Below are 71,936 nucleotides of genomic sequence, written 5' to 3' on the forward strand. Positions count from 1 at the left end.
TACAGCAGAGGCTAAAATGTCAGTACATAATAGCATTCAAACATTCCCCAGTTGTAGATTGGGGATGTGTATTTTCACTGGCCTGAGGAGTACATTGGAGGGCAACTTCTGCTGAAGTGGAGAACACACTTTTTTTCCTCAGTGAAAACACTTTGCTGCTTGTTTAGTGCTTTCTTTCTTGCAGCAGAAAAGTATGTGCTTTTAATGTTCAGGGGAGACTCAGAGAAGGGACTGTGGCTTCTGCTGCTGAGTCAGCCCTTCTGTAATGGTCTGTGTCCTTTGTGATCCAGAGGGCCAGAATGGATGTTTTACCTTAAAATGACATTTAAGATTTGGGCTACCTTTAACCACTGAGGCCATTGACTGTAATATAAACAGTGTCATTTATCTTTATTTCAAAGGAAGATATATTCAGATTTCTCCTTCATGTCACACTTAGGGGGATTTAAATGGAGACTGTGTGTTTTTAGGTAACAACAATGAGCACTGTTACAGCAATCTTGGATCTGAGGTCCTCAGACCAGAGGAAAAAAAAGGCTCAGTGCCCTATGCTCCAAAATCTCGTCGTGCAATCATAGCAAATCACTTTGTTCAAAGGTATTTGGAGTTCTCCATAAATGTTTACATTTCTATAGACAGAATTAGAGCCCTTCCTTGTTTCACAGGGAGATAAATACAAAGATAAATACACTAAAGGTGCTAAGGCACTCTAAAGCTTAGGGATGTTGTTCAGCTACCTAATTTCCATTGAAGTAAATGGTCTCTGAATACTGTGTACCTCACGGAGCACATTTTCTCGTACCTAGGAAATGTGACCCTTGTTAGCTAACATAATGTTCGAATGACATGTGATCTTCGTGGTCACACAGAGAGGCTCCATGTTTAACACGTTTCTCACTGCCCAGAAAGGTTTCAAACAGCAAATAACTCTGCAGAGGTTTTCCTGTTGACAGTTTAGAGGTTGGTGGTGCAGTAGAGCTGTCTGTGTTACATACACACTATTTCTATCATCCTTCACTCCCCTACCACAGCTGCTTGCTCTCTGGTTAGGACAAACAGTGAAGCTCTCTGGCACTAAGTCTGTTTCTTGGAATTCCACAGATTAAGTCCATGCTGGACCTGATGACCAGTTTACACTGGGAAAGAGAAGCACACAATATTCACATTTATAATGTGTTTTCTAACTATTTTGCTTTGAAAAGGCTGAAACAGTTAAAACTAGAAGTCCTGCTGGCTGTGGTGGTGCTGTCTGTCACCGTGAGTGAGAGGCATAAAGTTCAGACAGCTTAGTCATTGCCCTGTTCTGGGAACACTGCTGGCTTGTCCTCTGGAAATGCCTCATCTCACGGCACTGAACTTGTGCCTGAACCATTTTCCCCTGAAACAGCAGAGATATGGGAAGAATTATTCAATTGAGTCATTCAGGGAAAATTTTTTCTGAAAACAAAGAGGTTTCTTGCTGTCTAAAAGTTGGCAATTTAGAGGCCTCCGAACACAGCTGCAGCTGTATGAGGTGTTGGGTTTTCAGGTCAAGGTTCAAAGTCAGCTCTGTCTTTGAGCTAGATGATATTTTCCACTATGCTGAACATGTGGAAATACCTCAGTTGTTTCAGGTATCATCATTGGAAACATGGAAGAACCCAGTCACACGTTCTTGCTTGTATATTTTCTTGGGCTTCTCTTCTGCTCCTGATCTCAGATTTCTCTGTCTCTCAATCAGAGAGGCTAAAACAAAAGTGAAGCCTTACAGCAATGCTCAAGACCAAAAAGAAATCACACCTGGACGGTGTACAAAATTTGCTTAGCTGATGTAGTTTCTAAATCTGACATTTCACCACTGTTTTTATTTTGGTTGGAAGCATGAACAGTAGCTGTAATCAAAGTAGCAGAGCAGCTTGTGGTTATGGAATTAACTCAGGCACTGTATTGCTACTGTCTTGCCACAGCATGTCAGTATAATCCCATGTATGGTTCATACAGACTGTCCTCTTTATAGTACCCTGGTTTACTTGGAAAATGTTCCCTTAGAATTTAGGATTGCACTGTTCTTTTCAGCTTTGTTTGTCTGTCTATGGAGGAGTAGCTGTGTTCTTCTCCCAAGAATATAAGAACAGACTTGTTTCAAGAACAGCCACAAAACCTACATGAATTTGATTTATTCTCTTTTTATGTTTTCCTTTAAACAAATAAAAGAAGAAGTGTAAACATTTATTAAAGCCCGAGTTCTGAAATGTGCCTTTCCATGCACAGTTCATGTCAAGCTATGCAAGCTCATAGAGTACAAAGAAACTATACATGTCTGTGATTTAAGGTTTGTTTTTGCTTTGTTTTTTTTTGTGTTTTTTTTTTTTTTCCTTGTGTTTTAGAAACAGAAATTCTCTTTTCCAAGCAGTTTGGATTTCTCTATGGCAATGAAACATTTGCATCTGGTATTTATATATCAGGGCCACGAAGATGGTGGAGGGCCTGGAGCATCTCTCCTATGAAGAAAGGCTGAGTGAACTGGGTCTGTTCAGCCTTGAGAAAAGAAGACTGAGAGGGGACCTGATCCAGGTCTATAAATATCTAAGGTGTGGGGGGCAGAATGGCGAGGCCGGACTCTTTTCAGTGGTGAGTGGAGACAGGACAAGGGGAAACGGCTGGAAACTGCAGCATAGGAAGTTCTGCACAAATGTGCGCAAGAACTTCTTTACAGTGAGGTGACGGAGCACTGGAACAGGCTGCCCAGGGAGGTGGTGGAGTCTCCTTCTCTGGAGATGTTCAAGACCTGCCTGGATGCCTACCTGTGCGACCTGCTGTAGGGAACCTGCTTTGGCAGGGGGGTTGGACTCGATGATCTCTGGAGGTTCCTTCCAACCCCTACAATTCTGTGATTCTGTGATTTTTATATAGATCATGGCTAAGATGCTTCTCTAAGTAACTGAATGCAGATGGTGTGCTTCATGGCATGAAGCTGGCCATCACACTGTGAAAACCCAGTCAGGCTTTGGTACAGCCTAAAGCAAAGGAAGAATGCTCTACTTGTACTCTGCAGGCACTGCCGTAGCTGTGACACCAGCCCAAACTTATGGTCTTCTATGGTCTTCTTCATTACATGCAGTAACACTGGCTGGTGCCTGCTCAGGCCTTACCTGGAAGCTCTATTTACTACATGGGTAAATACCTCATGGGTTTAAGTTAACAGCCCCTGAGAAATGATAGTCAACACAAGACTGAGAAAAGGAAAAAGTGAATCTCTTACTCTTTTGTTTACCTTGGTCCCTAAGAAAGTGCAAATAGCTCTGGGAAATTCTGTTTTCCACATTACAAGGAAATTCTACATTTTTTCTACCTCATTTTTAGCACTGATTGCTTTCTCCCTTTCTTATACTGATATATAAACGTGTATATATTTTGTCCCACTGTCTGATCAACCTTCAGCTTACTAGAGTCATGAAATTCATTAAAAATACTATCAGTGGCACTTGGATTGTAAACATTAAACATACGGTTTTAATTGTGATTGTAGAAATGCATCATAGAATCGTAGAATCACCAAAGTTGGAAAAGACCTAAAAGATCACCCAGTCTAACCGTTCACCTATTTCCAGTAGCTCCCACTAAACCATGTCCCTCAACACAACATCCAGCCTTTCCTTGAACACCCCCAGGGTCGGTGACTCCACCACCTCCCTGGGCAGTCCATTCCAGTGCCTGGCCACCCTTTCTGAAAAGTAATACTTCCTGATGTCCAGCCTGAATCTCCCCTGCAGTAGCTTGAAGCCATTCCCCCTGGTCCTATCACTAATGACACGAGAGAAGAGGCCGACCCCCAGCTCACTACAACCTCCCTTCAGGAAGTTATAGAGAGCAATGAGGTCTCCCCTGAGCCTCCTCTTCTCCAGGCTGAACATTCCCAGCTCCTTCAGCCTCTCCTCATATGGCCTGTGTTCCAGACCCTTCACCAGCTTTGTTGCCCTCCTTTGAACCCACTCCAGGGCCTCAATATCTTTCTTGCAGTGAGGGGCCCAAAACTGGACACAGTACTCGAGGTGCGGCCTCACCAGAGCTGAATACAGGGGAACAATCACCTCTCTGCTTCTGCTGGCAGCACTGTTTCTGATGCAAGCCAGGATGCCATTGTCCTTCTTGGCCACCTGGGCACACTGTCAGCTCATATTCAGCCGAGCATCAATCAATACCCCCAGGTCCATTTCCTCTACGCAGTCCTCCAGCCACACCGCCCCAAGCCTGTAGCGTCGCCTGGGGTTGTTGTGGCCGAAGTGCAGGACCCGGCATTTGGCCTTGTTGAAACTCATCCCATTGGCTTCAGCCCAGCTCTCCAGCCTGTCCAGATCCCTCTGTAGGGCCTCGCTACCCCCAGGCAGATCCACACTTCCAGCCAATTTGGTGTCATCTGCGAATTTACTGAGGATGCACTCGATGCCCTCATCCAGGTCATCAATAAAGATATTGAAGAGGACAGGCCCCAGCACCGACCCCTGGGGAACACCACTCACGACCGGTCGCCAGCTGGATTTAACTCCATTCACCACCACTCTCTGAGCCCGGCCCTCCAGCCAGCTCCTTACCTGAACATCATGTTCTACATTGTTTACCAGCTAAAATTAAATATGGAAAGGGGAGTTAATCCTTAGTTCCCCACATATAAGCCTCAGTAAGCTGTCCAAACACCTGTGATTACACAGCAGAAGATTTTTAGGCTTTGATTTGATTGTTTTCTTCAATGTCACTCTGGTCTTCAGAAAGGGCAAGAAAGAAGATCCAGGTAATTACAGGCCAGTCAGCCTCACCTCTGTCCCTGGAAAGGTGATGCAGCAGCTTGTGCTGGATGCCATCTCCAGACAGCTGGCAGAGAAGGAGGTTATCAGGAGTAGTCATCATGGGTTCACCAGGGGGAGGTCATGCTTGATCAACCTGGTAGCCTTCTATGATGTTGTCTCTGGCTGGGTGGATGGGGGGGAGAGCAGTGGATGTAGTCTACCTTGATTTCAGCAAGGCATTTGATACTGTCTCCCACAGCATCCTTATAACAAAGCTGAGGAAGTGTGGGATAGATGAGTGGACAGTGAGGTGGGTTGAGAACTGGCTGACTGGCAGAGCGCAGAGCGTCGTCGGTGGTGCAGAGTCCAGTTGGAGGCCTGTAACTAGCGGTGTTCCTCAGGGGTCGGTGCTGGATCTGGTCTTGTTCAACATCTTCATCAGTGACCTTGATGAGGGTATAGTGGCCACCCTCAGCAAGTTTGCTGATGATACGAAGTTGGGAGGATTGGCTGACACGCCTGAAGGCTGTGCTGCCATTCAGCAAGACCTGGATAGGCTGGAGAGCTGGGCAGTAAGAAACAGGATGAGGTTTAACAAAAGCAAGTGTAGAGTCTTGCATCTGGGGAGGAATAATTGCATGCACCAGTACAGGTTGGGGGATGACCTGCTGGAGAGGAGCTCTGCAGGGACCTGGGTGGACGACAGGTTGGCCATGAGCCATCAGTGTGCCCTTGTGGCCAAGAGGGCCAATGGCATCCTGGGGTGCATTAAAAAGAGCATGGCCAGCAGGTCAAAGGAGGTGATCCTCCCCCTCTACTCTGCCCTGGTAAGGCCTCATCTGGAGTACTGCGTCCAGTTCTGGGCTCCCCAGTACAAAAAAACAAGGATCTCTTGGAAAGAGTCCAACGGAGGACCACAAAGATGGTGAAGGACCTGGAGCATCTCTCCTATGAGGAAAGGCTGAGTGAACTGGGTCTGTTCAGCCTTGAGAAAAGAAGACTGAGAGGGGACCTGATCCAGGTTTATAAATATCTAAGGTGTTGGGGGCAGAGTGCTGAGGCCAGACTGTTTTCAGCAGTGTGTGGAGACAGGACAAGGGGAAATGGACAGAAACTGCAGCATAGGAAGTTCCACACAAATGTGCGCAAGAACTTCTTTACAGTGAGGTGACGGAGCACTGGAACAGGCTGCCCAGGGAGGTGGTGGAGTCTCCTTCTCTGGAGATGTTCAAGACCTGCCTGGATGCCTACCTGTGTGACCTGGTGTAGGGAACCTGCTTTGGCAGGGGGGTTGGACTCGATGATCTCTGGAGGTTCCTTCCAACCCCTACAATTCTGTGATTCTATGATTCTGTGATTCTGTGATTCTTTTCTAGACAGTGTAGCAGGAATTTGGGAAATGGGGTATTTCAGGGTGTATTTGTGGAACTTGCAAGAAAGGAATGGAATTCCTGCAACAGAGAGGAGCCATGACTTGAGGTGACATGTCAGTCTGTGTCACTGAAATCACAGGAATGTCACTAATAAAAAGCAGAGGATGATCAGAACAATCTCAGCTTCCAATGTGAGTGTCCCTCTTGGGACAGTAGTCAGTGCAGTTCAGTGTCCTCTTTTTTTCTTCCTGCATTCGTAATTGTATTCTGCACTCCAGAAAATGCTATTGAACTTTTTTCTTTTCAAAGAAATGGTATCTGACCGGAAGCATTCCTAAAGGTTACCTCTGTTTTCAGTAAGAGCTATGACTAAATGTTTTAAAGACTGATCAGAGGTGACTGTTTGGGAAGCACCAACTTCACATTGGATAACTCAGTCTAGAAAACAAAGGAAATATTTTGGCCACAAAGAATAGAAACTTGCTTTGGCTTTTCACTTGAAAAACATAATGTTTTGAAACATATTTTAATAAATGTTTTCATTTCAGTAAAATGCCATGTTTTCATTAGATATATTTCTCTGGAAGTGTTTTCATTGATCCTACTTCCATGCAGTGCTGGGGTTTGTGGAAAATCGACTGATGCTTCTCTGCTGTTCAGTTTGCCCTCCCCAGTTCAGATCATTTGCACACTTCATTCCTTACCATGACTGGCTGTCACTGGACCTTGAGATGTCATGCTTCTGGCTACAGGGCTCAGGTTCTTGGATGTACAGCTCTTTCCTTGGATCATGGTGACTGCTTAGTTTTGAACTATTGCATTTCCTACTTTGTCTGGGAGTAGCTGGATAGTTTTTGTGACAATGGTCAATCATGGCAAGATTAACAATATAATGTTCCTTTTGATGACTGTTGGTAATATAACTTGGTGCTTGCAGTTGCTTTTCATATGGTTCTATTATTTAAAAGGGGGAAAAAATCTTTCCATAAGCTATTTTTGCCAGCTATATGCCAGTGCATCCCAAGCACTGTATTTGCTCAAACTAAAGTTGTGGGAGAGACCCCATGTTGGAGCAGGGTTGGAGAGTAACCATGGATTGCAGCAAAGACAAAGTGTTACAGACTGACTGCAGCCCCCATTCTCTGTTCTCCTTCACCACTTGGGAGAAGAAAGAGGAGTAGTTGGAGAGAAGTGGTTTTAGTTTGCTTTTGGTTCTCGCTGCTCTAGTCTGCTATTAGCAGCCAATAAACTACACCAGTCTCTCTTATGTTGAGTCTGGTGATGGTAATTGGTGAAGGATCTCTCTGTCCTTATCTCAGCCCACTAACCCTTTTTCATCATTATTGTCTGTTGAGGATGGAGAGTGAAAGAGTGGTGTGGAGGGACCTAGCTGCTCATTGGTGTGAAATGACTACAAAATCATATACATATACATGTCTTTAATGGTATCTATGCCGAGGTGAATCAGCCCCAGTGTGTGTCTGGATTTATCTCTTGAACAGCTACAATGAATAAGCCTTTCCAGTAATTGCAGCTCCCGCTACCATGGATGAATTTCTCTTTTAACATTTTCTTGATAATCGCCCTTTGGGCTTAAAGACTGCTGTTGAAATATCTCTCTGAGCAGAATGCATGAACATCATGCCCCTGTAGGTGTAAGGTTTCTCTTTGGCTGTGGACGCTCGTAAAAATAGTCTTTCTCTATGCTAATGTAACAGTCCTTTTCAAAGGCACAAATTGCTCAGTGTCTGTGCCAGCAGTTAGACATGTAGCCATCCAACTCACTTTGCTTGTGTTTTGTAGGCTGGTTCAAATAGCATTTCTCCTCTAATGCTGCAAGCATTTTATCCCCAGTCACTTTCTGTGCACAGTCTCTTCTTAGAGAATATTAGCCTCGTAAGACCTGAAATGCAACAGCAAGCTATTTCATCATTTGGGAAATTCAATTGTCAAGCTTTTTTCTTCTTGAAAACATTTTATGAAAGAACCTGAAAACAAGCAGCTAAGGAGATTGTACGTTTTTACGGTGATGAACACCAGTGCCATTTCTTTCCCTGTTTATCTGCACATGTACTCTTACTATATGTCTTATGTCCTTTGTGGCAAACTAACTCTCAGGAGTTGCTTTCTTCTTGCTTCTTTTCTTACTGCAGATTAATACCTTCAATCATTGAAGCAAACATCAAAATCCATAGGAAATACACAGAAAATAATCTATTTAGGAGAAATCCACTGCGAGTGGAATACTTGATAACACCTGATAGATCTGATACAAAAACCAACATAATTTCACAATCACACCCCACCCTTGGGCCATGAGGAAGGTTCTTACATGAGATCAAGTCATGCAAGCAAATAACCCCCAAGTTTACATCTGATTATAGCAAATATATGGGAGATGTGAACAGGGTTGGCCCAGTGCTAGACCATATGATGAACACCAAGGATCATGGCATCGTATAAAACTGGGCATCTATATGGTACAGCTGGCTATGCATAATATTCTCCTAATTTATAAGGCTGAAGCAGCTGCTTCTACTGCTGTTGCTCCATCAGCTTTTCCAGAAGTCTGCTATTGAATGCCTAGTAGTCAAATATTGCAGTTGTGTGTGCCAGTGGAACAGGAAGTTGATATCATTTACAGTGGGAGATTAGGTGCTACTCTATTCCACAGATAAGGTAATGTTCAGCATGGTGAGGTAGAAAGGGTTGGCCTTGTGGGATGGGCTCCACTTCACAGAAAGATCAATAATGGCGTACTCTAAAAGATGTAATATTTTTTTATAAATAAATAATTTATAATAATATTTATTATTATATTTCTTGTTTATTTCTTTGTTGGCAGGATCCCCAGCTGTGACAGGAGGATGTGGTCACATGAGGCCACTGCAACAGGCTGTGTGTGTGACTGTGGACATCCCCAGTGATGCAGCAGGCGAGATCTTAGAGAACAAATTGTGCAAGTCCTGATTTTGTTCTTCTGCTTCATCTTTCCACTTTATGGAAATGCTGTGGCTCTAGTAACCAGTATTTTATAGAATTGTAGTATCATAGAATGACTTGGGTTAAAGAGGGCCGTGATGATCATCTAGTTTCAACCCAGGCTTTAGCTCTTTGCTTGGAAGTGTCTGCTCTGCAAGTGGGAAAAAATCTGGGGGGAGGGTGTTTTCAGCTGGACCCTGCAAACTGCTTGCCAGAAGTACAGGCTAGCTGGAAATGTCAGCAACTGTAATCTCATGAGCCTTAGCCATGGCCTACATTAGAAGATGGATCCTGCCAGGCACCCTCTGCAATCAGAGGCTCTGAAAGGCTGGCTTGTGAGCCTAGCTCTCTCCAAATGCTAAAAAGGTGCTTGAGGCAATGGCTTGTAGGGGAATTGCATGGACACTACTCTCCTCCACCCTATTCAGGCTTCATTGCAGAAGGCCCTCCATGGTTCGCAGCAGAGAAGAGGCCAGGAGAGTTCCAGCATGTGCTCTACATGGACAGCCCCATTCTGGGGATCAAGCCAACAACTTGAAGGCATCCTGCCTTGTGTGCACATGTGCTGAACACCCCACATGTCAGCTCTGAGAGGTGGACCCACACCAGAGACAACCTTGTACCCATGAGAAGGAAGGGGGGAGAAGGCCAGAATTCACTTTTCCAATTATTTCCAAACTGTCTTGCCTTCAGGAAAGCCCCGCTGTAGTTCAGAGCCTAGGAGAAAGTTATTCCTCCTTTTTGCCTTCACAGAGATATTAACAGCAGTGCAGCATATGGGGTAAGGCATCCAAAATTTTGTTTTTAAAAGCAACAGCATTACCAGCACTGTCTAGGTGCTGTGGGTGTAGATCATGCAGCTGGTACCTGCATGAACCCTCTGTTCTGCAAACCCAATGGAGCTTGTTGTGAGAAAAGGGCACTATTGCTGCCTGTGGAGAAAAAATATGGCACTAACCATTTTACCAGAACCTTCCCTAGTAAAATTACATTGCAAAGCCATGCCAAAAATAAATTCAAATTCCAAACAGAAAGAGAAAATTGACTTTTGCAGAAAATCATGCGGTTGTTAATAATAAATAAAGTTGCTTTCAGAATGGAAGCAATTCCTGCAACTCTTGCACCACTTTCTGTAAGGCTGTGTTGTTGCTAAGGAAGTGAAATGTTGTTAGCAAATATGACAGCACAAGACTTCTTCAGATTTCTAATTCTTTTTCCCTCTGTACAATTCTGTATAATTTTATCAAGTTAAAAAAGAAAAATAATTTGGTTTCCAACTTCTGTGAGTCCATAGGAGTTGGGAGTTGGACTAGATGACTTTTAAAGGTTCTTTCCAACTCTGAGGATTCTATGATTCTATAGCATGGCACCTACTACATTTCTAGCCAGGTCCAAACTCTTCAGGCATCTTCTTCTTTATAAATTCTGTTGAAGATTTAGAATCCTAAACATTTTTATGCTCTAAATCTGACATGGGTACTGTATCTAGAGACTGTTCCCTGACCAGGATTAGTAGCTGTGACCATAATAAAAGTTCATCTTAGTTTAACAAGTGTAAAATGAGCTGCACTAAGGCAAGAAGTGAATTTGAGAAAGAACTTGAATTACTGCAAATATCTTCAGGTTGTGATAAGTCACAAGTGGATGAAATCATCAGTGCTGCAATACACAACGTGCTGTTTCCTAACACTTTGCCTGAGCAGTTTTATGGAGGTTCTGCCCAGTGCAAGGGGTAGAGCAGGGCAGCATCGTGCAGGTTGCATGCAGTTCTTGCAACTTATCAGCAGTTGCTGAGATCTGGAATTTGTCATGGGGCTCGGTATTGTTTCGAGGTTTAAGTAGTCTCATTTTCCAAATAAATGTAACTGAATTAAGAAACTGTGCAATAGGGACACAGTAAAACCACTGGAAGAAGAGGGAGAGGAGTAAATAGGGAAGCACTGAGCAGGAAACCTGATTTTATGGACTAAGTGTGTGGACATGATTAGATTCTTGCAAGAGAAGTCATTCAAATACATCGTGTTAGAATCAGATGGCAGAAATATTTAGTATGTGATGTCTTTTTTTGTTTTGGTAAGGGCACAAGTGACCAGCATTCACTTACATAAGCATGGCCTCTTCCCCAATTCCTGCTGCTGGCATCCTGCTGCTGCTTTCAGCAGTGCTGCTTGTAGATGAGGTGCTGATGACAAAAAAATTCACCCCAGTATCTGTAAATTATGGGAAAAGTGGAGAGCAACTATGTAGCAGGGAACTCCATTTACCCAAGGGTAAAACTTTGCTTTCTTATGCCTGGCCCTCTCTCACTGCCTCATATAATTCCCAATAGTAGAATGATGTTAAGTGCAAAGATTATTATTAGTTACAGACCTAGTAGAACTGACAAAAGCCACTTCCCTTCTCCATTGGTGGCTTGGTGTGTATCTACTCAGTCCTTGCCCAGGAAAACTTTTCTCTTGTGAGACAAAGACAAGGAAGAGTTGAATCGTTGGAAATCACAGGTGATGGATAGAGTTTGTTCATCATTATTGGTTTATAACAGAGTTCTCTTCCCCCTAAATGTCTGTCATTAACTGAAAGCAAGGATCTTTTCCGTTTCAGTGTACATGATTTCCTGTCTAATTGTACAATGGTTTCACTACCAGAAATGTTACACTGAGGACACTATGAAGGCATAGCACTGGGCACACATTTTAAAGGACTTCTATTTCACTTTCTTCTACAACCTTTGCTATAGAAGAAACAAAGTGTTTGAAACTTCTAATTCATAAATCATAATTTAACTCCAAGTTTTAAAATAGAAAACCGTAGAAACAATCTTAAAGATATTTTCACAAGTGGTTTTCACATTTTTTTTATTACAATATAAATGCAGATACATATTGTCTTAAGTTGTGCTATAGGGAATACAAAGAATCCTTGGGATTTGTGTAACATTAAATGATTAATAAAATTAATTATTTAATGCAGCAAATTTTAATTTAAAAAGCATCCACATGTGTAGTCCAGCCATATTCTAGACCCCAGATGTCAGTTTACAGCTGGGCCTGTAACAGGAGGCAGCCTCCACCGTTACTGCAGTAACTGGGAAGAGAAAGAACTGCTGCTGCAGTGCATGTTTAAGCAGTATGCTATGGAGTTCAACTGAAGATGCCTTCTGCCTGCACCCCTCTTGTACCTCTGTAAGCTGTTCTGCTTTGTACAGTACAGGGAAAGCTCTTCATCAGTGTAGGGAAATCACCTAGAAACAAGCTCCTTAGCCTGAACTATTGACTGTATCTCAAGAAAGACTAATGTTATGCATCACTTGATGAAGTAGAAGAAGGAAAATCTGTTACAGTTATGCTATAGCCAGGAGGCACCCAGGCTCAAAGTCTGAAGATTTCCTGGTTTTCTCTCTTAGAAAGGACCTAAACTTAAGCTTGCTGTGGCCAGTGTCACAGATGTCCTAATGTGCTTTGCACCTTGGCACCTGCAAGGCAGGATGAATAGTAAATCTCTCTACTGAGCAAGTGATACATTAATATAATACAGTGATTGAGGTGAGAAAATAGACTATTCAGACCAGCTAGTTGAAATAACTCTTGCATTCTGGCTCATAGAAACTCATGAAATTTCATAAACGACTCATTTTTAAACACGTAACACCTAAATAATGGCCATTAAGTGAGGATGGGTACATCTAGACTAAACACACTGGGTAAATCCCTAGAGATGTTGCAGCAGAATTGCCTGTTAACAAAGCTGGAGACCACTCATTTTCCTGGTTAATAATTGCATGATGGCAATAAAAACTGAGGAAACAATATTATGCATAACTGGTTAAAGAAAGGGAAGAAAGAGGCATTTCTGAGCACTCTGACAGCATGCAAATAATTATCCACACCGTTCTTCTAGCCTTTTTGGGCTTATCATTCTCGTCTGGAGTGAAACGAGCCAAGAAGATGCAAGAACTCTGGCAAACGATGCCCTCTGAGACAGCAGCGTTCCTGCCATGTGCCACCTTCTCCTTTTGGGGAGCGGGTGGGTGTCAGCTTGCTGCATCTTCTCTGGCTCTGGCCTGCGGCAGCGGCCACCTGGTCACAGCAGCACAGTGCACTGTCTGTTGCTGTAGGCACTGCTGCGGCCCAGCACCAGCACTGATGTTCTAGCCACGATGCAGTAGCTGATTCCCGGCCTCAGGTCTTCTATTTTGATCACTTTGTCTTTTCCTTCGTACACCAGCACTCTGTGTTGCTTCAGACAGAGGGAGGAGAAACAGCTGGTCATGCATGTGTGTCTATGACTAAGCTGGGAAGGATGAAAAGTTCAGAGCAACACATGGGTTGGCATTAAGTCAACAACATTAACTAGCATTAGTTATTTATGTGTTAGTTTTGGTGTTGTTTTCTTTTCTTTCTTAAAAAAAAAAAAAACAAAACACCCCAAATTGCCCTCATTTCCCAACTGTTTCAACTAGGCTTTAGATTCTGAAATACTACACCAATGGGAATGAAGAAAGTGGGGATGAATTACAACCCAGTTCGACCAAATTCAATTCCTGAAAAATAAGCTTACTTCGTGTTTAGATACTTACACACCCATTTACACTCTTCCAATCCCAGAGGGCTGTAAAAGGGAAGAGTATGCCTATATTCTCTTGGCTTTTCAATGGTAAAGAGTTTATATCTGAATATGTACTTACCTCATCTAGCAAGTTGTTAATTATGAAGACTTGGTACAGAAGATCATAATAATTTGTCATTGGTATCATGCTGCCTCTCTTCCTTTTATAAGCCGAACGTGGAGCCTGGAGCTTTAGTATTACAAATTTGTTGCTGTGAACCACCTTTATTGTTGGAGGTCCTATCATAGCTAAGGGTATAAACAAAGCTGTGAGTATGATTGTAGCATGTTTATTAATAATGATCCACAGAACAGAATGCTTTGGATTCTTTGCCCTGATTCTTTTTCTTCATGTTTTTCTGCTATCTTGAGCTGCAGAAATGTTTGAACCATTTCAGGTCAAGGACAGCTTCAGTCATTCTTCTCCGAACTCATGGAGCCTGCTTGGTTAAAGACAGCTGAGGTTTCACATCGTGCCTGTGTACCCCTGAAGGCAGTGGCTGCCCCACATTTTCTCAGGAGGATGTGGTGCAGGGCAAGGTGAGCTGCTGCTGCTGCAAGATGCAGCTCTAGCTCAAAGCATGCGGTCTTGCCTACACAGGACAAGTTAGTTTGTGCTTCAGGGCTGTGGAGTGACTTGTGTTGGTGACTACACTTCAGTTTTACATTGACCAGAGAGGGAAAAAATTGATAATTTATGGGAGCTTACTGGTAGGTACACTGACACTGCTTAGTGTGCTAACAGTCCTGCAGTTTCATTGTGCACTATGGAATTACAATGGCTGTACTAACTAAAAGCTCTGTGTGTGCCCTTTCTAAATACACCACTGCCAAGAGAATACATGTGGGAAAAACGCATGCATGTGAGAAGGCTGTTGGCTATGCAGCTGCCTTCTCTCTTCTCCCCTTTCCCTCCAGCAGAGAACATTTCCTTCTTCACACTGTGCTCAATCCTTCCAGCAGCCCCCAAAACTGCTGCAAGTATTTTGTGGAGTTCCATGCGTTGAGGAAGAGGTTGAGTGGAAGGGAGCCAAGGATTTCTGATCCCCGAATTGTAGCTAAGATGTTGCTCATCTGAAATTGGTTCAAGTGTGGGGAAAGTTATTATGTCGCAAACACTTCACCTGAGAGCTGTGGACACACAACTTCTTTTGGTACAGTCTTCTAGCTAGAAGGGGATCACTTTTGACAGCAGACTGGGAGCAAAAATGCTGTGCTCCATGCTGCAGAAAACCCAGCCCCATGCTCAGAGAGCCCGTGTGTTTGCACTTACTTTCTCTCCAGGGAGTGAACCTGCAGCTGAGGCTCCAGTCGGAGCGGACATCAGTGGAAGCGGCTTGCACCCTGCTGTAGTAAGCCTCATAGGCGTCAGAAGTCTCCTCTGTCAGGTCGCAGAAATGGCTCTGAATCCCCCAGCACTCTTCTTTGTTTTGCCACTTGCTCTGCCCATACCTTTGGGAAAAGGAGGAGCAATGCGAGCCCTAGCTATCATCAAACAGATTTGTGCAGACTTGTAACAGTCTATTCCCCAAAGGAACCAAAGGCTTTCATGCTGTGAGGTGCTGGACTGGACCAGGCCTCCCTTGTGGAGCAGGCTCCCTCTGAGGAACAGGTAACAGCACTGCACCCTGTGGCACAGTGGCCACCGAACCCCTGATTGTGCTCCTGCAAGATGCCTGGCCTGCCAGACCTGCCTGGGGCAGGCTGATGGTCTCAGAGGCCCCCCACACAAACTGCATGTATGTGCCATGCTGAGGTGCCATGAGGGTGTGCGTCACGTTGCTAGACGTGCTTGACCTCCATGTCCTTCAGGCTGCTCAGCTGCACTTTACGGGCTTGTGATAAGTGCAGGGAGCTGGCAGCGGTGAAGGACATGGCTGTGCCCCAGGTATCCTTTGGCACCTGAGAGATCCCTTTGGCTTGCCAAGCAGGGATGGGCTGCTGCTGGATGAGGCATGCTGGAGTTCCCCCGGCACTTACACTTTATACTGCACAAAGTAGAGCGTGGTTTCTCCCTCTCCAGCCCTTCCAGGCAGCCAGCGCAGGGTATTGTTGAAATTCAGTGAGTAAAACCGTACCCCCCGTGGCTTGATTGCATCTTGCAGGTCTCGATTTTCCAGGACTGGAATGGCTGCAAATAGTAAGAAACAGTGACAGCACACATTTCTCTCAGGCAGGCACCTCTGCATCCAGGCACACGCTGCTCAGGTGGTTCTAGGCTAGCAGCTGGTAGGGAAGTTCAATCTGGGTCTCATGTTCCAAACTTTCCACGTTGCAGTGAGCAGATGTAGAAATTACAGACCACAGCCAGGATTGTGAAAGGAACAAATCATGGTGTTTTTTTGTTTGTTTGTTTGTTTGTTGTTTGTTTTTTTTTTTTTTTTTTCTTTCATAATTGAATTTACTGCCATTAAAGATGCCCAGTGGACACCCCAGCAGACAAACCCTTCCGATCGGCTCCTAAAGCATGCAGTACACAGCTGCACCAGTAGTTAAAGGTAGGTGCTCTGTCCTTCCTATCTCAAATTTAGCCTGCAGGAACTATATTTTAACAATGGTGTATAGTATACGGTATTTATGTTTTAATAGTTACCACGGCTGTGTTTGTTTGTTCTTGCCTAATAAAATAGTATCACATTCACTGTTTTTCTCATCTGAACTGATGGAAAAAGCTGTCTGACAGCTTTCAAGATAAGCTGTTTCCAAAGTGAAACAGATACAGGTGACAAAATCAGTTAACACTCCTGAAGCATCCAAATCCTAACAGGTTTCTGGATTTCATGACCCACCTGACTTCATGTGCCCACAGTTTTATCTGCAGTATATCTCAGAACCAGAGACTCAGACACACAGAATTGAACTGAAACTGGTAACAGAACTGTAAGTAAATGTGATAAACATCACACTCATTTCAGCTGCATTTTGAAAGGCAAAATGAGACTAATTTGGAAATGACAGGACTTCTGAAACCAGCCTCTGAATCCAGAGATTTCCTGACTTGCCCAGCTTTGTGAACAGACCCAGCCCTCCTCCCCAGGTAGGAAGAAAATTGAAAGCCTTTACTTACTGCTTATCTTGTCCTGCAGCAGGTGCATCAGAAAGCAGAGGGAGGAAAGCCTGATCCCCCTCATGCTTAGGAGAGCAGCTCCATGACTGAGAGCATCTCTTTTCCTCTTGGGCATGTCTTATGAGGAAGTAATTATTAAAATGACTTCTCCATTTATAAAGTCCCTGCTGTGGCTTTGATTTAATTTAGTTGAGAAACATATGAATTGTTCTAAATTAAACACAAGCAATTGTTCCTACTTGGAAACTGCACTCACTCTGAAGTTTGGAACTAATTATGAAGCAAACCAATGAGAAAAATGTCCTTTTTTTTCAGGGACTAATTCCCAAATGTCTGGCAATATTGCTTTATCCCAAAAATATGTCACACAAGCTTGCGTCTTCGCTCTGTTAGGATATTGTTTTTCAGCTTGCCAGTCACTCAGTGCTGCAGAACACAAAATCTTGCTGGAATAACATAAAACAGCAATGAGATGTCATCTTGGTGGCCTGTCTTGGGGTCGAACACAAGAGTGAAGGCTGTCGGAACATTCAGTGCAGGATGCCATTTAGGATCATGTCATCAGAGGGACACGGGGACATGAAACTGCTGCAGTTTTTGCTGTGGAGAGATGGTTGGAGGCTGGGGCTGGCTGAGCCCAGCCCACTGGTCAAAGTGCCACTGTGTATTGGACACACGTTGGGCGTACTGCCACACTGTGTGCACCACGGCAACTCTGAATGCTGTACCACTGGTATGCATATCCCACAGCCCCAGAATGGGATGCTGGGCTTGTGATAAAGTGACCTCACTCTGTGCTGGTAGGTCCTTTATTGCTGTGTGTGCCAGCCTGCAGGGGGCCAGTTGTTGCCTGATGGGTGGTATGGACAATGCGGTCATGCCGAATGCTGGCACACTGGGTATCCCAGCATGAGCCAGGTGCCCTCACCTCCTGCACACATCAGTGGGCAAGAAGAGACAACCCAAACATGCACAGTGTAGAGCAGCACACAGTAGTAATGCCCACCAATGAATAACCAAGGTAGAAACCACCTGGTTGCAGGAACAAGTCATCTCTGCAGAAACTTGCCTAACTCCTCACCTTGGCTTTGGGAAAAAGAAAGACAGAAGAAAACGCTGCCGGGACGAAAAAAAGTATAAGTTATTGTGCAAATTAAGGTGTTTTTTTTGATCAAAAGGCATTTGATTGCAGTAGGCAAACTAAACACAACCTAATCAAGAATCTGGTCTCGGTGACTTCAGCTGAGCACATGCACATCATGCGCACACTGAATTTGCAGCAAGCACATTAAAACTGTAGATGTGTAACTCTGAATAGCTAGTTACCAGAATGTGGTGTTAGCTGAGAAGGAATGCAGAAAAGGAAAAAAAAAAAAACAAAGAAAGAAAAGAAAATCAAGGTAGAAGGTGGGGAGGAAGTCTTGGCATTGCTTTCTGGGAATTTTGTATCTATCCATTTACCAAACACATTTTCGAAATTCAGTGACTTTTAAGAAATTCCCCACAACACACACAATGAGTATTTCATCATGTTATATGAGCTCAAGTGTGGGAATAGGGAACTTTATGAACTGATCAGCAGGCTGAAATGCCATCAGATTTTAGTCACACCTGTCACAGATTGTGTATTTACTTACTTGAATTGTACCAACACACCTTACCAGGACCCAAGATTGGAGCTCTGCCAGAATCACTGCTGGTGGCAGCACCTCCCATGACGGCAAGACCTCCCAGAGCTGGGATTGGGTGGCTGCATGACTGGGACCAGGCTGGATGCCCCTTTGGTTCTCCCTTCCAAATACAGAAAGACTGCTTCTTGCTATGGCTAAACACCTGGGTCATGGAAAAGGTCAGGGCTTCCCACACAGCATCAATAGTGCTTGTTCTGTAATTGGGCCTGGCAATGTAATGCAATCTCTTCACATAATTTCACCATTATTGAAACACCCACTGATAATCCCCATGTTTTATCTGTAACATTTTCCTTCTCATGAACTTCAGTCATGTCTCCCCAGTGCTCTTTGCGATAAAGACAATTACATTTTAGTGAGTGGCAGCTGCACACACCCATATAGACATACTCATCTTGAGTGCAACACATCTATAGCACATTTAAATAAATAAGAACATATAAGAAACAGTGCTGCTTAAGAATACTTTGAATGGTACTTACAATGAAATGAAAATGAAAACATTCCTTTCCCCAGCAGCATCTACATTAGTGCTTACTTACATTGCAGAATTTGCTTTGACCCAGACCTTTGTGACACAGCAGTTCTGTGGTTTTGTGAACAGACAGAACTGAGGGCACCAGAATTTTTTCCATTCTTGGAATAAAAACCTGTCCAAATACTGGGTAAACAGAGTTCTTCCTCTTGAAGAATGGCTATTGCCACACAGAGGTGAAAGCTGAGTACCTTCTTGCTGGAAGCTGTCTGACTCATCCCATCTGATAGCTCCACCTTATTGCTTTACTTTCTGCTAGAGCAAGATATTCCTGACCGTAAGAGAGAAAATGTGACCCCAGAAGGGCTCCTCCCGCAGCCACCTCTACGACTGGGTGCAGGTCTGCACATAGGTTTCATAGGCTCAGACCCATGCAACAGCCTCTCTTGGCTGGTGGCTCTGGAGCTCAGCTTGTCCAACCCAACGCTCCAAGCTGATAACAGGGTCACCTCACACATAACCACTCCCACTGAAAGCTCCTCCCTCATATATCGAATCGGGATTTCCCTGCTGCAACCCATGACAGTGGCTTTTTGTGTTCAGGTTGCAAGTCTCTGAGCAGAACCCGCCTGTATTTTCTGTAAGTGCCCCATTCATCCAGCTGGCAACAGTGCTGAGATCCCCTCCTAATCCACTTCCCTGCCTCTTCTGGCACATTGTGTGCAGCAGCCCTTCACTGCCTTACCAGTGACTTTGAACATGAATCAAAAAAACAAACAACAACAAAAAAAATCCAAAAGAAAAAACCCACATCAACCACCCACATCCAAGCAACGGGGACTTTTATTTCTCAGCCCTTCAGGGAAGGGGCATTACATCACAAGAGTTATTACAGAAAAGTTTCTAAGGAAGTGAGACTGACTTTCTCTATATACTGTGGGTATTCTTTGCTTCCTGCCCACAGGTGTGAACTGTTTACCTCTCGCAGTCAGTGGGCTTGCCTCAACGTTTGGGAGATTACAGTAAAAAATGCCAAGTGTCATATCTGCACTTTCATAGTAAGAAATGTGAACGTGCTGAAAGCTCCCTCTGTAGCAAGTCCTTATTTGCACTTGAAATACTTATTTAACAACGTGTGAGACATTGCCTAGCACCACAACATTAGTAACCAACACCAAAGTTCACTCTCTGTAGAGAATGTAAATACGAAAATGGTGCAAAGGCACCATTTCCATTGACAAGTTTCTTTAATGAGACTGATTGTTTCTCTTGTTTGCTAAGCCTTATGTTTTTTTTTCCTACTGCTAAAGCACTACAGCTAGTTTTAGCACACAGATAAAAGACCTGGGTTCCGTCAGCTTGTGGGTCCCCCCCCAAAGCACCCGGAAGCTAAAGCCTACCAGCAGAGACAGGTGGAGTTACTATTACATAAGGTTTTTTGTTTGCTTTAGTTGAAGCAATGTTAGAAGTGTAGGAAGCATGCCAGGTGATTGCTTGGCCAGCTGAAACACAGATTAGGCAGGAGAGGCACAATACAAACATTGGGCATACCGCCTTTGTCCATCTACTGGAGCAAAGAGAGGTGAGTTGAAGGCAGGCAATGCCAGTGCCTGCTCTCTGCTCCACTGCCAGCAGCAGCTGAGGCAATGCCTGAGCTGTCAGCTGCATGGGCAGGAATTACAGAATGATAAAGGCTGGAAAAGACTTTGAAGATCACCAAGTCCAACTACCAGCCCACCCCCACCATGCCCACTGACCACATCCCTCAGTGCCACATCTACGCTGTTTTCAAACACCTCCAGGGACAGTGACTCTATTACCTCCCTGGGCAGCCTGTGCCAATGCCTCACTGCTCTTTCAAATAAGAAAGTTTTTTTAATATCCGACCCGAACCTCTCCTCACACAACTTGAGGCCATTCCCTGTCAGTGCTACTTGGGAGAAGAGGCAAACCCCCACCTCACCACAACCTCCCTTCAGGCAGCTGTAAAGAGTGATAAGGTCTCCCCTGCTCCTGGTGGCTGCTATTGACCAGCATTCCATGATCCTTTTCCACTCTGCAGCTTTCCAGCCATTTTGCCCCATGCCTGTGGCATTGCGCAGGATTATTTTGACCAAAGCACAGGACCTGGCAAGAGCCCATGCTACAACTTTTTTGCAGGCTGATTTTGAAACCCTTTGTGCCTTTCAGGCCAGTGGCTCCTTCATTACACTGCACTACTAACTGCTGACAATCACAGGGACTTTATTCTGAAGTTCAGATGTGCTTAGTTCTGCGAGGTTTCTGTGCAGGAAGGAAGCTAGGTCACGGTGTATGTTCACAGACTTTTTTTCCCTCCTCCCACCCTGCCTTTTTCTATATACCATTCGCATCTAGAAAATATTAAAGAAAGTTGATGTCCTGTCACTCATCTGTTCTGCAAGTTAAGATCCACAAGCATCACACCTTCCAGCCTGCAGGTCGGCTCTCTGCTCATCCTTTGGCTTCTCAATAGGGGCTCCCCATCATCTGGAGAGCGCACGCTAGAACTGAACTCTTCTAATGACCTTTAGCACTGCTATTCCCAAAACAGCCAGGCCGGTGAGCACATGAGTTTCACAAGACTTTTTCTTTAAAAACAAAAACACAGCAAGAGTGCCTCGTGTGGATACAAATCTCCATGCACTCATGAATCTGCAGAACGAGCTTTTGGGACAGAATCTTGCATGCTCAGCAGAACTGGCTTCCATGCTGCTCAGGGGTGTCTGAGCTCACTGTGCTGTGACCATTTAACTAGAAAGAAGAGTCACAGGGTAACAAAGACATCTTAGTTCCCAATTTTTTTTATCTTACGAGAAATGAAATTTGGCTGTGCGGACCCTTGCATACCTATTTGCCTTCATCTAACTGGGGCTATTCATTAATCTGGTCACCTTTCCCCAGTCCCTGTGGGCAGGACTTGACATGGCGTATGTCAACTAAAACTGCCAATTTTGCTGCTCCTGGAAGTAGTATAGAGGCATTATCAGTAATCAGCCACTCAAATCATGCGTGCTTTATTCCAATTGTATTCAAAAAGACTTTTAGGAAAGGGGAAAAAAAACAAACAACTAGCTCCTATCCAATGCCTGAAAGAAGGCCAGGCTTCTCCAGTCAGGAGGCTTCACTCAGTCATGGGGAACAGAGAGGAATTATAACCTCACTAGCTGGCAGTGGAGAGGCATGGGGAATAAGGATGGGCAGCTGGGAAGAGCCCAAGAGGGAGAAGGGCCTCATCTGCACGTCTGGTCTCTCCCCTGCACTCACCTACTGCCACATCCAGAAGGACGATAGAGTGAAAAGAATTGCACTCTATTTTAAATCTAAAGGGACTATATATGCATTCTGTGGAAGGGTATTTTTGAGAGGGCATAACCTTTCAGAGCGTGTGCTACTCCAGAGATGTCAGCACAGGAAAGAGCTGGGTCAGACCTGGCACTGCCTCTGACTGCTGTGCCGCACGCACACTGCAAGTATCTGACAGCTTCAGCATTAGTTCTGCAGAACACAGCAAGCTGGCTGGAGGATGCTTTTGGCTTGTTCACTCATTGCTTGCTCTGTTTGCAATGCATTTTCTCTTTTAAGGTACGCCCAGACACTAGGAAATCAAGTTTCTTCTGCACAAAACAGATGAGAAATTAGTTTTTGGCCCAATCACAAATGAGCATGTAAAAAATCATGCACAAATTGTACAGTCATTTCTGAGAACCTGAAATCCTAAGGCTTGAATCTCCTAGCTGGAAGCAGCATGAAGAAAGCACTATTCTTAATGTTAAGAAATTACTCAAAAGGAGGAATTTGGATGGAGGGAATAGAAAATGCCTCGAAATGGCACATTCTAGATTTGCCTATGAAATTAAATCAAAACTATTTTAAATCCTGTTGGGTAAATCAGCATGACAGTAGCATCTTATTTCCAAGATACACATCAGAGTGCACTTGATCACAGTTAAAAAGTGAACAATATATATCTAAGAGTCTTCTATTTACTTAAGCTTCAAACAAAGATGCTAGTAGGAGTTTCAGGGAAACCTGGCTTTCCTCACTCTGTAGCAATGAACCCATTTGAGCATTTAACCCTCAGACAACATTTTTAAATAGCATGTGAGGACAGTCCCCAGGCTTCAGCATCGGACCTGAAGTTGCTGCATGCTGCATCAGTGGTGTGAACAGAGCTGCTGGGCAAAACATGAAACTGCAAAGCTGATGATGTAGCCAGAACCAGTGGATCACAAAGAGCTCCTGCTGTGCGCCAGGCCCCCATCCCTCCAAGACAGGGGAATGGCACTGTATGACCTCAAAGGAGAGAGACTTTTCCAGCAAGAGGATGCAGTCGTGTCCTCTGTGTCGATCAGAGGATCGCCGTTGACTGTAGTAGGTGGTATTTCACTCAAACTCTTGAGAACAAACAAGCAGCAGCTCTAATTTGAAATGAATTCTACATGCTAATACATCTGGCAAGTAGAATACAGTAACTGCCTACAAACAATTACACAGCCCCCCAGTGCTGTCCATTCACTTTCAGTAATACTCAAGCACGTGCTACCTACTGTGAGTTAACTGAGCACGCTTCAAAAGCAGACTGAGTCTTCAGCACAGAAGCTGACAGAAGGAAAAAGGAGAGCACACACACACTTGTCTCTTGAGGTTTTTTAATTCCATATACAAACATTTTTAAGATAGACTACTTACACTGGTAATAAAATTGAGACAGGCTCACTGCAGATGGTTTCTGAAGATAGGAAGGCTTGGGTTAGACATTAAGGAAATGCTTTCTAAGGATGACAACGGCTTGAGCAGATTGCCTGGTGGCTTTGTGAAGTCTTCAGATAGATGCGGAGAAGGAACAATGCCCATCTGGGGAGACAAACTGCAGGCCTGTGGAGGTTCCACACGGTCTGATGCTTGCATCCATTTAGAGAACACAGAGTGTAAGAATAAATACAGACCTTCTATTTAAAGGACTGAATTTTTAAAAACCAGACTTAAAAATAATCTATGCAGGTCACTGTAGGAAATCTGTATTTTGGGTTTAGAAACTCGGAAGATGAAAAGGTGCATTTAAGAAAAGACATGCTGAAACTACTAATATGAATTAAGTGCAATAGCTCTATCCACTAGTACTGAACTGCTTATATGGCACCATTTCAGAGTAGTCAGTTATTTCAAGCCTTAGTTGAGAAAAACAGGTTTTTGCAATGACACCTTATTACCTAGAATCCAAACTAGTGACGGGCTACATACAAACTTAGCTAAGCAACCCAGCCGCTGCATTTTGTTTTCACAGATGCCAACAGATTTGTAAATAACTATTTCTAAGCTACATTATTTATGTAGAAAAATTAGAAATCCAGAACATTTTACCCTTCTGTGCCAGCACAGCACAGATGGCTGCTGCAATATTTAATTGTGGGGGAGTTGGACCGGATGACCTTTAAGGTCCCTTCCAACTCAAAGCACCCTATGACTCTAACCACAGAGTATAAAACTACAGCGTCTGTGCAAAAAGGACAGTGAAAGCAGCTCTTAGAGAAGTTGCTAGGCATTAGCCCCAAAGGCTGTGATGCACATGGTTTGACAAAGCACAGAACGTTCTGAAGTCTTGCACTCTATCGACTCCCAAATCATCTGTAGGAGATAGGAAGAGAAAGATGCTGAGCAGCCGTAACAAGAGTAAAAAATCACCTGAAACAGGTAAAAGTGGTAAAAACTTCCCTGTGTGTCATACTGAATAGCTGATATTTTATGTCAGTAAGCAGCATGCATGTTAAGTGCTTTTGACCCTGCAAGTGTTAGGCTTCTTAATATCCACTGTCAAGGTACTATAAACAAATATTTAGGAGCTTCAGCAAAGCTTTTGTTCTCACCAAAAGAGTATGAGCTTATTCATTTAAATACATTCAATGGATAAATGAAAACGTATAACTAAATACTACCTATTCTATCTTCAAACTGACATGGCTCAATTTTTTGGTACGGTAGAGCTGCCAAAGCAGTGCTGTGTCTGGTGAGGCATTTCTGCATTCCTTGCTCCAAAAAGATTTCACGCTGCAGCTGCTGGGAACCAGATCAGATCCTAGCAGAAATACCATCGTGCACTTGCTCTGTTCTTAGTCTCACTCTTAACATTCCAGCTGACAACTGCTGTAGAAAGGCCTGGGGAACACGAAGCCTACTGGCCCACAGAACATCTTGAACGATCCAGAAAAAACAGCATATAATGCAGTAGTATCTAAGAGTGGTGGGGGAAAACAACAAAATACTTGGTCTGCCTGCTCTCAAACAGGCAAAAAAATACCACTTCTCTTCCAGCAAAAATTTAACAGAAAGAAATACTTTTCCAGAACAGCAAATAATTGGAGAGCTATTCTGTTCACAGATCCATGATGCCTACTCTCAGGCAATAATTTTTCTAACAGTGGCAGGGTACCAACAAAGAGTTAAGAACGTAAACCTCACATTTCCAAGAACTTACATACTTATGACAGAATAGTTTTGAGGCAGACACACTAAACGGAATGCCTACAACAGCTAAGTTTTGATCTCCTTGGGGTACAGTAGCAGTTCAGGACAAAGCTGAGAGAAGGAAAATAAGGTGTAAAGTATGCTAAGCTGAAATATGCTGAGCGTTAGCAAAGGAAAAAGTTACTCAACAAATTAATATCTGGTCACAACCTTCCTTTCCTAAAATAAGCTAATGCAGTGATTTCTAAGACCCTGCTTTTCCCTTCTGAACCTTGAGGCAGACCTAAGTTAGATTTAGGCACTTAGCTAAAATCTGTCAAGTCCTGAGGTATTCCTGGCAGTTCCTATTTATAAACAAACAAACAAAGCCTGAAAGAAATGACAGTGAAAGAATGAAAGCACCTTGCAGCTCTGCACGAAACACCTCCTTGGCAGAACAGACAGCTGAAAGTACTTGTCAGTGGTGAACCATTAACTGAGAAGTCAGCTGAGCTGAAGGTTCGACCGCAAGTTATTTCTAATTTTCAAAGCTTTTGTGTAACACCAAGAGTTGTTCTCTTCATGTCTGCAGCAAAGATATCCATACATTAGTGCACTCTGAGCACTACTTCACCTACAGTGCCTTCTAGGAACTCAAACCAAACATGACAAAAACCAACTTACCCTGGGGTCTCACCACACTTGACTATAACAAAGGAACAAATCACAGCCAGGTAACACATTAATCTTTCTAGCTGGGTTCTCCATTATACCATAGTTACAGAATTCACCTGTTTGATTTGGTTTTTCCTAAACTGTTAATGGAACTGTTATCTTCCTGTGAACAGAGAATGGGAAAAATTGCTATTGTCTTCAAACCTTTGGGAATTCAGCATATACAATTGTGGTTAATGTCAGTCATCTACAGGAAAGGAAGCAGTCCAGTAGCTGCCGTGTGAGCTTTACATTAGGAATACTCATGCCACTGAGAAATATAAGGACAAAAGTACATGTTCCTTTAAAACAACCTGCTATAGAAAGTAAACATTTCTGATATACCTACAAAAACTATCTTTTAAAACAAAGACAGTTTTCTACATGCACTTCCTTAAGCCTGTGTTTTACTACCTGTAAAAATACACCTTTTCTTCAAACTAACCTTTGGTATTATCACAAACATTTCCTACAGTCATATAACAACAAAAAAACACCACCAAATGTGGACTCAAGGGCAAATAACTGATTTGTAGGCATCAGACTTCTAAAGTTTTTAAATAGAAAAAAAATAAGATTCACATCTTTTACTTTTCAAAATTATAATCTTGCATGAAAACATCCAGAGCAGATAACAGTGATGTAAGAACTCCACATTATCACACTACTTCTCAACTATTTTGAGATGTATTTCTGAGTGTTTACAGTTTGGTGCAGTTTCTAGGGGGAAGTTCTTTACTATGAGAGTGGTGAGGTGCTGGAACAGGCTGCCCAGAGAGGCTGGGGATGCCTCATCCCTGGAGGTGTTCAAGGCCAGGTTGGATGGGGACCTGGGCAGCCTGGTCTAGTATTAAATGTAGAGGTATGTATTAAATGTAGAGAGCCTGCAGCAGGGTGGTTGGACCTTCAGGATCCTTGAGGTCCCTTCCAACCCTGGCCATTCTGTGATTCTATGATTAATGATTCCTGAGTTATGTCACAAAAATTACTACCTTTTTGTCATTTTTTAACTTGCTGCAAAAAAAATGTGATTGGCAGAAGTAATGCTGGTTTCTATTAGAAAACTCTACATTCTTCTAAGATTTAGGAAAAATATGCTCTGGAAGAAGACATGCATTTTTATGCATCTTATGCAGTTGGAAAAAACTTCCCCTCTTTCCAAAGAATCTGTGTAACTGCCTGTGCCTGTTACATGCTTCTTTCTTTCCCCTCCCTCACTCCAATAAGGACCAGCTAGTACACTTATATGGGAGCTATCCAAAATGTGACATTACCACAACACACATAGGCAGCTGGATCCTGCCATACAGAAATTTTAAAGAACAGCTTTTCACAAGATTTGTGCTTTCAAGTTAAAAAAATAAAAAAGAGAAAAAAAGAAAAAAAAGGTTTAATATTTACTCACTGAAATGTGCTAAGTAATGGCTCTGGTACACACCTGCAGTTGCAGAAAAGAGGATAAACAACTGGTTCTTGGCCACAAAATCAAGTTCTTAAATGACACAGGAAAAAGTTACAACTATATTCTTACTTAAAGGAAATACTAGGATTTCCTAGTACTCTTCAAGCACTTTAGGGAATGCAAATATAAGGAAGAAAATACTTCTGAAAAAAGTTGAATTTTTCTAGCACATCTCTGTCATAACCAAGGACTCATTAAGCATTCAGTTCATTACCTTTGAAAAGTACTTGAAACAGAAAGGAATAGTTGACACAGCAGCTCTTTTTACACTCCCCAATAAAACCTTTGCCCTTCATGGAGTACTGTTCAAACAACACAATCATTTTGTTCAAACAAGAAATAGTAAGCCATGTCCTACACACAAACTTTTCTGTAAGAGACAGGCTATCATGAATCCTTCCCCAAAGTTTTTGATACAGTTTTCAGGCACTATTCTCAGTTCCATTTCAAGATTCCATTGCATTAAGGTGGATACTGGCTATGCTGTTTCCATCAGTACAAGCACAACCTGTAGACATCCAAAACACAGCCCAGACTCTTTGTTCTCTTCAGTAATGCTGCTGTTTACAACCTCTGGTTAAACATTTCAGCTATCGCAGTTACTCCGTTGACCTGTATGCAATCACAGGCTGCTCTTCACCAACGTCTATCAACATATCTAGTGGTACGTGAGGCTTGTCATAGCCAGAAAACTTGGGACAGCTGCTTGGAATGACTGCTTGTCGAATTTCTGTGGCAGAAATCACTGGACCTGAGGAGTTACCACATACATCTGTTTGGCTACTATCAGAAATGAAATTTTCTGTATGATTCTGTTCAACATCAGAAGGTATTTCTGTATCTTCCCACACAGAGGTCTCTTCCACTTTGTCTGATGCCTCCAGAGGAGGACCAGAAGATGTTCCCTCACTGAAATTTTCAGGAGTAACAGCTTCTTCTTCTGACTCCATATTCAGCAAGGCTTCATCGTCATTCATTGATGATGAGACACCCACAGATGGGACTGGCATGACGCTCACTGCACAAATGTCTTTTGCTTCTGATCTTGACTCGAAGCTGTTGTCTAGATTCAAGTTTCTTATCACACTGACCTTAAGTGAGGAAAAAAATACATTACTTTTACTTCCACATATCTATTAATTCAGTGGCTTTAACTTCTGTTGAAGTTTAGAGCATTAAAAAAAGAAAAAAAAATACACAAGTTTGGAACACAGACTGAATTATAACCAATTCCAGCAGAAATCAGCAAAATGACAATGTGGCAAGGTCAGCAGGCAGTATGACTCCAGCTGTTATACATTAATGCTTTTATACAACCTTTCCAAAATGCTTCCTACATGCAAGTATGTATGCAAAGACCAAACCCATTTCACGTGTGTCATTTTCACTCACTGTAATTTAAGTCATTTGAAGCTTACAGTGGGGAAGAAGAAACAGGGTAAGAAGAAAATGATATAACACTCCTCTTGAATTTGCTGTGGACCTTTACACCCTGTAGCTAATTTGTAATGAGCAATATTTGTGGCAAGTGTCTCATCTGGAAGGGAAAAGATCTTTGGAAACAGATCTTTACAGTGATTTAAGAACCTTCACACATTCCCAGTAGCTGCATTTATGCTGAAGACTGCTTGGTTATTTCTCCTGTATCACTAAGCGCTGGCTCAACACTGCAACAGACTTTAAAGCTTTGCTTTGAAAAATCTATTGTAGTAAGAAACATTAAGTTCTTCAACAGCCAGGCTTGAGCTTGCTCTAAATCATTAAGACATGCCTTCAGGCTGTTTAGATTCTCTTGATTTAAGTTATTTTTAATAATATATATGAAGAACAAGGATAAACTTTTAACTGTATAATGTTGCTCTCTAAAGCTACAAGAAAGCATGGAGAGAAAGGGTTACTCAGTTCAAGAATCCTTTTCCAAATTTCCTAATTAGTCATGTATGTATATCTCAGGCTATAAGCTACTTCCTGTGAGTTAAATTCTTTATGAGATACAAATGGTCACTGTTTTTTGAGACGGTCTAGAGCGTAATTTGACTTGAAAAATATAGGTTGAAGAAAAATTGGGAAGAAAGGGAGGTAGGTTGGGATTAGAAAAGGATGAAAAACAGTGCTGTTTCAGTAAAGCTCCTAATAGGCAAAAAGAATCCCCCAGTCTGTGTTTGTATAAGAACTGTGAGCACTTTCACAACCAAATGATCGAATCTGACTGCTTTACATGCATATTCCTTGCTTGGAATATGTGAGACTGTATCTCTACATTCCTACTGGCATGGTGTGCTGACTTCATTAGAGCTGATACCTTCCATGCATTTCTACCTTCAACCTCAAAACTTTCCCCTCAGTTGCCCTGATACCCATTTATGGTACTATGTGTGCTTGATCATGCTTGCCCAAGGTTGCCCAAGGCGGTTGTGGATGCCCCATCCTTGCAGGCATTCAAGGCCAGGCTGGATGTGGCTCTGGGCTGCCTGGTCTGGTGGTTGGTGACCCTGTCCATGGCAGGGTAGAAACTAGATGGTTATTGTGGTCCTTTTCAACCAGGCCATTCTATGATTCTATGATTTTCACCCACTTCTAAAGCCTTAGTCCTAAAATACATTAAGAGGGTGTTTGTACTCTACAAAGGTACTGCATCTCACAGTGGTGTCTGGGAATGCCTAGAGAAAGACCCCAAGAATAAAATCAGTGCTTCTGTACAACTACATCTAAGACCTGTGTCTGTGAAAAGAAAACCAGTTCTCTCTCTGTGATACAAGACATTTCTGTTCCATAAAAGAAGGAAGCCGTACAAAGGAAAAACCCTTGTGGGTTTCCTGGTAGCAAAGGTTCCTTGAGAGTCACTTAGTCATGGATTTACAACACAATTTAGCAGTTCATGAATTTAATACAGCTTCAAATAAAAGAACTTACTACAATAACTGTAATGATACTCAAAGCACCTCCAGGAACAAGTGCAATTAAGACCTGGGTTACTATTCTAAACCAGTGTTTACCATAAGTGAGTTAATATTTTTCCTTTGTGCATACTACCAGTAACAGGCAGTGCTATCAGCAGTTTTACTAAGGGCTTGTCCACCTACACATTCCCAGCAACTTTCAGGAGCAGGTTTTCTGGAAGAGCATTTAAGAGATCTATTCCAAATCCTATTAGAACACTGAAATCTACACAGCCCTTGCATAATTTCACAACAAATTAATGCTGGGTGAATGTGCAATTAGAAAACTACGTTGCTGTCCTGTAAGTGTCCATAGGGAAAAAAATCCTTCACAAATGTTAATGAACTAACTTCTTTCTTTTAAGACAGTAATTATTTATGCCAAATATCACCAGTAAGATTTACGGGGACAAGCAATTACGGTTTCTTCAAATTGAAAATGTATGTCATATAATCCTAATAACCAAAAAATCCAGTCACAAACTGACACTATTTCTAAGTGTTATGCAAATACAGCGAGAGAACACAACCATGTCACCCCTTCACACTCAGAAAAAGCATCAGCAGCTTGCAGAAAAGTTTACTTAAGCACGAGATAAAAATACACCTTGATACTTTTTGATAAGGCTTTGCCTTGTGGAGTTAGTGTGTTCTCTTCCTACTGAGACATTTTCCACCATTTAAAGACAAGAACACTGAATAAAACACAGCAAAGTTGAAGTAAACAAAGATGGCCACAGCTTATCAGTAAATTAAGGACTGGCTCCTCTTAAAATGGATAAACTGCTATCGTAGATCTTACAACAAGAATCTGCTTCCACATGAAGGACAAGTTGGAATGAATGAGGATGATGACTGTAAGGTATCAGCATCTTGAAATACTCTTTGTGAGGTAACTGGATGAAAACAAATGGTTCTCTCTGCAGCTAGACACTGAAATATCAGGTTCCTGTCATCCAGCAGCACACCAGCATCATGAATTATTGTTAGGAATCTGTCCCATTTCACTAGATTTATATTTCTTGTGGGGCCTTGTTATGAACAAGGGTATTTCAAACATTTAAAGTAACACTTTCTCTAATGGTAGTGACCATTTTATGTCCACATTGAAAGACCTGAATGTGACTGACATGGCACTCTTGGGAAGACCTGAGCAGCATCGCGACAATGTTATTAAAGCTCTTGTGATCTAAATGACGATGGATTTTCTCCCCTTATTTGCCTGTAATATCTCAGCAGCTAAGGCAGCTTTCTGATGTAGAGTTTCAGCCTCCTGAAGGTCACTCAAATGATCTGACTGTATAGTATCTAACTGAAGCAGATCGCTGGAAAGCAGCAGATTTACAGTGGGACATCTTGTCTACAGCCTTCTGACATTTGGAAACACTCCTGAGATTTTTCACTCTCAGACAAGATCAGGTAAAGCACAAAAGTTCAGTAACAGATGCCTGCAGGGATAACTCTTCCCTCCATTAAAACTTACTCATATAAATTATTGCTTGCATTAGTAATTCATTAAACTAATAATCCAAGGTATTTAAAATATAATTTTAATAGTATGAAGATAAATCATAAGTTATTAATTACTCATTTTGCATTCCCAATGCTATTCATATCTCGTGTATTAAAATGATTCTTATGAGTGCTGTAAATCAGACTTTCTGCACAATTTGGTGGACTAGATGACTGCTTAGGACAAAGGGACCCAGTGTAACTTGCTAGGACATCTTCATTTAGTCAGAGCAATGCCGCCTGCTAACATTCTATTCCAAACAAAGCAGGCTCCAGGAAGGTAACAGCTACCCTGCATTATGTGTCACTTTAAGAGTCCTGAAGTTGAAGAATGTGGAATGTCTCTTCACTAGAGAAGTCTTTATGAGACTTACTGCCAAGATACAGATTTGATATGATTATCATTTAAGAATTACTACTACCTCACATGACAGTTCTTGAAAATTCTTTCGACTGCTATTGGTTGTTCAGCTGCTATAACTAAGGACAGCAGAGTGATACTTGCCAGACATTCACTCTTGCTTGGTATGAAAGCACTGAGGCTTCTACTGCTCTTCAAGCACTGCAGAGAGCTTTTAAGGCAGAGCTGATCCTCTTCCCTGTAACTGCTCATTGTGAGAACTGATTTCCCCTACTACTTTTTCCTCCCTTTTTCTACAGTGTTATTACTTCTTTTTTTCCTTCTTACTCTGCACATCACTAAGAAGATTGTAATACTCAGCAGTATTACAGTATCACTATGTAATGAAGGAATCTCATGCACATCAAGTGACAGGACAAAAGGCAACGGGCACAAAACCCAAACAGATGAAATCCTAACTGAACATAAGAAAACAGTCTCCTACTGCAAAGTTATTAGAACTCTAGACTAGGTTGCCCAGACAGGTAGTGGAGTCTTCTTCCTTAGAGATGTTCAAAACCCCAGGGGGTGAAGTCTGGAGCAACCCGCCTGAGCAAAAAACAAGACAACCTCAAAAAGTATCTTCTAACGTCAATAATTCTTATGTCTCTGCTATTACAGAATCACAGAATCACAGAATTGTAGGGGTTGGAAGGGACCTCCAGAGATCATCGAGTCCAACCCCCCATTACAGTGAATACAAATCTGCCTACGTACACACAAACGGGTTTTTGGGAACTAAGTTCTCAAAATAGATCAAGTAATGTTACATCAGTTAAACAGCCACCAAAGTCTAATCCTAAAGCCAATACAGGACAACTGATTTGAATCAGTTGAATACAACTGATTGTAGAGGCAATCAGAATCTTAAGACTGGTATAAATTCTAAACTTCTATGTGATCATGGCACAAACAACCAAAATGACCATAAAGTTGTTGTTACAAAGAAAAAAAAAATTACCCAGTTGGAGATGACAAATCTGACACAGACAGCAAGGCTAAACTTACCAAAGATTTAGGCAGCTTTATGTTTTTCTTCCTTAGCTTCTTGCAGCCATAACACACTGTCAAAGTTAGCCCCACAATCAGTATAATTGCAGATACAATTATAGTAATTAGTGTACCTAGGAAAGTAGAACAAATTCCATTAAGCAGCTGGGAAAATAAATACTATACCATTTAGAACAAATGTGAATTTATCGATTTATTGCTTTTTTTCCCCCCACTCAAGAGAACTTGTAAAACAATACACAAAATCAATAAAAATTACGAGAGATTTTCAATTTATCCAACAGTCATGCTTTTATAGAAGTAAAGGAATTAAATAACTGTTTCTTTTTCCTCCTTAGCAAGTCCGTATGGGAACAAACTTTTTTCTAAAAAAGCAACACATTCTCTGTGTGATATCCTATTAACTGCCATAAGAATTGCTGCACATAATCTTTGTGCAACAAAATTGAAATGTGAAATTTTCCACAATGCAGAATTGTTATCTAAAACTAACAGGAGTCCACAAGTCCAATCTTCCTTAGTCTTCCCCCTCAACCACACTGCTCTTCCTGTGCATAACAATAAAAAAAAAACAATACATGACTGCTTTTAGAAATTTTCTCTCTTTCCCTGATGAAGTTTAGAACCATGATGGAGTATTTAAAAAAAAAAAAGTCAAACTGTACTAGAGATACAAAGTTGAGACACTAACTGCCTTCATTCCCTTTAATTAAGACAAAAACAGATTTTATTACATTTTTTTTTAATTACAAATTCAGAGTCACTTTAAGCTCCAGAATGTCCGCACACACTTTCTTCAGTGATATGATTCAGCAAGATGCCATTTATTAGAAGATAGGCTCGGTGTTTCCAAAAGCCGTCACTCAATGAACAATTCATCTGTCATTTGTTAATTCCACAAATGACCAGGTGCAAAGAAAGCACGTTTTAGGATACCAGTGAGGTTGGAAAAGTACCCAGGAAAATCAAGGTTACTTGAAAATAATACATAGTGTTTAAAAGCCTTTAGAACTGAGAGAGTGCATTTCGAAAAGAATGCTCACGCTTTTCCTTTTTTCATACTCTCCCATAGATGTCCAAGTGGTCCCATGGCTGCACCACAGCTTCAGCAACTTGCTGTATCATATCTCTGATCAGACTCAAGAGATTCTTTGTACAGTTTAAGAGTCTGCTTACTCCAAGCCTGCTCGGGAGGAACCCAAATGCAACTTTCTTCCGACTGGGCACCAACTATCAGATCATCATAAAAATGCCCGTTTGCCGAAACACAGTACATGGAACCTTCAGAAGGAACTGGGATGTTCAGGCTACATTCACTCATCTCACAGTCTGCTACAGTGAAATTTTTTCTGCTCTAAAAGAAAACATATATATATCAAAAATCAAAATAAGGTATCATTTGACTCAATACAAATGTTACAGTATCTTCTAACACCTCTAAAATGTTACAAAAATATCATTAGATGTGGCTCCTACAGATACATGCCTTGCCACAGCTGGAAACCTCAGACACCAACCTATGAGCCACCCTAAAACGTTCCTTTTGATGTGGTGCTCTCATCAACAATCTTCAGACACATCCAAAACATGCTCTATCCATATTCCACACCTTCACCCATAGTTCATAGTTACAAAAAGTAACTCTAACCCACGTACTGTCACTTTCCAAAAGTTCACCCTCTATGACTCTAAGTAACATGGTATCAATACTTTGAAGGTTAACCTTGTGAAATGAAAGCTCTATTGAAACAAGTGAAAGGGGCACAAGTGAAATTATCCGTGTCTTGGTGGGTATGTAGAAATAATTGTGTGTGATGCAGTATCCTTGTGGTTTGTGTGCAGCTGCTGCTATCATCTGACTATTGTTAGAAGACATGCAAATGGACAACTAACACGAAGAGCTGATTTAAAGGTCTGAATGTTAGTTGCCCATTTGCATGTCTTCTAACATTCAGACCTTTAAATCAGCTCTTTCATCACGACCCACATGTTAGAGCTTCAGCATTATTCTGTTACATTCAGCTATTCTCTTGGTATCTAGGCTGGGTGTGTCACAGAGAGCAAACTCCTTGCTAAGCATTTAAAACACACAAACGTATTTTTAATTTGAATTTAATTTTTCACTTTGAAACTTACCTCATTTTCACTATTTCTAAACATCACTGAGTATGAGAGCTGTGAATAAACTTCTTCGAGCCAAGGCTGAACCTCCACAGATGGAAATTCAGGATTGTAAATATCAACTCTGATTTCAGCACCGTGCCTTGAGAGATTCAGCTTTGGTGGTCCAATTTTTCCTGCAATATGTTTTACCTTTGTTATTAGGCCAACATTTTTAACACAGTATTGAAAAAAAGAAATTCAACAAAACAAGCTAAGTATAGTTAAATTCCTAAAATTCAGTGGAGACTTGAGAAGATTGATACATTTATTTTGAATGCTATTAACATCATATAGTTGCAACACTGGGAAGAGGCATTTCAGTATGTTAGTGAATCTGCTTCTAAAATGGAACTAACAAATTACCATTATGAAATCCAACTTGTTAAGTGGGGCTTTATTGTCCATTGTAGGTATTTATCACCTACCAATTGAGAACAACTTCTAAATGCCAAAAGGTCCACAGCATGTGGGGGCCATTTCTTACCCTATCTCAGTATCTGATCCACCAGGCAAATACATAAAAAGCATGCAAGGAATGCACTGTCCTCATCACTTCTCTCTGCCCTGAAAAGCTTTTAAAAAGATCTTCAAATACTCCAGTGACAGGACAAACAAGTCCCTGCAGAGACAGTACTACAGAAGTTTCTACTGAACAATCGTCGTGCTTCACTCTGCCCTGGACTCCTGACCTTATGAGCCATGATAAAACAGCACAAAAGAATACTTGAAAAGGAAAGGGAAAGGAAAGGGAAGGGAAAGGAAAGGGAAAGGAAAGGGAAAGGAAAAAGACAATGCTGGGAGAAAATTTACAAGACTTAGTTTATGATGGGACTTACCATGCCTTTGCAAAACAAACTCATTTGTCTCAATGTACTCAGACTGTTGTGATCCTACAATAGCTTTAATACGAAACCAGTAAGACAGAAAAATTTCCTTTATTTCCTCTGATAGATCGCAAGAAGTAGCTGAGATGTTCACACAAGTTGAAACAGTTGTGTAGTTGCCAAGGCTGTAAAAAGACCAAGAAAAAACTATTAACTATATGCCACAGGACAATACTGAACAATACACTGCCCATGATAAAATAACAGCATGGCTGGGTGGCACAGGTTGGGGTCTCCTCCTTGAAGACCTTCGAAAGTTGCTTGGACATGGTGCTGGACTCCCTGCTCTGTGTGGCCCTGCTTGAGCAGGGCTTGGATCTGATGACTTCCATAAGTCCCTTCCAGTCTCAACTATGTTATAATTAGACACATTTTGGCTTAATTTACACTTAAGAAACCTTCATTCTACAGGACTTCAGGACAAACAAACAAAACTGTTTTCCATGAACTGATTGTTTTCGCTTCAAGAAAAAAATGAGATGCAGGAAATGGTGAAAGAATATGAACTTACTGGTAAGGTTTGACTTCCACAACAAAATGAGGAGTTTCAGACATGGATGGGTACTGCCAGTGCAAGACAGTTCTGAAATTTTTGGATGTGACTAAAATCCCTGTTGGTGAAGGCACTGGAAGAAACAAAACAATTGCACTTAGTAAAATATGAGAACTATCAAATATATTACTTTATTATTTGCAAAAGGCAACATGCTAGAAATGGCTGGAAAAATTAGACTTAAAAATTGGAGATTATTCTCCCCAATTGGACCCTGTTTGCCACCAGTACAAACACATTTGAGCCCTGCATGCTGATTTACTTTTCTTTTTCCTGCAGAGACAGTTTTCTTCCTGTTTGCAACTCAAAACCTCATATAATCCATGCTCGCTGAAAACAAGTCCACCAGAGAGCATGTACCAGGTTCATCACCTGTGACAATGACACAGCTTTGTCAATATTACACAGATAAGCCAGGACAGACAGTGTGTGTGTTCTGAAGTTAGAGGAGATCTGCCCAAGTCCTGCAGATTTCTGCTGCTCTTCAGAACTGAATCAGACAGATGGGGCTGAGCAGGGATGTTACCAAAGCTGCAGAATGCAGGCTCTGAGTTCCAGGGGGGCCTAATGTCTCCTAATACAGCCTTGCCAAAAGACAACAGGTCTGCTGGATAAAGCTTGGATTCAATGTGAACTTCTGACACGGACATTTTTACATCCCCAGCAGTATTTTTTTTTTTTTTTTTTTAAAGTGTGTGATAATAAAAAGCTACCAGCATTTGTAAGGAATTTGAATACTGAAGTTAGCACGTGGCTCCATGCTCAAGAGATCATTTGAAGTACATTCAATAACATTACAGGTGAGGTAATAAGTGACAAAAATAAGAAGCAGCACTGATATTTTCCTCATTTAGCAAACTTCTGTTCTGAGCACCAACAGCAGCAGGGGCACTGGTGAGCAGCTGCAGGGGAAGGAAAATTACATGATCCTGTGACTATTTAAAGGCTGCTGCGTGGCATTCTGATGAGGAAAAATGAAGGTTACTCAACTATTTTAACTGCCACATCTTAGCTTCTCAATTTCTGATTCTCAGTGTTTGACTCTGTTAATTTAGCTTTTGTGAGATGATGAAAGCTAGCTCATATTTGACCTGCCCATTGGGAACTTCTCACAAAACGAAGCGTTCTCATTTCACTTTGTGATTTATTGAGGGAAAGTAAACAATTTTCATGTCTTGAAAACAAGACCACAAAGACAGCACTTTACAGAAAGTAGCACAGAGAGGCTGAGATCTGCTATTAATTTAACCACAAAGCTGTGATACACATAACAGACGTCACTCTGTGAACGGTGCTGCGGTTTGGTTCTTTCACAGCGTGTACGAAAGTGGCATTCAGTTATTGGAAAAAAGGAACACAATCATCAATTTCTCAACCACAAGAAAAAAAAAAGGTGACAAATTGACAGAAGAGGTGTCAAGACACACATATGTCACATTGCTTCCCAAAATGTAAATACTTGAGGCAGTTTACTGTTGTGAAATCTTACTGTTGTGTACTACTGTAAGAACAGAACTGCTTTGAGCAGAAGAGTAGGCAATGAAATTCCAGGAGATATTTGAATCATCAGTAGAAGCTACATGGATTTAGCTGTTCAATTACACAACATTTTGCTTTTTCCTGCTCCCACAGTTTTATTCTATTCTGTATACAGATGACACAGAGGGCTAATGAACAGTCTTGAGTATTTTCTTTAATTCAAATCTCTAAGCATCTCTATGACTTAGTTATTCAAATGTGATTCATATGAAAGAGTTATTATTCCAGCTAAAAGTTTATATGGTGCTTATTGCTATATTAAGTCAGCAAAGCATTTACATCTACTGAAGTATTTTCCCAGCACCTCCATAAGTGAGGTGAGCATGATTCCCACTTACCAATCTAAGGCATGGGAACCAAATACTCAGGAAATCTGCAGAGTGACCAACAAGAACAATCTACTAAATTGTCTCTCCACTCCTCCAACTCCAAGAAGGATTACTCAGCTTAGTTCTTTGCTCTTCCTCCCAGAGATTACTTTTAACATGCTCCAGCTCTGAGATTACTGGCAGAAACTAGCAGAAAATAAGCCCTCCTCCTGAAAAGACAACCTTCTTCACAAACCACACCACCATTTAAACCACCCTCTCAACCACCAGAAAGGTGGCCTGGATCACTTACAGGAGCAAGAGTCACACAGTCTCATCCCTTGCATCCTTACTATTAACAACTTTCTTTCTAGTGATGTTAGCCAAGCAGTATCTCCCATGAACTGGTCTCCATCTCTTTATGTTCCACTCCACATCCTTAAAGACAGACCAAAGACACACTCTTCAGCATAGGCTGAACAGCTAAAATTCTTAATGCTACGTAAGAGCAAAAACCAGTAGAGAAGCAAGTTTATAGCACATCTTTTAACTCATTCATCTTGCCATGTTTCACAGGCCAAGAATTACCTCCTCTTTTCCTAGGGGATGACACCTTTGCTCCTTTGCCCTTATTCTCCACAGGCAGTCCGTCCTGTCTCTGACTGTCTAACAAATAGATAGTAACTTTGATGTTAATTGTTCTCAGCCTGTGTTTATTTTTGAGGATTGCTGGTTCTACTCTAAAATCAAGGAAGGCCTGGATTATCATCTCCTTTTCCCAACTGCACTAGTTATTTACATTATTTACATGGAAGACAAGATCTCTGCCTGCAAACAGGTCCTGGTCACTTGAGCCACCAAGGACCACTTTGGTCAGTTCAGCCAGCAATAGCTTCAGCTGCAGCAGTGTAAGATGCTGAAGTGAGGGCTCAGCATTATGACAGATTAGACCACAGGACCTAGAAATGGGTGTGTAAAATGGATAAACTAGTCTACTTTTAACACCTTGACCAGGCAACTTTAGTTCTTTTCTTCAGGTTTATTACCTCCCCTGTTTTTGTTTGTTTTTAAAAGAATCTTAAGTGTCCAGCTCACTGTTTCTTCTTCCTCAAATTGTCTATCTGACTTCTAATGATGTCTCCTCCTTCCTGCCCCCTGATGCGTGCACAGGCTGGGACAGGTCAGCCACATTCCATTCCAGCACAAATGCACTGCAGATTTCCAAAGCTTTACCATTTAATCATCACATATACTGTTTCTGCATACTGCCAAATAAACGCCACAATACTTTATTTGAACACCATTTTATTTATGAAACAGTCATTTTTTTAAACACACCATGAGCTGTTCTCTTCCACAGTCCAGCATGTGCAACTCGAGGAAGGTGGCAGTGGCTGCCACAAGGCTATTCTTCAAATAGAAAACTTCTGATTTAAGATAAACAAACAGAAACGCAGCAACACTCAAGGCACAAAACCAAACAAACTAAGTATGGAAAAAGCAAGCAGAAAACTGACCAGTAAATCAAATCACGCTGCACCATATAAGACATTCAAATAGTTCTAGTTCACTCCCAGTTCAAAACGTGGTGATTTCTACCTGCAATTAGCCCTATCCACCTTGACCTCTAAGACAATATCATATTTCAATAAACAGAACAAGGTTTGCCTTGTAGTTAGTAGCAAGTGTTTTCTGATGTTTATGAGACAGCACTGTACCATATATTGTGTGCAACTACTGGATTAGTTCTGTGAGCTATTTTGCTAGAGCACATAGCTAGGTACACTTCTTTGCTAAGCTAGGTTCATTTTACTTTGGAAGACATTTTAAAATATATGCATTATTTCCAGCAGCCTGAAAGCTAGCAGTATATACATGCAGTAGAACAAAAGTCTTTCAGTGGCTTTTAACCTCCTCCTATATGCATTTCTGTCCTGTTCGCTACGCAGGTTTGCCGAAGACACAGAAGTCTCCAAAGTTCTAATATTTGAATGAAGATAACTGCACACTTGAGATGACATTTGATTTTATACACAGACACTACAGTACCCATCACATCTGCAGAGGTCTCTGCCACACCAACATTAGTTAGTTTGCAGTGTTTATATATCTATGTTGCTCTCTGAGTTATGCATGTTGGTTATGCTATTTAAACTGATGCTGGTGAGAGTTTGCTGAGGTCAGCTTTGTGGTTGCATTTCCACTTCTGTTATTCTCTGTTAGGTAGTCATCTTCCAAGTCACCCTGAGATAACACTTGTGCATGCTCTTAGCCTCTTGTTACTCCTATGTTTACTTTCTGACATTTTTCTTTACTCTCAAAATCCAAAGCTATCTAGTTTCTTTTACTCTGGTTAAAAGAAAAAATAGATCTCATTGGCTTACCCTCTCCCTTTACTCCACAGACCTAAGGTTCCTTGAATGCTGTTTCATAACGCACGTACCTAATTCTACTTCTGTGCAAAATCATGGTTGCTGAAGTCTCTATTGTCTTTCTGACAGCCTTGACAAAGTTAAAGATCCATCCTTCTGGGTTGCTGGCTAGGAAAGCATTGTGCCCCCTTATGTCAGCCCCGTGCTCCATCTGAGCTCATACATTCACATTCACAGCACTCAGGAAGGGCAGCAGCTTTGGTGCCTCCATAAATATTAAAAAAAAAAAATCATTTCTCCTTAGCCCATCAACACTACTGAAGAGGAAGAAAAGGCTAAAATGTCCAGGTAAATCCGCACAACCCTGAGAACACTTCTGCAAGACCACAGCAATCACAGAATCACCACAACTTAGGCTGGTAAGGACCTCAAAGACCACCCAGTTGCAATCCCCCCGCTGTGGGCAGGGCTGCCAACCACTAAATCAGGTGCTAAATAAGGTTGCGCAGGGCTGCATCCAACCTGGCCCTGAATGTCTCCAGGCATGGGGCATCCACAGCTTCTGTGAGTTGTCTGTGCCAGCACCTCACTGCCCCTTTCTGTGAAAAACTTCCCCAGCATCTAATCCAAATCTCCCCCTCGTGGAAAAAAAAGTAAAAGGCTGCACAAAGGCAACCTACACCCTGAGGAATGGACTGGAAGCAGCTCAGAGGTGAGAGTCTGCACCTTGGCACTAGGCTCACTGTGGCAGGGAGCAGGGCAGGTTGGCAGCAGGCTGCCAAGGTGCAAAGGATATTGGTCCTGCAACCTATCTGGCCACCCCTGGGGTGACAGCAGCCATGTAGCATCTGCTAACCTCCCATGCTCACCTTCACCTGCTTTCATTGACTCCTCTAAAGAAACTCGGGACATACACCTCAACTGTAACACTACTCTTCTTCCTTGGTGGTATATTCATAATGAAGTTATTTAAAGTCAGCTTGAATTAGCAACAGCATTTCAGTGCATAAGGTTCTATCAGAAGTTCTCAGAAGGATCTTAAATTCAAGAAGGAAAACACATTCAATTTACAGATGAAAAGAGTACAAAGACTGGGGGTAACATTTTGAGGTGTCCCACAGTGCTTTTAAAATTGTTGTTTACGAATGAAAGCTGATGGAGGTAATGTGCTGTATGAACTGGGTTAGACCTAGACCAATGTCCTAAAGAAAAAAATATAAAAAAAAACAACCCAGGAAGTTGCACAAGATGAACATCTTAAAAACTGCTTTGACATTAAAATTGAAAATATATTCAGCATTGTAGTGGAAATACTAAGTCATGGCCTGAACACCTGATTGAGCACCTGGTGGGAAGTCAGAGCTCAGGTGAATGCAATGCACCTGAGTGACCAGAAGGGGTGAAGCCAGGATCTATCCCTTCCCAGACATCATTTAAGGGCTGGCACTGGAGGTGAAAGCATCTCTTGCTGGAGATCCCTGCCTACCTGAGGCCTTTGACAGGTAAGCAGCTCTTTTCCTGCATTTCTGTGTATGCTACACTTGGGCTTGTTCTCATTTGCTGTAGGCAAAGACTTTGCCACCCTACCATCATCATCCCATTACAGCATTACATGTGTCTACTTTTTATTTTTTTTTTATACCTGAGAAGTCATTAAAGTAGATATCTAAATAGAGCGCTATTAGAAAGTCTGCAGCTGAGAAGAACTGCTATGACTGCCAGTAATAAGAGCCAAAATAACAAACCAAAAAGACAACCACACACACTGGTCAGCCACAAACAGGAATTACACAAGCTGTCTGGAAAACTTGCTTCCAAGGTGCAAGACACACCTGATGCTGCATCATAGTCTATGTCTACTGTTGCTATTGTAACCTTGATCAGAAACCTCATTCTGGATACAGAAATAAAAATAGTTCCCATGGCCAAGAGCCTTGCACCACCGATGAGTCACAGGCAGACAGAGGCTGACACAAGCAACCAGCTGCAGGCATGTATCAGCTACTCAGATAACTGCTGCCTGCCTTTTCAAGGAAAAGTTACATCCTGGAGCAAGAGATAACTGACAGAAGGGCACTTCCTCATTGCCTGAAGTATATATATCATACACTACCAGGACACCAAAAGCCCCTACTGAATCTGCAGAAAGTAATTACTCTTTCTAACAAAAGAACACATAAACATGTTTCAGAATTCCCACTCTTCTGTTCATGTTTTTCCAATCTAATACTGCATATCTGTTTGCATCTGTGTAATAACAGTTTGTCAGTACGGATACAGCCTGTTTCTTCATTGATCTAATACACAGTGATATCAAAATTCCCTGCATGTTTTTGTTAGCTAAAAAAAAAAAAAAACAAAACAATTTTTGGCTTAAATGTCGGAGTCTCTGAATGGTTCAGTTACTGAGGCTATGGCTAACCTCAGTGCTAGTCATCACGAAAACCCCTGTTCGTGTTGCCAAAACATACCTCAGAAGCATGTGCTGTTCCTTTCAGGGTTTGCTGTGCTTGTGTAGAAAGAAAGTGCTAGTTTTCTCAGGAAGCTTGATATGTATGTATGTATGTATATATATCAGCTATCCCATAGCAGCCCCACTGTGATAAACGCTGTGCTGAGTAAGCCTGGATTTTGGCAAGATGGGTGCCCTGTAGCACGTCAGCAGCTGGCCTGCAAGTCTTACAGCCCCCAGCACCCAGCAGGTGAGCCCCAGCCATCTTCCCCAGTCCTGCCCAGTGCCAGGGCCGCTCGTATCCAAGTGCAGGCATGCTCCTACTTTTAAACTCATGCAAGGAGTGTAACGGAGCTCCATGCCATTCTCAATAAAGCGCGCCTTCTTCAGACGTGAGCCATGACAACAGACGGCTCTCTCCGGTGGTACTGAACCGTCCCGGATGGAAGTGAAACCCACAGATCCGACTATTTCTCCCGTCTTCGTTTATTTGTCACTGTCCCACCTGCTCAGAGTCCGGACCGGATGCTGCCGGCGGCCCTGAGCACACCTCCAGCCCCGCGTGTGGCTGGAAGCGCCCCGCGGCCATAGGTCCCCAGGCCCTGTTAGAACTCACAGCCATGCGCTCCCCACCTTTCACTTCAATTCCACAACACAAGGAGCGCACCGTAACCCCGCCCGGACAGCTTGCAGCGGCTGCTGCCGGCCCAGCACCGCTCCGTACGCGGCCCGCCCACCGCCAACGCGCGGCCCCCTCGCGCTCCAAGCCCTCCGTGCCGGGACAGCGCCGGGATGGCCGGGCACAGCCTCCATTTTCTTGCTGCCGCCGCGCACGAGGTGGGCGTAGAGCACTGGCAGCGTAGTCCGCTCCGCTCCGCCGCCCCCTCCCGCCCCCAGCGGCACCCCCAACCCGACCCGTTACCTGCGGGAGGCCGCTCCTGGAGGGAGGCCGCGTTCCGGCCGGCCGCCACCAGGGCCGTCAGCACCATTAGGGCCAGCGGGGCCCCCATAGTGCCCGGCGGCGGCGCGACCGCGGCTGCAGCGAAGACCACAGCGAGCCGTGCCGAGCAAGCGCCGCGCCGCGCTTGCACCCGGACGGGAAGGGGCGGGCGCTGAGGCGGAGGGGGCGGGGAGGCCTCCGAGAGGGAGTTCGGGTGTCTTGTGGGTTGTTGTAGTGTGTTTGTTTTGTTTTGTTTTTGTTTTTGTTAAGTGCTGATACTGCTTTATATCCACCAGCCCTGACCGCTGATAAAACATCTTTCTGCTTTGGTCGTGTTGTGACTCTTTGTAACCCAATTTTGTTAAAAAATACAAATAAAATTAAAAAAAAAAAAAAAAAAAAAAAAAAAAAGCAAATGCCCTTTTCTAGCCTCCCTTCCGCTTCTGTTTGTTCTATGTGATCGCTAACAGTGCTCCTGCTCCTTCCTGTCTGCGGGAGCTTTTTTCTCCTGGTCAGGGGTCAGCTGGGCTGAAAGTAACAGCCTGAGCTCAGAGAACAGAACCTGTTGCCCAGAGATATTCAGAAACAGTCCTCTGAGGCCATCTGTGTAGAGGGACCCTCATTTATACTGAGATTTTAGCCCTTCTTGCAAATAACGTGTTCATGTTCACTGCCAAAGGTCTCATAAAATGCTGCCAAGGCGGATGGTGATAGCTGCCCTTCCCATCCTGTTCCCATGCCCCCACTTGTCCCCAATGATAGCAGTTCTGTGCCTCAAACACCCTGTATGGCTCCCACAGGATACTTTGTCCCCACATGAAGCTTGGCCAGCAAATAAGTCTTCCTCCAGATGCAAAATGGAGCAAGGGATCCCTCACAGCCCTGCTTCTTCCCAGGCTTTCAAAGAGACAGAAAGGAGGAAATAGCTAATCGCTGGATTCATCGCGCTTCCTCTTTCTAAGGCTCTCTTTGGAAAAGAATTTCTTCAGCTGCTCCCTTGCCTTCATTCCTTGTCCCAAACTGTAACCCTGCAGAAAGGGGCAGAGGAATTGTTTTTCTTGCTGCCTGCTGCACTACTATCTATGTTTGTAAAACTGAGGAGGCAGCATGACTTGTGAAGGGGCAATGGATAGGAGAAGGGCAGGCTTCACAAGCTGGCACCTGGTTCTAAGAGAACCCCTCACCGCAGGGCTGAGAAACACTGGTGAAGTGGCACTGGGGGGTATAGGACCACCATGGGTTGGAGAGCCCTCATCTTCAGCAAGGAAGATGGATTGCCAAGCTGTGCTCACTCCTGTGCTCCCTGAGCTCCATTGCAGAATGGACACAGCCATGAGCCCTGTTGCCAACAGCCACAAACCTGCCTGCTGGAAGGAGTGTCTGCTCACTGTCATGCAAATACTGGCTGCTTAGACAGTGATATGCCTAAGTATTTTCCAACAGATTAAAACTCTATTTTGCACAAAAATAAGTGACAGCAAGTTCCAGACAGAGGCTGCTCTACTTCATGGCAGTGGAACCCATTCTTGCCAGAACTTTGCCACCTGGCTAACATTTTTCCCTCTCTTGAATGGTTATATCCTAGAACAGAAATAAATAAATACATACATACATACATACAAAAATCAAAGCAATTATCGTGTATTGTAACTTCCTCTTTGTATTGCCTTTTCATCAGTAGCCCAAATGGCAGTCACATGCCTGTGTGTGAGGAAGGTCTTGCAGCAACATATACTTTTCACATCATGGGACAAGCTTCCCCATCTTGTTTATTTGTTTGTTTGTTTAGCTGTCACATAATTCTGTTACAAAATTCTTGTGCCCTCACATCCATGTGCAGCAGCACTCCTTGGGGTTTTGCTGTCTTGCAGAAATAGTTAGGATGTTCACTTCATTTAGTCAGAAATGTTTATTCCACTGATTCTCAATGACAGCCTTTGCAGATACACACTTTCTCACAAAGCGGGCTACATGCTAGACCTTCAGGGTTTTTGCTTTGAAATAACTGCTTTGGTCCTTTGGAAAACTAAGCTAGAGATGCTTCAAATGTTCCAATGTTTGCAGCCTGTGTGGAAATATTCTTAGCAAAGGTGTGTTCCAAAGCTAGGGCCGCCTCTTCTTTAACGATGGAGAAATCAACATCATAAGTGATTTACCTCCCACCAGCACTTTTTCCCAGTTGTTGAAGCACTAGCTATGTTCAATTTCAAAACATACAGGCAATCAGACCTCCCTCTGCAGAATGAACAAATGAACAAACCTTACCTTCTCTACATCCTGTTAATCTGTCAGGAAGTTCAGTGATCTTCTCAAGCAGAATTAATTAAAATACACACCTTAACCTTCCCGTGTCTTTGCAGATTTTCTAGCAGTTCTTCCAAATTTCTGCCCATTTTGATTTCTTCTCAACCACTCATTACTTGAAAATCACAGCTCCAGGAAGATATGATCTTTCTGGTTGATTTTCCATAAAGAAAATAAACCTGAAGCAATCTAAATTGTGGAATGCTGTTATCAAATACTGGATTTTCTGCATCACGGACAACAACGTTTTTTAATTACTCACTCCAGAAAAGAGAGAAAATGCCCCACCACCTAGGAAATTATATCCTAGAATGTAAGTTATTTTAAATGCCCATGGTGCATATGCTATAATTGCTGTGGCACTAAATCCTGAGGGAGGTAGGTAGATAACGCACCATGAAAATCATAGTTTCACCAAATGATCTTGTTGGTGAAGCAGCAGCTGTCTTGCTTGGTCACCTCTTCAACAGAGCAGCTCTGCTGGGAAGTCAATCACCAACCAAATAAAGGCAAAGCAACACTTGAGGCTGAGGAAGATACCTGCCTAAATAGGAAGGTAAAAGAAATCAAAGGGGAAAAGGTAGCAAGGATTGACTAAGAAGACTGTATTGTGAGCCAACAAACAAATCTCGTAAAGGTCGCATGTTTTCATGTTGCAGCTGCTCTGCTGTAGCTGCTGTGTCGGTACCTGGCTTCTCATCCTCTGTTAACTATGTTTGCCTAATGCATCTGTGACATGACACATGCCCTGAGATAAAACCAACCTAATGGGCAGTATTCTGCATGACAGCTTGTGTGCTCTCAGGTAGGAGGTAGCCTGGGGTTGAAGGAGTCATTTACAGTCAGTAGTAAGAGGAGAAGGCCTAATTCTAGCTGGACTAAAAGAAGACAAACCAGGAGATTCTTACTTTCTTGAATATATTAGAACATACTGAGACCCATAAAAAATAGGAAGCTGAAGTCGGTTCTTGCATTTGAAAGATGCTTTTTGCTCTAGTACTCTGTATTCTTTTGTGCTTTATAGATGAATGTATAATGCAGACCTTACTGTATGACGGTGTGTCTTCTGATCGTATCCTCAGATGCAGGTAAAAGACCAATATATTTCTTGGCAAAAATAGCACTGCTACAGAAATGAAACCAATCTACTATTCTGATAAAAGGTGAGAAGGGTGTATCTGAGCATGGGAAGGACAAGCGTGATTAAGTTGTGTTGTGGAGCCTTTGTGAATTTCTGCATGTTTAAATCTGGCCTATGCCTTGTAAGAATAAAGGTTAAACCAGAAAGATCATATCTTCCACCACGTACTGAATGAGGGTACCATTAACCTGGATGCAGAAATGTCTTCTGATAAAGGATCCTGACTCATGGGACATACTAGTGCCATATCAGCCTCAGGAAAAAAAAGCAATTGGGTCTTTTGTTCTCTTTCAGTGATCTCATGTCTCTATCTGATGTGGGAAGTCCCATGCAAAATCGTTGCCAAACATTGGGTGTGTTTTAGAGATACTGTATATTGTGTCCTTAAAGACCCATAGTTATTTTACTGTGAAAATCAATCTTACATAGAACGTGCTGTTGTTTGACAAACTGAAGAACAGAAATTGTCAGTGGTGATAGTTCTATTAATTTCTAAAAAGCCTTCTACAGCATAAATAAAGTATCACAGTAGGATCACAATTCTGCACAGTACATGAAGATTAAAAATTCGTAGCAGAGCCATCATGTATAGTCAGGATCTGCATTAATCCATGTGATCAAAATTACGTATTGTTTCTTGGAAATCTTTGTAGGGACTATTCAAAAACTAAACAGAATGATAAGAAGAGGTATGATGAGCAGAATGGACACACATACTTTCAGCACCACATGTAGCACAGAAGAAGAGATGTTTTATGAAATTATTTGTAGGAACCCAACTGCAACATGACTTTAATCCTCATAATTGGACGGATTCTAACTGGAAGTTGTATGTGCACATAATAGTGATGGGGGTTTCTGAATATATTGGTTCTTTTACTTCATCAGTGGTGATAGGAAGCAGGCTTCGTTCTACTGCTCACAGAGAATGTTATGTGAATATGCATATTGTGAAGCAAGACGTATTTTCTGGAAAGGACAAAGAAATTGTAATTTAAATGAGTTCCAGAAAAAAAAGAATTAAAAAAAAAAAAAAAAAGGAAAAAAAAGTTAAAGTTAAATATAAAAAGCAATTACAAAGTCTATGGGTATACTAATACAAAGGGGCTTTAATTTCTTTTATATAAACATTCAAAGGGAACTAAACATTTATTACAATAGGTTGATTGTTGACAGGAAAAGGAAGCTGAGATTTTCCGGATGCTCAGTTGTACACAGCTGTATGCTGTTACCCTCTGGGGCCACTGAGATGGGACTGGGCTCAGTTCAGGGCCCATAAGGAAGGTGAATATTCTTGAGACAGGATATAGTTGGGTTTGACTTTGGATGTGTGTTGCCAAGAGATGTCACTGAGAAATCTCAGATAGCAAAGAATAATTTTTCCCTTGATTTTTCTTTCATGATTTATATTATATAGTCAATATATATATATAGTCAATACATATTATATATATATAGTCAATTTTTTGCAATTATCGTTTGCTACCATGACCTTTTGATGAATAGAATTTGTTGTTTCTATGTTGTGATTCTTTTGCTTTAAAGAGCTACAGCACATCTAACAAATTAGTGGTGATTCTTGCTTTCCTGTGAGTATCAAATTCCAGGGATAATTGGGTAAAATTGCAAGTCCTGTAACCCAGGATAGAGCTGGGAATCCCAGACATGAAATAGATTTCATTCCAAGCTCTGAGAAATAAACAGTCCCACACTCTGTGTGAGGAAAAAGAAGAGAGACTTCAGGACATTTTTGGCTCCTCTACCCTAGAAGGGTAGCCAATGGATCACATTCCTTATGATAATGATAAAACTCTGAACTGATGTATTTTTATTCAAAGTATTCTACGTCATCATTGTTCGTTACAGAACTGAAAGAAAGGCAAATGATTTTATATTCTAAGAAGTATTCTGAAGTGTGCAGGACTCTGGAGTAATAGAAAAGAAACTGGCACATTGGTTGAAGACAGAAGAAAACACTTGTTCTTTATTCTATACAATAATTTGTTGTGTTAGGAAGCTGGGCTATTATTGACCTGCATACAACTTAACAATACTGTTGAAAGTGGCAACAGGTATTTTTTAATCAAAGTCATGCTAATTAATTGCGTGCTGAATTTAGAGGAGAGAGGAAAATATTGATTCAATCGTTGGAGGGAGCAGAGAGAGGCCTTTTGTAGCACTGCACCACAACAGTTACCTCTGTCCCAAGAGTACAAATACAGCCAGGAACAGGTGCTGAAAGGAACTGTTTGGATGAAAGTGGATATCCTCTCTTCTGAGAGGGGGCTGAAAAACTTGACTTGTTTTGTCAGGAAAAAGAAAAGGCTGGAAGAGGAATTTCTCCCCTCTATAGATATGTTCAGGGTTTAAGCATGGAAACAGTCTCTATTTTTTAAACCAAAAGGCAAAGTTTATATAAAATCAGGAATTAGAAATTGTTTGTGCCTGAATTAGGGCTGAAAAACAGGAGATTTCTCAGTTTCATGAAGGCTAGAGCCTGGAATGGTATCCTCATAGAAATATTGGGAAACAAATGTTGTTTTTAGTAAAGAGAGTGATCGTATAAAAATGAAATTACTCATCAAGTTTGCCTGCTGCAGCCATGAAGAGTGCTTCAGTAATCTATTAGTGGTGAATGTACAAAATGTACTTCAGAGCATATTCTCCTTTGCAAAGTATATTACTGATATCCTCTCCAACATTTTTTTAAAGATTCTGTAGAAGAAAATCAGGCAATACCTCCATAAGAAAAAAACAAACAAACAAACAAACCTGTAAACCTGTAAAAGTATTTTGAAATAGCACTGCCAACATGGAAATAAAGCCTGGCAGAAGGAGAAAAGAAAGCACTTGACATCTTGACTTCATTAGGAATCTTTCTGGTTTCTATTGGGCGTGGATCTGATTTGTAATTGTGCGGAAACAAATTGCTCAGCACAGCTGTGCACAGACCAGAGAGTTCTGAGATCTGACACAGTTCTGACCATCAGTGGAGGAATGAATGCATGCACTGTATCAGCAAACAGCAAACAAAATTCTGACAACATTTTGCATTTTGTAAGACAAAATTAAGTTATGTAACAAGCAGCAGAACACAAGCAGAATGTGTTGATATGCAATAAAGAGGCAGCTAAAAAACCCATTAATTTGCGTGATTCTATTTTCCCAAAGTTTAGCTGAGAACCTTTTTTCATACATTGTCTATTTTTCTCATGTAAAGCAACATAACATAAACATAACTTTCTGTATTTCTCCATTATTGGGCAGAGGGTTGAATAAAGCCAAGAATTTCAAAATTGCCCATGTGCCAGGACATATTCCAGAGATCTGGTGGAAATATGTGTGAAGATGGATGAAATCACAGCTCTTTACACTTGGAAGTGTAAAGCTGTCAGGAACACGCTGGTGCAGTTTATCAGGAATATACAGGAGCAGTTTTTTAGTCCTTCTTCTCTAAGCTGATTTTTTACTTGCAGAACTAGCAATAGTTTTCCAGGCAGTGAAAGGCAGAGCTGACAAGAAGGCTGTCGTAGAATCGTAGAATCATAGAATCACCAAGGTTGGAAAAGACCTAAAAGATCATCCAGTCCAACCGTTCACCTATTCCCAATAGCTCCCACTAAACCATGTTCCTCAACACAACATCCAGCCTTTAATCCAGTCGTGTTGTGCTTTTAACCACACTAGGGTGTGTTAAGGCAAAACTGAGATGCTTGCCTTCCAGGATTATTTGTCAGAACAAGCTGTCATGGATGGAACAACAGACTTCAGAGCTGTGTTGGAGAGCAACTGACCACATGCACAGACTGTTTTGCAATTGATTCCCTAACCATCCTTAGCACAGAACACAGTGCTGTCACGTGGGCCTGAACCATGTACGTGTGAGACAAGACAAGCCATCATCACATCAGAAAATCATGAATCTCTCTTTGATCCTGAATGGGACATTTGCCTTTATGGAATTGAAACAGGAAAGAAAATACTGCAGGTACATTAGATGAGAAATACGACTTCAAACTTTGTTTCTGGATCATTGAGAACATCATTGTTCTGTACTTTAATGGGTGACAGGAAGAGCTGGAGGAGGAGAGGTTTTAATTACTGAGACTGTAAAACTTCTCTGCAGCCAGAGGACATTACTGCACTCCTACATTCAGGGCTTGTACTCCCCTTACCATTCAAAGAAGCAAAAGGCACTGCTCACACAAGGGCCACCATAGAAGTCACAAGCTGAGCTTGGTGAATGTGGTTGTAAAAGACAAGTGGCTGTGAGAAGGTATCTCTACAGAAACAGTACAAAAAGGCATGTGGAGAACAGGAAGGAAAAGTAGGAAAAAATAAGAACTATGAATTAAAGGAAGAATCAATGAGGAAAAACAAAACCAGGAACATTTTAGGCAGAACACTTCTGAAAAAAACCTCGGAGATCTCATGAAAGACATTTTTTTTTCTGGTTTGTTTCTTTCAATGTTCAGGATCTGTTAGATAAGAAATCAGAGAAGCCTAAAATCAATGTGGATGAAACAAATATTATAAGTTTCTGTAAGTTAGAATCTAAAGGAATAATGGCAAGTTCAAAAAATAAGAGCAGGAATCAGATAAGCAATAATGTGAGGTAAACTGTATCTTGTTATTACTAAGTAATTGTGAACACTGCTTTTACTTTACAGAACAAAAGGAAGTCTTTGTTTTCATATTGTTAATAACATAGAAGAAAAATGTTCTTTTTCATTTTCCTCCTTTTCTCCTAACGCTAAGCATTTAAGCAAAGCAGGGCTATAGTTCCGGAAGGCAGTGTTCATTGCCAAATCTTTGAATGCCTTTGACGAAAAAGAAAGTGAGTAATTTATCCTCGATTTAGAAATGATAGAGAAGCATTTGCTTACCCTGTTTCTGCAGTTCTGAAGGAGAAGTGACTTGGCTGGCAAAACAGAGTACTGTGTTATTCTGTGTGCTGATTCTTTAGGACGTTAAAGTTGCTGGAAAACAAATGCTAAATCATTTATTGTTGTGTTTTAAAGCATGAGAAGTAGATTATTGGATTTAATAATTTATCACTAATTAGCTTATTAAATCGCTTTTGTATTTAAATGACTGGATCTGATTGATGCCCCAGGACCTGTGGTCCTGACAGCTTTTGGAATGAGAAGAGTTGATCTAAAAGGGACACTGGCAGGTAGAATTTGATGATTAAAAACAACATGCGAGCCAGCATGTATTTGCAGAGCAGACAAACATGAACTTACTAACTGCTCTTCTTTTTCTGTGGAAACTCATAAGTGAGGGATCTGCTCTGTGGCCAAAATGCTACTCGCAACCTGGACAAACCAAAACCTTTGATGCACAGATGAATTTTGTACGATAAACAGAATTGAGCAGTGGGGAGAGCAGGCCTCTCTGTTTCAACGTTTGTCCCTGTGCGGCTGTTGTAATGACTGTGTTACACATCTTCAGCCTTTTTCTTATTAATAGCTTTATGAATGAGACTGTTTTCCTATTCGTTTTTAAACCAGTGATTCCCAGGCTTATGCACAATCTTCAACATGAACAGAATTAAAAGAAGCTGTAAAGAGACTCCTAGAGAACTAACAAGGAGTACTAAAACAATATTGCACACGTCAGTCTCAGGTGCACAGTTTCAGAAGAATAAAGATAAAAACAGCTGGCAGTGTACTGAGTGAAGCACTTCATCCTTCTTGAGGTAACAGTACAAAATGGCAACTTTTATGGGATTTCAAATGCTGCCCAAGTGTGTCAGTGAAAAAACTAACTTGCTGATGTGACCTGTAAAATAAGCAGTAAAAATATGGTGGTTTTTTTCTCTTTTTTTTTTTCTTTTTTTTTTTCTTTTGTTTTTCTTTTTTACCCCACAGATGAGTAATGTCACCCGCAGTAGGATAAGAAAATATAAGGGAACAGACCTGCAGATGTCTTTGTTCTTCTCATGCTGCAGACTTGCATGCTTTGCAATTTTAGGCAGAATAATAAATCTTTATTTAATGCTTTAATCTTGAGGGAAGGATAGCAAGACCCTGTGAATGGCTGTGCCAAAGGTTTATGAGAAATCTCTCAGTGATTCTAACTGTGAAAGGAAGGGTTGGTTGGTGAGACCAGTCAGTCAGACACTTTGGGATCAAACCCCAGGAAAAGGCACATAATTATAAAGGATTGCAAGGACGGTGATCTCTGTTCATTAGCCATCATTTCATCAGACTTCATCTTCTCCTCTCTGCTGTGCTGTGAATAACCCTATGCAGATCCTCTGGCTTTCCTCCATCTCCTCCAAGGCTACAGTCTGCACAGAAGCTTTCTGCCACAGCCATTCTCTGTGTTTTTCCTCTCCTGCTCCTAAAGCTTTGTCCTGGTTTGTCTTACAGAGCAAAAGGGGAGTTTAAGACCCTCTTTCATCATTTATTAGTGGCTACATGCAAGCCTGTAGGAGATGCCCAAGACTGCACTCCTGTGCAGGTACCTTGGGAAAGCCTTCAGAGAGGAGACTGAAGCAGCTAGCCCAGCAGCAGTAACAAACACAGCACTCTCTGTTTTCTTTGAAGCATATGACCTCTCAAGGTCCCTTCCCACCTCAACCATTCCATGATACTTTGATTCCCAGACCTGGTGCACATTTTTAATCTCCTGCCATGATTGTTTAAATGTAACCTGTGTACGTCTTGGATAGGGAAACAGCTGATGGAGGAGATAACAGCTGAAGCATCTTCTCCCACCTACACGTCATTCGCTGGGCTTGTTTTTATGCCACAGATATTTGTTCAGGATCAATCCTGCTAACTGGCCACAAGCAAGGTGTGAGAACTGGAAAAAAGTGTGCTGAGATGTAGACAGACCCCACAAATGAAGCCACTGTCCTCTTGTGTTGCCACAGTAGATTGTGAGCATTGCAGCCCTCTGCTCTTTCAGTCTTAGGAAGGGAAGGTGAGCCCTGCTGAGAGAGCTGCGACCACTGGGAGTGACTGTGCACTGAGTGCACCATTATGGGTCTTTTCACATTAAAAAATGAAAAAAACCCACAGAATTACATTTATATGTATTGCTAACTGCCCTTAAAATTTGCATTGAAGGTGCATATGTAGTAAGAAATGGATGCAGTCACTTAACCAATGCTCACGTATAACACTGTAGAAGCTGTAGGTTAAGAACTGGAGGGCTGTTAAAACTAACACAAGGGGATTTAAACCCTTGTAAGTTGACTTATTATAGTGCAACTGCTTTAATGGCATGCAAACATTTTCAAGAACCAATTTCAATTCTCAAAACAAGAACTAAAAAAATAATAAGATCCAATCTTCTCATAAGATAATCTTCTGAAGGTAAACATACATTTATCTGAGATGCTGGCCTACGTTCTTTTTACTTCATATCACTTGCTGTTTCATGTAAATGAGAATGTAATTAACATAATACATGAGGATCATTTTATGGGAGAGCAGTAAACAGTCAGTAGGTAAATTCACAGTTCTATCCTGCAAGTGAAAGTTCACTCACTTGGACTGCCAAAATTAGCTTTGCAGGTCTGAATTTTTGCCTAGTTAGCTTCTCTTTAAATTTAGTTACATCTTTTGCATCCAAAGTCAAAATGAAACTTTGCACAAGAACAGACAGAAGCCATCAATTGGATGCAGCTTTTGTCTAGGAAAATATAGAAATGTTATCACTGAACTTACTGACTGGAGCATATACTGCTCATGGCAAGGATTTTTATTTGACTGAGGTCCTTATGCCACTTCTTGCAAAGTTACACTGATGTTTATATCTTTATTTTACATTAAAAAAAAAAAAAAAGAAGAAGTTTTCAATTTAGGGAACAAATTCTCAAAAAGGCACTTCCTCCATGTCAAGCCATGACTTAGGAAGGACAGCGTGTTTACAAGGAAGACATCTAGCATGCTCCTTAAAATAGCATCAAACATTTTCTTGATTTTATTCTAAAGAAGTACAGTTGGAAGCAAGTGTATCAAGCTATTTGTGATAAAAAAGTGTTGATGCATCACAATAGCATTATGTGGTTTCAGTGAGAGAGCAATGTAGAAAATGTTGCTAAGTTTGCTGGTGAGGTACCTTGTTCAGTACTAGAATGTGTTTGCAAGGAGAGCATTCTCAGTATGTACCCTTCACCTAATTGAATGTGGGTGCCCTATTCTGAGTATTTACATACATACCCTAGATAAGGGTAAGGACTGGGTGAACATTCTGAGCCTAGATTTACTTAGAATGCTACTTCCTATAAGCACCCAATACATACTTGTGTGTCAGAGAGCTAATCATAGAATCATAGAATCACAGAATCACAAGGTTGGAAATGGTCTGCAAGATCATCTAGTCCAACCATCCTCCCACTACTATTGCTACCACAAGCACTAAACCACATCTCATTGCTCCTTATCCAGATGCCTCTTGAACACTGCCAGGGATGGCGACTTTACCACCTCTCTGGGCAGCCATTCCAGTGTCTGACCACTCTTTGAGAGAAAAAGTTCTTCCTCATGTCTAACCTAAACCTCCTCTGGCACAACTTGCGACCATTTCCTCAGGTCCTGTTTGTTGCCTGGGAGAAGAGGCCAAACCCCTCCTCATCACAACTTGCTTCAGGAAGTTGTAGAGTGCAATGAGGTCTCCCCTGAGCCTCCTCTTCTCCAGACTGAACAATCCCAGCTCCCTCAGCCGCCCTTCATAAGACTTGTGCTCCAGACCCCTCACCAGTTTCGTTGCCCTTCTCTGGACACGCTGCAGGGCCTCAATGTCTTTTTTGTAGTGAGGGGCCCAAAACTGAACACAGTGCTCAAGGTGCAGCCTCACCAGTGCTGAGCACAGAGGGATGATCACCTCCCTGCTCCTGCTGGCCACACTATTTCTAATGCAGGCCAGGATGCTGTTGGCCCTCTTGGCCACCTGGGCACACTGTCAGCTCATGTTCAGCCGAGCATCAACCAACACCTCAAGGTTCCTTTCCTCTTCACACTCATCCAGCCACTCATCCCCAAGCCTGTAGCGCTGCATAGGGTTGTTGTGGCCAAAGTGCAGGACTTGGCTCTTGGCCTTGTTGAACCTCATCCCATTCACCTCAGCCCAGTGATCCAGCTTATCAAGACTGAATTTTTTTTTGACAGCTTTGACAATTATCCATCAGAACAAATTATTCAGAGAAAATATTTCATAGCTTATCAGAAGATTTAGAAATAAAGCAAAAACTAAGAAGTGTAATGCAAGTGATCATACCAATCTCTTTTGTTACTCAGCTGTGCAAGAGTACATAAGAATTTGCAAAAATTACCACGTCTGCTAAGAAAATACAGACTGCAGAAGTTGTGCAAGAGTGCTGCCTATGTTACAAAATGCTTCAACTATCATTTCCCTGAAGGAATTTTAAAATCCTTTCAATGTAATACGCCTCAGTAAGTTGACATCATGCACTTCTGTCCTGAAGGACATGCAAAAGATGAAAGAACCCTCAGGGACTTCATAAAGTCAATTTCTTGCCTCTGGCAGTGCTGACAGTGTTGTGCTGCCTCTTCTTGACCCAAACTGCTGAACTTCAAATGCCAGTGGCTTCTGGTGGAAAAGAAAGCTAACAACAGAGACAGTTATTTTTCAGACAAAATGATGTCCTTACAGTACTGCATAACAACTTATCTTTTTTTTTTTTTCTTCTCTTTCATTTGAGGTTTAAACAGCTGGAGATGATCATCTTGTGTATGTTTTTGTGTGTGTCTGTTTTTCATATAGAAGGAATTGAGATTTAGATTGTGAAAGTGTCCGCATTTCAGCTGGGAGTTGATTTTTCCTTCACAGGGTCTAGAGTGGTGCTATTTTCAGTCTTAAGGAGAAAGACAATTCTGATAATGCACCAGTGTTTCCAGCTGTTGCTGAGGAATGCTGTCCTGAGCCAAGGACATTTCAGTTTTTCAGCTCCTTGTACTGTCTTATCAGTGAGGGTGGCTGAGGGACACAGGGCGTTGGGAGGGGGACAGAACCAAGGCAGCTGACCTAAACTGATAAGTGGATATTCATAGTAAATGACATAACATGGATAAAACTTGAAAATGGTGAGGTGAGAGAGTGCACTGCTGCTGCTCAGTGACTGGCTGGGCGTTGATTGGCAAGTGGTGAGCAATTGCTTGCGCACTGCTTGTTTTATATATATATGCATATCATTATAACTATTATCCTGTGTTTCTGGTTTTTTTTTTTTTTTGCCTTCCTTTTTCTGTCTTAGTAAACAGTTTTTATCTCAGCTCTGTTTTTTTTGTATTCTACTTTGTTTTTTTCCTGATTCTCTTCCGCATTTCACTACGGGGAGAGGTGTGAGCAAACTGCTGTGTTGTGCTTAGACACTTGCCAAGTTAAACCACTGCAGAAAAGTGTAGGGAGGAGATGTGGAGAGTGGAAACAGCCTCTTCAGGTAAAGGGAGTGAAAAGGAGGGAGTATTTTATTCTCAAACAAAGAGGGATGATGTGGCTAAGGGGGAGATGCCTAATATGAGTAGGCAAATAATCCCAGTTGGTTTGGATGGTTACCGTGATTTTATGCTCTTCAAGTGTACGTTTCGCACTCTTTTTCTACTGTAAAAGCTGTGCCTCGTTGCCCAGGAGTGCAGGAAGCTGGAATCATAAAATCATGTAATAGCTCTACTGGCTCCACACAGCACCACCCAAAATCTGTGTCTGAGAGCCTTGTCCAAAAGTTCCTTGAACTCCAGCAGCTTGAGTCTGTGCCCACTGCCCTGGGCAGCCCTTTCCATGCCCACCACCCTCTGGTGCAGAGCCTGTCCCTAACCCCCATCCTGCCCCTCCCCTGACAGCTCCATGCCGTTCCCTCGGGCCCTGTTGCTGTCACAGAGAGCAGAGCTCAGCGCTGCCCCTTCCTCTCCTCCCCTAACGAGCTCTAAGTTAACCGTGCTGCCTTAAAGCTCTTCTCTACTTTCAGGTGGCAAAAGCATTTCTGATGAGCATTCCTCCTAAGTGTGCACTCCACTGGAGTTATTTGTCACTCTAAATTGAAAATTCATTGTTGGTCAGAACATCTCTGGGGCAGGGTGTCTCCAGTTTTGGAAACTAATTTCTGTACCACAATTTCTTATTATGTGTCTGAATTCACTATGATAAAATGCAGAGCTTTTCCCCCCTCTTAAGGTTAGACATCAGTCAGTTTCTTTCCTTAGGAAATCCTCTTGAGATCACATTTCCCTTGCTGGCGTGTCTGGAATTTTGGCAGTTATCCATGAAAACATAGTCTATGAAGCTCCTGTTCTTCAAAGTTTTGTTTTAAAAGTGTAATGGTTGCACGGTTGCTTAAGCTGTTACTGTGGCATGTGCTTCTCCTTTGGGATGTAGGAAATGAAAATAGAAATGTACAGGTCACCATGTTCTTCCTCAACCTCACGAACACATAATAGCTCTTGGGAAACAAATTTTTTTTTTTTTTTTTTAGAAAGAACAGAAAACATAGGAATACAAGGATCAGTGCAGTTAGCACAAAAAAAAAAACTGAACTGAAATTAATATAAGCACTCAGCAAATTCAACCGTAGAGTAGCTTCACTAAAAGGCTGCCAAGTTCCTGTAGTTTCTGTTTTGTTTACCATGTTTTGGGGTTTTTTTTGCACAATCCTAACACTAATGTGGCATTTCAGGAAAGTAACACAACCTTTTTTTAGAACTATAGGAAATTATATGATTAACACTGGATGATGCCTGTTTTCCATCTTCTCTTCTTTGAAAGAAGCAGAGATTTCTGTTCTTGCAGGGATCGTTCAAGGTTACCAGATCATCTGAGAGACAACATTTGAAAAAACCCTGCTGTTCAGTGTGACTTCTCAGCTGGATGTTGCTAACCCCACAGCTGAACTGCTGGTGGAACAGATCTGATGGGTGTTTCCTCTATCATACGATTGTTTATGTTAGTGTAAGCTTCCACCACAGTTTCATCTAAGCAAGCTGAATTTCTCCAGGAGAGCACTGGGGTGCTGTTACAAGTTCAGCTGCTGGAGTTGAGGATGACGTCTGAGTGATGAACAAACAAGCTTCAGTATTTTGATATTAAACGTGGCTGTTGGGATCTGCCTTTGCATTCTCTGATATGAACAAAGAAATTTGGAACAAGGAACTGTTGTGTTCTGCTTCTTTCTAGGAAGCTGCACTTGTTTCGTGCTGAGAAAAGCCGAAGATTTTGTTAACAACATGAAAACTAAGGATGCAGAGGAGAACTAAGATTTCTGCACGAGCCTTGACCTCTGCCCATTCCTTTTTTGATGATATACTCGGGTTTCACACATCCATACTCTGAGAAATGGAGCAGTAGGGCCATTGAAGCCTGGCTGTCTGTGGAGCAGCATCTAGCATCTATCAGGTATCTAATAAGGCTTTTCCTGCAGGTGGGACAGACAGAGAGTATGTGTGTACATACCTATCTTTCTTCAGTTCCTTTATTCCTATTTCTGATGTGTAGCAAGAAAGGAGTGTGCACTGCAGCTTTCCTTTTAGCATGAACTGTAATCTGCCTCTTTCCCCTATCTCTGCCTTTTTATTTACTTTTTATTCACAACAATTCATGTTTAATTGAAATTGTTCAATTTAGTAGAAAGTTATTGGAAGGTAGGATGGGCAGTCATGCAGAAGTACAGGTGGGGAGCACACATGCATGCACATATTTATCCTCACAGAGTGGAAATAAGGCTATAAAATTTGTTTTGCTTTATCTGTGAACACATTCTTACAACTATCACAATTTAAAGAAAACAAAATAAATGAATACAAGCTTATGAGCTGAAATGCAGCTATTTTTCTTTGTTGACCCCAAGTTAAATGGAAAAAAAAAAAAAAAAAAAAAAACACAAAAAAACCAGAGATCAACACAAACACAAAAAAGAAACAGCTATTTAACCTCTTTTTTTCCCCTGTTGTTCTGCTCATCTGGTGTAAATTAAAGAAAAAAAAATCTTTTGAGAGCCGTGATTGTTTTAACCTGCCAGTAACCCCCTTGAGTTCATCAGAGCAAAAGACAGCAAAAGCCTGTTTATTGTCCAGCAGGCATCTACACATGTTGTAAGTGAAGTTCCATCTGGTCACAACATCATGGATCATCTGGGCAACAGCCAGGCTTCATTTGCTTCATGTCCTGGACAGCATGAAGGCAGCCGGATAGGAATATGTGAATGACTGACCAACCGCAACCAAGCCGGCCCCGGAGGATTACTCTAATAATGGCTCCTCACTTCGGAGCAGTGGTAGCTGTGTGACTTGTTTTCTTTTTTAAATGACTCAAGCTGGGCTCTGTGGGATTGCTGAGCTTTTCTATTAGGTGCTGGCAATGTACTGGAGGCACAGCTTGGCTCTGCTTTAACAGGACTGGAGGTGTATGTCGACTGCATGAAATTCTTTCCGAAGCACTCTTGTAAGCAAAGACCCAAAGAAACCAGCGTAACAGCTGCTTTTCCAGCCTTGTATTGTGTGCATTTCACAGCAAAGCAAAGAGCATACAAAACCCTATCATGCCAGGGCTTTACAAATGCTTACGCTTGGAAAAGATGCCTGTATTGTGCAAGGGCAAAAAAGAGATTAAGTGAATGATTGACTTAACTCTGCTTACGTCCAGCTCTGAGCACCTCAGGGAGATGCTCTGCAGACAGCATTGTCTCCAGGGCAGCAGTGGGTGGGTAGGGATTTTTGAGCAGCGCTGCTTGTCTGTTCTTGGGAAATGTTGCTCTGCTGTTCTGGAGGGGGTGCTGAGCCAGGAGAGAGCAGCACAAGAGAGCCAGGCGAGAGCTGCCAGCACCGTGCAAAACCAGGTGCTCTCAGGGGCAGTGCTCACTAGGGGTGCCTATAGGAAAGATATGCAAATCCCCATACAGTAGGTAATAAGTGCTTCCCAAAATTCAGTGTCTACACATACTCCATTGGTAGGGCCCAGTGGCATTTTTTTTAAGTGCAGCAATGCTTGTTTATGACATCAAACTTATCCAATTAGTGATATGGAATTTAGTCATTCATTTCTGCTTCGAAATGTTGGCATCTTCCATAGAAATATGTTGTAAGAGTTTGGAGTGAAAAATCATCCCAGAGAAATGACTGAGATGGCGCAGTAACACAGGGGTGGTTCATGGGCCTTTTTTTTTTTTTTTTTTCCCCCAGAAAAATCTTAGTAAAAAAGCACCTAGGTGAATTACAGTGTACAATTTACAAAACTCCACCATTACACTTTTCTGATTTTTTTTTGCTTTGGAGATTTCACTCCTGTGCCACTGCTACCTCCACCCACGGCCAGTCCAGCTGTAACAGCGTCACCCAGCAAAAGAGAAAGATGTGTTTCAAGGTTCCCAGCACCAGATTTTTTACCTTGTAACATGTGTTTACATATCCTATATCTCAAGATTGCGACTCGGGCACTCACAGCTTTCTGCAGATGTGCAGCGTCAATGAGACCAGCGGCATCACTGTCCGCAGAGAGCTGTGTCCGAGCCTGCGGATGCAGCCAAAGACCCTCGGAGCCCTCGCAGCGCGCAGGGAGCCGTGCAGAGCGGTGCTCTCGGTGGCAGTGGCCGTGCCTGTCCGCTTGGAGTCACTGCAGCACAGCACCTGCCCGATGCCGGGCCCGCTGCTGCGCCTCACCGACACTTCCTTTCGAATTCATTAGGTGATGTGCTTGAGTTGAAACAGGGCCGCGAAAGCTACATTTGGGCAGAAAGCTGAGGAATGTCTTTTTTACTTTGCAGAGTGAAGTAAAAGCAAAATGTTTGCGGAAAAAAAAAAAAAAAAAAAAAAAGAAAAGAAAAGAAAAAAAAAAAGGGAATCAGTTCATTGCTTCCTATCTGGGGTTAGGTATGTGCTCGTGAGCTGCCCCACTGAAAAGCTGTGGCTGCTCACACGCATCCCTGTGTCTGTAGGCGTGCTCTTCGGCAGGGCTGAGAGGAGAGGAAATGGGGAAAATGCAACTTTCTCAATACCAAATGAAGATCCCTTGAAATGGGCAGAGACTGACAGAGTACAGCTGCTGGGACGGGTACTGTCCTCAGACTGTTAGCTAAGGGCAGCTAACGGTGTGTTTTATTTCACAGAATTGACAAGGTTGGAAAAGACCTCCAATATCACTCAGTCCAACTGTCCACCTATCACCAGTATTTCCCACTAAACCATGTCCTTCCGTACAAGATGTAAACATGAGGGATTTAATTTTAAAACTTCCAGCTTTGGTCACTGCTGTTACACAGCCAGCCTCACCAGTACTGGTGAGTTACAGTTAAATGAGATTAAACATCAGACATTTTAAACATTTGTTATAACTGATATGAAGTATTTTAACTTGCTATTTACCAAGCCAACATTAAAGTAAGTCCTCCACAGCAGTGCAGTTGGCAGAGACAGAAAACAGCATTCCAGTTGCGACAGTATTGAAACTGCTAAATGTATTATCTTTCTGTTTGCATGACTTATAATGAGTAGAGTGGACACAAATCCATTTTGGAAGAAATTCTGTGTGTGTGTTAGAGATGACATGATGCTTCCTGGGCAGGAGCAGCATATCTGTGTCTGTCATGACACAGCTGTCCCCCATCCCTTCTCATTTCCGATCCAGACATCCATAACACAGTGAAGTACCAAACAAGATGTCTACAGCACTGCTGTTGCCCCAGTTGCGACATCTCTTTTCATCTCAAGTGTTCCTCTGTAAGCAGTGACGTGTTTGCTTCTGAACAATATTCTGAGTCATCAGAGAAATGCGTATTTTGTTTGTTTTGCAAAGAATTGAAACAGAATGCAAAAGTGATGCTGAGTGGGCTGCAATTGCAGTCTGCAATTCTCTGGGCAATTCCAGAGGGATTGTGGCAGTTGTTATTTAATAGCGTTTGTTGGAATGGTGAATACGGCTTGAAACGCTGAGCAGGATTGAAGCTACTTCTCTGTGTCTCGTAACAACAAGAGGCAGCTTGAAACTAACTGCAAAATGCACATTGAATCTTGTCATTCTGAATATGCAAATTCTCTGTTTATAGATGCTACGAAATTTACAATTAGAAAATTGCTTGGCTGTTAAAACAAAATACCTTTCAACAGCAATTGCTGCATAATTATGTGCTCACATATATTTATTGCTGCATTGATATGATTTTCTGCTTAGGAGTGATTCATTTACTTTTCTCAGGGAATGTGAAGTTGTTTTTAACACCGAAGAGCTAATGATCAGCAGCTTATTCTGCTGACAGTGGAGGATCCTGTCTTGAATGTATCAGTAAATGTGTCCCGTTACCACAAACCAGGACCACAGTATCTTGCCGTGTTTTGAGTGTAAAATAGCTCATGGTGCTGTGCAGAAATACATCAAAATGGAGACTTCCACAGATTTTATAGAGATCTGAAAACCTTTCACACACAGGTATTCAGGAAAAATGGCAAATTTTGCTCCTTTCTGGAAATGATCTCAAACACATCCCATAAATGTGACTCTTAGCAATGCAACTGGCAATATTTAATTATATCATCTTCCTAGCTGCTTACTTGATCTCAGTGATGCTTTCCATCTGAAACTTGTCTCTGCTGAATGCCGTGCTTTCTATTATCTGTGTAATTAAAAATGAGAATACGTATTTGGCATGTATGTGGCAAAAAACGTATTTCATATGTTTTATTTAGCTCCTTTCCACCTTCTCAATCCAACCCCCAGTCTGCATGCTCTCTATTTCTCCAGGAAAATATTTTCAGATGCATGACATGTCTGGGGTGTTCTCATACTTGTAAGTAACTTCAGCCTTGTGGTGATTTTGTAAGGAGCTTGAAAGCAGAGTAGTTGAAGAATCTGAGATATTTCCAAAAAGTACAGGTCCAAACAAATAAGAACACTTTGAAGTTGATATTTAAAATGGAGATAAAGCCTTTAATAAACTTCCATAAAAGTGCAGTCACTTTTCAGAGAGCTGTTGTTGCAAAACTATATTAACTGTAATTTAGGATTGTTTCTACTATAAATCTGGTAATTTGGCTCTTTTAGAAAATGGTAACAGCTTTAAATTATCCAAATGAACTGCATAACAACATTTTTCAAGATAATTGTCGCACTGATTTTTTTATTTGCTAGATAGAACGTACTTGATGTACTCAATGTTCAACAAAATGCAACTTTAATGAATTAATGAATGGGTGAGTACTGTAAATAGACAAAAACTCCTCTTCTGCCTTATCAGAATCACTCTCAGATGTGGAAGGCATCCATGTGGATGGATACGGTGAATTCTAGTTCATGTCTCACAGTGAAGCAACCTGCCATTCAGTAGCAGACAGTGAGCTGCTCTCTCTTCTCACCAGTGGGAACAGCAGCCTGGGGTTATCGCTTCCTGGAAGCGGGAGGAGGATTAACGAATGAAAGAATGGGAAATGTCCCAAAAAGGCAAAAACCCTTCTTTGGCTTTTCATGTCAGTGTGAGTAAGTAGGGGAGGAATATGCAGCACAGGAATTCTTGGGGAAGGGTAGGACTAGGGTGCTCATGGAGATCTGCTGCCAGCATCCTGCAGCCCAGAGCACTCCCGTGACACTCAGAGGAACAAGTGTGCACTGATTTTGGCAGAGGATAAATGTGCCCGGAGGAAGCCATAACTGAGTCATGGCATTACTAGAATGCCTGCTCTGGCTGCTGCTTCATGGTGTATGGCACGTGGAACAGGAGTTACATTGTTCTTCTCCAACCAGAAATGTTTTTGTAAAACATTTGTAAAATGTTGTGGGTAGGTTCATCTGTATGCAAAATCTCATGATGCTTCTCCATCTTCTGCTGCTTTGAAAGGATGGACAGGGCTGTGGGATGGAGGTCTGAAAGTTGCCTAAACCTATCAAAGCACAGTGGAAAACCCTGTGCCATGACCCCTCAGTTTTTTGTTATTGTACCTGTGTTGGGCATAGAGCCCAGTTTGTCACAGCCTAAGAGCAGGACTGCATTTTTACCAAAGCCACTGACCAACCCAAAATGACAGACACATCCTCCTTATGCTCAAGTAAGATGAGGGATTCGTCTGAAGTTGTAACTCTGAATCCACCGCAGCCAACAACAAAGCCAGCATCCTCAATACAATGAGACTGATTAAGCCCTCCAAGGAATAAAGCCCTCCCAGGCATAAAGCGACCAATGTAATCTGCGACTGGAGATACAACAGCCTTGGTGGTGGGCAAAGCCACACTTCTGACAGAGCAACCTCAGGGAAATCATCTCCATAAAGACAAGTTTTGCTTTGATTGCCATAACTTTAAAAACATTCCCTCGCCTAAAGAAAATTACAAAATATGAGGAAATTGAAAATTACATCTAATGAACCAATTAAAATTTTAACTGGTAGGAAAATGTTTACAGTTTTCAGATGAAAAGTTTTCAGTTTGTTTATTTGTTTTCCAGGTGTTTTTGTTTTGGTTTTGGTTTGTTTTGTTTTGTTTTTAATGATGATAAAGATAATGGTCTTGAAGATCTTAAAGAATCATAGAACAGTCTGGGTTGAAAAGGACTACAAAGATCACCTAGTTTCAACCCCCCTGCTATGTGCAGGGTCACCAACCACCAGACCAGGCTGCCCAGAGCCACATCCAGCCTGGCCTTGAATGCCTGCAGGGATGGGGCATCCACAACCTCCTTGGGCAACCTGTTCCAGTGTGTCACCACCCTCTGTATGAAAAACTTCCTCCTAATATCTAACCTAAACCTCCACTGTCTCAGTTTAAAACCCCCTTGTCTTATCACTATCCACCCCCATAAGCAGCCATTTCCTCTCCTGTTTATATACTCCCTTCAAGTACTGGAAGGCCACAATGAAAAAATGAATCTGAAAAAATCTGAGAAAATGTCTCCTATGGAAGTTTTCAGTTAACCAAGCCCAGCAAAAATAATTTTCTACTAATAAGTGTTAGGAAATTAAGTTTATCGTCTGCATTTCAGATCATTAAAACTGCTGAAAGCCCCAGACTTTATATCTTTATGTAACAACAATCCAAAGAACAAAACTTTATTTTTCCATGTGACAAAAACAAAGCTCCTCAGACCAAAGCTGACTTTCGCCAGCTCTAGAATGGGATTGCTTCTGCCAGATTATATGCATGTGTATTGACATGCACTACTGTGCTGCCCTGCAGATTTGCAAAATTACTCGATGATTGTGAAGTCTGTGTCCCTCTTCAGACTTTGACAGCCTTCCCCATGCCCTCCAGCGCCCAGCTGCCACTCGCTTGCCTTGCAGTTGCTGTGATATTAATGCTTTTCTTCAAAACTCCCACACAGTGATGATGCGAGCACATAAAACCTCAGCTTCCTCTTCTAAATCTGATGGGATTTTCTTGCCTGCAGAGGAGATGGCAAGCTGAAAAAGTTGACCCCTGTGTTCTGCCCACCAAAATAACTCCCAAGGTTTGCACAGCTTTTAAATGAAGCTCACAATATTATTCTATTTAAAAACACATTATCTTTTTAAAAAATATATATACAAGTAGTGGCCCAGAGTTCTTTACTATTTCTCTAAGTTGCTGATGACTCAATTTTTTGCAATACAAACTGCTTCTGTTTTTGCTTGGGATCAGTCTGATAGCCTGGTACCGTAAGATTTTTGCTTCTCTTGTTATTCAACAGTGCGGGAGGTGAGGCACGCACTTTTTCAGTGTGGACTCACACATATCTGACAGGCTGGATCTTGACTTTTCATCTGCAGATCCCCACAATATTTTTGGAGCCATAACTTACCACACATATTAATAAATAGAAACCTCTGCCATCAGGAGAAGAAAAACAGTGAAAACATAAGAGAAGGGAGTTAAGAAGCTTTGTATGCAAGATCTTTTGTTAACCCTGTGAGTATGAACACTGCAGTAACTTGCTGACCTTTGTATTATTTAAATATCTTCTTCTAAGTCTTCACTATCAAGCCTGAGCAGAGGTTAGCAGCCAGAGTAATTGGTTTCATTTGTTTCTTTTCTGCAGGCTGGACAAAGGCTGCGGTCTGTAAGTGACCACTTGAAAAGTTCTTTCATCAGACCGTAATTGCACAAAGAGGAAGCACGTTTCCCAACAGTGCCAATGAACTGCATCATCACTGGACAGTGAAAAAAGTGACTTCAGTAGCTCTGATATTGAATGGCACTTAAGGCATGAAACAACAGTTTTAAACGTCTCATCCTTCCCTACTGATGTAAAAAGGTAGGAAAATAGAGTTAGGATTATCATTTGCAGAGAAAGGAAAAACCTCAGTTTCCTGCTGCAAGCCAGCAGAAAGCTTATTCTTGCCTAAGATATTATATCTTATATATCTTGCCTACTAATGCCTAGCACCATTTCATACGTTTTTGCTCACGGTAGGCTGAGCAGTGTGCCTGCTCGGTTTCCGTGGATGGGAGCTGCTAAGTGTTATGTCACACATAGCTGTGCAGCACGTCCTCACGCTGAGCTGGGAACTGATCCCATGGTCAGCCGGTGACATTTGCAGGGGCTGGGAGAAAGCGGGGGCAGGCTGACTCATTCTGTGTCTCCTCTTCCTCCCGCTTGTGTCTCCTGCTCAGGCTCCTTTCAGCCTTATTCATGAGCAGATCACTGAGGAAAGGGAATGGGGAAAGTTATTTGCATTCCAACATAACATTTAAAAGCGATAAATTACTGGCAGCTATAAACAATCTCCTCGCTGATGGCACTGCTCATAAAAATCTGTGTTTGTGTGTTGTAGTGTATTAGCTTGTGTGCGTGCATATTCAGCCTTGTGGGATTTTTCTCCCAGTTATGACAACAATAGTAACTCTTCTGGGCTCCAAATGCAATGTCCAGTGCAACAAATATTTGTTGCTTTTTCTGGTTGATGTAGGTTTGACTCAAAAATGGTGTCACTGCCACTGCTTTGAGCTAAGTTTTGGCTTTCATCTAGGAGAGAAGATTGTGAAGCCCTTAGCTAAAAGCAGATGAACGGGGAAAACGTTTGAACTGCTGAAATGGACTGTAGTCAGGAAGATACACATTCTGAGTTACTGTTGAAGAGGAGTATGCAGAGGGAAAAATGACGGGGAGGATCAAAAACATAATGTTTGCTATGTGTTCACAGATAAGCTGACTACTGAGAGCTTGGGAGCTGGGCTTGCAAGTAGGAGGAAAACTACTCTGCTTCAATCAGTTCTGCAGTCCTAAAGATGTGACTCTGGGAGCAAACTGAGGGTGGTGATGATGGTCTGCACCTCTGCTGTGCAGTCTTCCATGGTGGTGATGCATATGAGGGGGTGAGAGTAATGCAGTGATCTTTCAGCCTGGATTCCTGGGATCCAGTGTTCCAGAGTCCTCAGCTCTAGCATTTATGAGGTTTGAAGGCTTTGACCACTCACTTTTGCAAGAAGAAGAAGAAAATAAAAAAAAAAAAAAAAAAAAAAAAAGGGAAAATCCCTTGCTGCTGTGCCAGACTGAGCATCACTCATGCCTTTAAAAGTAGTGTGTTGGGTTTGCCCAGCTGCCTACCAGAGGGGCAGGAGCATTGTAGGCTGCCACTTTGTAACCAGATATGGAAATACAAGGGAATTGCCCTTGCCCTGGAGGTGCTTATTGCAGGAAACACTGTCTGGAAGAGTTCTCAGCTTGAGATTAGCTGTGACCTTGAATGATTTTTCCCACATTTTCAGATGTGTGGATAACATCATACGTAAGACCCTTCCAGGCCAAGTGTTGAGAAGAGAAATCCTGCTATTAGTAATGAAATCTCCAAGCATGATTAGTGTTTTCAGCCTCCAAATGACAAGGCCCTTCCTGCCTCCAGCTGATTTCAACTACAGTGTCACAGCTCCTCTGCTTCCAGGGCAGCTCCTGCATGGGAAGACCAAGCATGCATGGCAGGTCCTAGCATTTGCTTCCCAACTAATTGGCAAATTGCTAGTGAAAAGCCACCTGGGAGGCAGTGTCAGGGCTGGAATGATAAAGGAAGTCCACATCATGCTGAATTCCTCCTCAGGACAGGCAGGGCTGTCTTGCCACACAGGCTGTGCTGAGACCCAGCTAATTCACCTCATCACAAGCTGAAATTTGGCCTATATCAGCTTAGAGCACTTTCAGGGCTAATTTCACTGGCAAGAAAAGATGTGATGTTCTCGTGCTGGCTGCTGGGGATCCCCAGAGTAGTACAGTGTGCTCCAGGCTTGCTGTATCTTATGTCACCCTGGGTTTCTCCACCCTCCTGTGAACACTGGGGCTGCCTTCACTAGCACAGATTGTTCCTGAGATGCTCACATTCCTGTCGGATCTTGGGAGTACTTTTAAAGTGATTTAGAGAGGAGTAGGTTAGGTTGTGTGAAGATCTGGGATAACAGCATGACAGAAATGCGGGCTTGGGCACCGGGAATTTCCGAGAGGAAGCTGCAGTTCATGGAGAATAACCCTTCAGCTCTGCTGGTGGAGAACAGCAAATTCATGAAGCCAGTGTATTAAAGAAAGGAATGCTATGTGTGCTGGCAGATAAACACCTGCATATTAACCTGTGGTGTAGCGGGACGCTGCTGAGCTCTGCATGACCCCGCATTGCTGAGTAGCACGGTCTGGTTGAAAACCTGAGCAGTAAGAGGCAGCCCTGGCAGCCCAGAGCTGGCTGGGAGGGACGAAGCAGGCCCGGCAGATCTCCATGAGAAGCGCCACTCACGCGGCAGGGAGAACGGAGCAGGCCGAGCCTGCGGTTCACATCTCTTTGTCAATGGCATCCAGCCCCTGGCCTTGGGAACTGACTGGCGGCAGTTTGCAAATGTATGTGCTTGGCTGGGAGCCTGCCGCTGCCTTTGTCCTCGCTGCGCAGGGGGGCTAATAGGGAAGCCGGAGCGTGTCATCTCCGACTGCCACGGCTTCCAAGCAGTAACATGATGGGCAACTTTTCAGACAATATCCAACATGAACATTCAAGGCTGAGCCTATTCTTCTTCTAGACACCGGTACTGACTGATTCCACATGCTGTTTTCCAGACTCGGTTGCTGTAACAAGCTAGAGCCGTGAATGTGGATCATCACCTTCCTGCTGGAAAGGCCCAGGGAATCCAAAGGAGTTGAAACCAATTGTGTTGTTAAAAGCTCAGAGCTTCCAAACATTATGTATAATGCCGTAGATGCAGAGTAACAAGATATTTGTAAGGAGTTTCATATTCATATAATAACATATACTCAATTATTTGTATTTAAATCATAGAATCATAGAATCGCTCAGGTTGGAAAAGACCTTAAAGATCATCAAGTCTAACTGCAACCTAATCATATCACCCTAAATCTAACAACATTCCATGAAGTCCCTGAGCACCACGTCCAAACCATTTTTAAACACATCCAGGGATGGTGACTCAACCACCTCCCTGGGGAGCCTATTCCAGTGCTTAACAACCCTTTCTGTAAAGAAGTTTTTCCTGATATCCAACCTAAACTTACCCTGGTGTAACTTGAGGCCACTTCCCCTTATCCTATCACCAGTGAGAAGAGGCCAACCCCACTCTCGCTGTAAGCACCTTTCAGATATTGAAAGAGAGCAATAAGGTCTCCCCTCAGCCTCCTTTTCCCCAGATTGAACAGTCCCAGTTCCTTCAGTTGCTCCTCCTTTTTTCATTCTGTCTTTCAAACCTTTTTCCTAGTGTGTAAAAGCAACGTGCATGGATGTGTATACATTTAAAGGAAAATTGTGCCGTGTTTGCACCATGTGTGAAGATGAATTAATTACACTGCAGAGACTGCTTGAGATGGGAGTGATTATGGCAGAGGAATTGTGCAGCATCTCTTCACTCATGGGGAAATTTGAATCAGGTGGTCATAATGAAAAATCTTCTGGAGCTTCTATTGAATTTGAAGATTGAAGTGAGA

The 71,936-nt window shown here is 42.2% G+C and overlaps 2 protein-coding genes across 3 annotated transcripts; both read right to left on the reverse strand.

The window, feature by feature from the left end:
• Positions 1 to 12,005: 12,005 nt before the first annotated feature.
• On the reverse strand, positions 12,006 to 17,077 carry IL22RA2 (interleukin 22 receptor subunit alpha 2). Of its 2 annotated transcripts, none has more exons than XM_042895166.1 (5): positions 16,791 to 17,077; positions 15,704 to 15,854; positions 14,997 to 15,175; positions 13,803 to 13,972; positions 12,006 to 13,354 (listed from the first exon to the last, which is right to left on the reverse strand). In XM_042895166.1, exons 1-5 carry the CDS (start codon positions 16,903 to 16,905, stop codon positions 13,199 to 13,201), a joined length of 771 nt encoding a protein of 256 aa, XP_042751100.1. In that variant the 5' UTR covers positions 16,906 to 17,077; the 3' UTR covers positions 12,006 to 13,198. The 2 variants fall into 2 exon arrangements, with proteins under 2 accessions (XP_042751100.1, XP_042751099.1); XM_042895165.1 differs by having other exon boundaries at positions 12,006 to 13,408.
• A 6,532-nt stretch (positions 17,078 to 23,609) lies between these two features.
• Positions 23,610 to 44,757, reverse strand: IFNGR1 (interferon gamma receptor 1). Its single transcript, XM_042885525.1, has 7 exons — positions 44,650 to 44,757; positions 37,015 to 37,129; positions 36,456 to 36,628; positions 35,593 to 35,753; positions 34,633 to 34,810; positions 33,454 to 33,569; positions 23,610 to 28,685 (listed from the first exon to the last, which is right to left on the reverse strand). The coding sequence occupies exons 1-7, from the start codon at positions 44,735 to 44,737 to the stop codon at positions 28,194 to 28,196; spliced, it is 1,323 nt and encodes a 440-aa protein (XP_042741459.1). The 5' UTR covers positions 44,738 to 44,757; the 3' UTR covers positions 23,610 to 28,193.
• Between the last annotated feature and the right edge of the window lie 27,179 nt (positions 44,758 to 71,936).

Source organism: Lagopus leucura, unplaced genomic scaffold (assembly GCF_019238085.1).
Source record: "Lagopus leucura isolate 7727_CA_CO unplaced genomic scaffold, USGS_WTPT01 Super-Scaffold_73, whole genome shotgun sequence".
NCBI classification, from domain to species: domain Eukaryota; kingdom Metazoa; phylum Chordata; class Aves; order Galliformes; family Phasianidae; genus Lagopus; species Lagopus leucura.

Coding starts and splice junctions, on each gene's coding strand:
- IL22RA2 (XM_042895165.1), bottom strand. CDS start 16,905: ATGCCCAAGAGGAAAAGAGATGCTCTCAGTCATGGAGCTGCTCTCCTA. Junction 15,855..16,790: donor GCTGCAGGACAAGATAAGCA/GTAAGTAAAGGC, acceptor TACTATTTGCAG/CCATTCCAGTCCTGGAAAAT. Junction 15,176..15,703: donor TACTTTGTGCAGTATAAAGT/GTAAGTGCCGGG, acceptor CTTTTCCCAAAG/GTATGGGCAGAGCAAGTGGC.
- IFNGR1 (XM_042885525.1), bottom strand. CDS start 44,737: ATGGGGGCCCCGCTGGCCCTAATGGTGCTGACGGCCCTGGTGGCGGCC. Junction 33,570..34,632: donor TCCTCCCGAGCAGGCTTGGA/GTAAGCAGACTC, acceptor CTACTTTCCTAG/GTACACTAATTACTATAATT. Junction 28,686..33,453: donor TAAAGCTGCCTAAATCTTTG/GTAAGTTTAGCC, acceptor TCCTCACTTAAG/GTCAGTGTGATAAGAAACTT.